We start from the raw sequence: 72089 nt of genomic DNA, 5'->3' as shown, positions 1-72089 counted from the left end.
TATACAAGGAATCAAAGAGCACATACATGTATGCAAGGCCCAAAAAATGGGTCCAAGGAGCCTATGGTTTGAAAACAGCCCAAAGATAAACTTAATCCTCCACTGGCCAGATGCATTTTCTTTGAATGTGGGTTTTAATGCCATTTCAATGAATATGAGTTTCAAAGGCAGAGATGTTTACTGATCATGCTAAGTGTTTTCTTTGCAAGACTGTATTGTTTGTTTAGCAAATGGCTATAAGTGTATTGCTATTCTATTTCAATATCTGCAATCATTGCAGAAGTAAATAAGAAAACAGTATGCACACTGATAGTGTTTATGATGACTGTGGAGAAATAGCCAAGTAACAGAACACTGGAATGGCTTGGGAGGGGGCTGTTGCAGGGGATGGTAGGTGGTTGCTTCAGGAGAGGTTGCTCTGTGGGCCCCAGTCTATTACCCTGCCTACGGCCCCATTTGACTATGACTCAGCTCTGGGTTTGTGTCTTAAAGTAAATGATGTAAAAGGTTTACAGCATTGGGTTATTTATGACAGTTGAGCCTTTTGTTATAGCCCTGCAAGAGACACATTTAGGGGAACAGGAACATGCTGCAGTATTAAGGGATTATTGATCCTGGGGAGTCACTTGTTCTTTTCATGGTGTAATGTACAGAGAGAGTGATGTTACTGATTTTCATCCAGTGCTCTGTGAAATTAGAAGATATCACAGTGGATGTACAAGGGTGTTATACTGGAATGGATGACTGCATTGGTGCAATTTATAATACAGTATAAAAAGTCAAACTCTTAATTTACCCACTCCCTTAAACCTTACTGAAAGAATTTAGAGAAATAATGAAGAAAATAATTGTTTTATTTGAAAGCATAGCAGTGTGTATGAAAGATTGGAATTTCTTTTTTTATTTTATTTATTTATCCTTTGTTGACCAGGTTAGTCCTACTATTTTCAGGGGAATCCCAAGGTGGTATATACACTACTTGGGGAAACTTGGTCAGGCATCAGGAGTTTTCCTTGCTCTTTCTGATAGGTGCCATGGGATCTTTTATATCCACCTGAGCCACCACCACCATCTCAAGCAGGTAGAACCTTTGTGTAATGCCTCATTCAAAGGTCAATGCACTCAGGAGTGTAGTACCCCTCATATGTTGCAGTGCAGTGTTAGTTTTTGATGTACATGGTGTAGGAATAAAATATTATTCTGCACCAAAGGCTACTTGCTGTGCCACTTACATTGATGCTACATTGCATATATATGAATGAATGCATCCAAGATTTGAAGTGGACTTTGGGCGTGTCATGTACCATGTATGGGATGATATAAGGGTACTTATGTTAAGGTGCTGTGACTGACTTCTATTTTTGAGCAGATAAAAAAGATAGAGGTGATGGGAACAAAGTGCCCAAAGCAAATGGTTGAATGCACATTGTGGGACAAATGATGAAATGGGGGCATTAGAGCAGAAACCAAACTAGCTCCAGTTGCAGAGAAGGTAAAACAGAAAAATAATATGGTGATTCAGGCACATGTACAGAAAACCAGAAGACAATCTGGTAAAGAATGTTTGGGACTGACAAGAAGAAGGCAAGAGAAAAGTTGAAGAGGGCATTCAGCAAAATGGAGGGACTGTGTGATAGATAGATAGATGACCTGTGACAGTTAAGCATGATTGTTAAAAGAAATGGAAAAATGGCACTGAATTGAGAGAAGTGGCAAGAATTTATATAACACTTCAATCTCATGAAGAAAATGGGAAAGGGGGGTTGATAATAATGATGATGCTGTGGTATGGTATGGTATGGTATGGTATGGTATGATATGGCATGGCGTGGTGTGCTATAAAAAATAAAGATTTCTTTGGTTGCTGACAATTTATCTCATAAATTTAGATAATTTATTAAAGTTTTTAGATCAAGAGTTTGGATCAGTTTGGTATGTTCTCAGTTTGCAAGTTGAATATAATAAAACAAAAGTAAAAGCAGTGAGTTTTAGAGACTCACAGATACTGAAGAAGAGGTAAGATTATGTATGTGTCAGATGTCACATTGCATGTAACTGAACCAGGTAGTTGCTTTGGGGGATTTACTTGTTGTGCTTTTATTAATTAGTTGAACTTCATTGTTTTCACAGAAATCAGTATTTACTTGCAAAACCCACTCACATTTACTAGGGTACTTGCTATGGTGATGTCAACTTCAGTGGGACTTGTTGCTAGGTTATCATAATGTATATATGAGCAATACCATTGAAAGGGACTGTGACTTGGTATGGGTAACCAAATATCTCATCTAAGAATGTTTTGAAAGAGCTGGTACTGCCTGTAAATATGCTGTGTGCTGGACAGGAATTACCTGCCTCTACTACCACAGCCACACAACAATAATATCTGAATTTACATTGCTGTCGTTCATACGTGTTGTCAAAGAAGTTTAAGGGGCTTTCCACAGCCCTCACCCTGCTCGTCTACTTTCCAGACTGCCCCCCCCCTCAAATATCTGGATCTGCAACTGACAGTACTAAATATGTATTCACAGTGGATTCGGAGTTCAGAATCACAGGAACTATTTAAAACAACATTCCAGGACAGTCTGAAATAAATAAGGGAAAAACACTTACGCTATACTGCACTATATTTCTAACTGCATCTTACTTGCAGAGCCAGGCAAGACAGACGTGGTGAGTGGGTTTTCCAGCTGATGCTGTCAGGTCAAAGGCAAAATACAAAATGCACTACTTCTCTCAGAGAGTTCTTATAAAATATTACTGCTGTGATACTTGCAGCATGACATCACTTCTTGTCATCTGACTATCCCAGGTGAAACCCCCCCACTGCAGCTGGTAGCATTTAGCATCTCTCTGTGAAAATACCTAAACAAGGACTTCTCTTACATCTAAGGCAAATGGTGGAAGTCATAAAATAATTTACATTCCTATAGATTTAAAGACAATACAAAAAAAAACTTCTAGCCTAGTTACAGTTACAATAGTGTATATACATTTCTGCTCAGTATTTTATAAAATATCTCTTCCATACACGTCTGTACAATATGACATACAGTTCTAATACAGTTGTAACACAAATAATTACATCGTGCTGATATTCACAAATGACACACAACCACTTACAAAATTCCAGATAGCTGGGCTGGCAGTATCTCGTTATGTCACACCTCTATATAAATCATATTAATATTCAAATGACATATAATTATTTACAAAATTCCAGATAGATGGGCTGACAGTATCTCCTTTTGTCACAGGTGGTAATATGATATGTATATGTTAGTTGATGTGGTAGTTCTGACTAGTTTAAGCTTTTTAGTGTTATGCAATGGTGGGTTCTGAAAGGGATATTTACTGCAAATTTAGCCACTTTATTATAGAATTGTTTAAGTTTTGCTTTTATGATGCCTGAATGTTAGTAAGGATGAGAGTGCCATAAATTAGTGAGGGGAGGAGGTAAGTAGTAGAGACAGGTATAGTTTTAGTTTTATTGGTGAGAAAGTTTTTGTTACTATAAAAGTATACTTTGGTCTTGGTGATTATTTTATGTAATTTTTGTATGTGCCAGTCGAATTTAAGAGTATCATCCTTTATCATCCCTAATAATTTGTTATGAGAAGCAACTTCAATGATTGTATTATTAATAGAATTTTACATTTTGTTATTTCATGATAGAATGATTTGGCAAAAAAATAAGTAGCTTTTTTTCAGTGGAGCATGAGTTGTGAGTTACAAAATCAATTTCAGTGGCTGTTAAAGCTTCCTGAGTAATTTTTTGGAGATGTGACAGTTGTCCGATGTGTATATGAGTATGGAATCAGCTGAGTATTGTTATTAGGGAAATATGTTGTGTTACGTGTGGAGAGTGTTGGCAAGAATGTTAAAGAGGAGGAGGACAAGGATAGAGTCTTGTGGTACACTGGTGGTGACTGGGAGGTATGGAGAGAGGGTGGAGTGCCATTTCACTAACTGATACCTAATGGACAAGAACATCTTCTTTTATGAAGACATTCTGTTATAAATGGTGAAAAGAATTCAGGAAAGCAAAAGACAGAAGTAAAGTAATACATGTGAGTAGTAGAAGGAAGTAGACTGTTTAATAACTAAACCAACTCAGATTTGTAAGGTATCCATAGCTGATTAAGTGTCTGTGTCCCACTGGCATAATCATGACCTGAAAATGTGATACAGTGTTGAAAAAGACTTTTTTTATCTGGCAGCTATTCCACATTAGTATTTGTGTATCCAGAAAATGTCAAAAGCTGTCAGGGAAAGTAGGATGGCATTATGTATTAGATGTTGCATGCCTCGTTTGGAGCTTCTGTGGTTCAGATAAGATGCAGGATTCTTCCTTTTTGTCTTTCCACCTCAGCACTGTCAAGAAATTCTTGCAGCCTGAAGGCAAACAGGCAAACAATCTATACTGCCAATCAATAGCCACAGCTGGGAACTGATCCCAGATGATCACTAAGGTTAACTTAGAGGGACACAATGAAGCAGCTGACAGGCTATTTTTGTTTTCTGTGAGGGTGGTTAACTTTTCCCATTTGGTGTTTTGCCACATCTTTGACATCAGTTTTCTGTCCAGATTGTTTGAACTAAAGTATTACCTCAGGCAAGGCAAGCTGTAATAAAAATATGTTAGCATGTGTCTACTCAGAAGGAAGGTCAAAGACAGTTTCTTCAAATGACTAAATAATCATTCAATTTATTACAAATGAAAATTAGCACAGTAGCTTCAAAATCTGTGTATTTTTTTACCACAACATTTCCTTACAACATGAGTTCCAACTGGCAACCAGGGTTAATGGAACCTATAGTAAAAAAACTCTGATCAATCAGCATTTAGCTATGACTTTCATTGATGCCTATTGCATTTTGATCTGTCTGGCTTAGTGAATGGGAATAAGGAGTGCTATTCTAAATGCAAACATTGCAGTAAGGCTGTCCACTCCTACTCCTGTCATAAGTAAGGTACCACTCAAGAATCTACAGTGCAAGTCGGCGTAAGTGAATGGGACTGGAGCTTCAGAGGCTATGAAGGCTTAGCAACTAAATGTATCCAACTCAGTTTTCAGTGCAGCTACCACTTCTGCGAAGAGTTAGTCTAACTTCGGTCTGGTCAGCTCTCCTTTCCCAAGGTCTACTTCTACTAAATGTTTCACGGGAATACAAAACCTAATGAAATGTGATGCACAGTTACTGATGTCTTTAGTCATAGGTTCATAGGAGTTTACTAGCCATGTTAATCCCAGGTTGCCCCAATTGTCCTTGGTTAGATGAACATACTTTACAGATCAGCACCAACTACCCCTGTCCATGAGGGATATGGGTGTCACCCCTGGAGTGAATTTGCAGTCACCCATTCATTTGTCCAGGTTGCACTTGAATAGGGTCATTGAGGAGCTCTGCTTTGACTAGTGATCATGGCAAAGCCCTGTTGATAGGTTCACAAAGCCTGTATGGAGTCTTGTAGCAGAGCCCCAGGTATTACAGAGGTGTAATGGCAGAAGTCAAGAATGATGTGTACAAAAATGCGCATGATATCTAGGGATCATATTGCATTTATCATAATCAATTACTAGAAAGCATAGCTGGCCAGCTGCACAGATGAGATCCTATAGCTAATTCACCAACTATTCACCAGCAAATAGCCTTAGTCCCACTTCTCAACTGACATAGACCATAATGCCCTATTTCCCAAGGAAATGGAGAGCCCATAAGCAAAGGGTCATGTCTGTACTGGTCAGTAAGGAGCAATGTAGGCTACTTAGATTATAAAGGGGTCAAGTAGGTGGGCTGTGGAACAAGGCTGGAGCCATGAATGGAGCGGGGGATTGGATGAGCATAGAAAAAAATACAAATTATTTGCTGTTATTATTTTGGAGCTGATTCTTATTCTGATTTGAAATTATACTTCTTGGAATAGTGGCAAATTAATCCACTTTGGCAAAATTTTCTTCAATTTAGAATATCATATATGCATTGTCAAGGATTCCCACTGTACTTGGAAAAGGGGCACACTCCCGGGATCTGATTTTCCTAATAGGGAAAGAACATAGACAGTGAACTTGAGAAGGTAATTTAGCATTACCATAATATTTCAACATTCTGATTTAGAGACCGTCAAGAAGCCCATTTCTGTATAGATTCCCCATTCTTATCCAAAAAAAGCATAATACATCTATCCAAAGGCTTGAGGTACATACAGCTGCAGTTGATAGTGTCAGTACTGATTCCTCTTACTTTGTAGCTCAGTCTGGGTTTGACCACTCACTTAATATGAAAGTGCATCTTTGCTGAACCATCAGAGGAAATGGCAGTGAGTGTCTAAAGGCTGAATCAGAGCTATGCGATATGCCTGACTATGTGAGCAGTAACTAAAGGCAAGTTCCTAAAAGATATTAACAAATTCAGCACTGCTGAGTGCAGATGAAAGACCTCAGATCAGAAATCGCTGTTCTACAATTCTGAAATCAGCTTGCTACCAACAATGAGCTACAAATGAAAAGCAGAGCAGAAACATGATTTGTGAAACTAATGAGCCAGTGGGGAGTAGAAGAAATTCAACGTTGTATGAGCAAACTTGGACATAAAATGTTTCCAAAACAGCAAAGTAGCACAAAGTGAAGGTCACAAGACTGTAGTCTCGGGCACAAAGACTTGTTAAGTTATACCACTATAGTCTGTCATGGCTCTGTGCTTTTTATATTGCAGTTTGCCTTGTGTAATGATATGTTAAAGAAGAACTGTAGCATAATTTGCAAATTCCAGACTAGACACATGTTTATCAATCCACAGCCCATCAATATCAATATGCTACGAAAAAGTACATGAGTTATGATGATTGCTTTAGGAAGATCCTAGGAAGCGAATGTATCTGCATGTGGGTTTTGGGGATGAGAGCTGTTAATGAGGCATAATGCTGGAAATCAGATGTAGTTACATCATTTGACATCTTTATGTAAACTAGTATAATGAATGCACCAAGTAGCCTGGAAATGTGGTAAGAAATATAATGTTGCACAGAGTTTCTTTCGAGTATGCAGCTGTGACAATGAACTGATCAGCAGTTAGATTGTTTAGTGACTGATGTGTCATAGGGAGATGGCACCAATTTAGCACAAATGCACTTACATTGTTAATTCTGTTTCACAATGTCCTGTAGTCAAGCAGAATCACTCATTAAAATTTATAGCTAGCTCTATTATGATATACATTTTTTTTCAGTAAGCAGGTTATAGCTATATTTTTTCTCAGCTAAGTGTGGAGAAATCAGGAAAATGAAAGCAAATCCACACTATAAAGATTACTATGTGAAAGAAAAACTCATATGCTGATATCTCTTTAGCCAGTATATCCACACACAAATTTTTAAGGTTGAAGTTTTCTTTTGGATTCTATTTTTTCTTAAACTGCAAAAAAAACATACCTATGCCCATATCTATGGCTAGTCATTTATTATATAGTGCAGTTACTGTCTAAGATAAAGAGTAGCAAGTGCTAAGTGACTGCAATGCTGCATGCTGTTTACTGTGACTATGAGATGTGTCAATCCTCAAAATCCCATGCTATACATGTGAGCTATCAGTTAAATCATGCATCTTAATAAAGAGGGAAAGAAATCTGCTTTTCACTGTAAGGTATCTAAAAATTATATAAATTTACTCTGAAAAGTAGCATGCACTTCTGAGCTCAGAAGTTCGTGCACTATGAAGCCCAACAAAGGTTCAGTGTTCATATTTCAAGGCCAAAATCAGAATAAAAGCACATGTCCCTAAAATGAAGAAGATATGCAAGCCTCCTAGCATTTATACAGTCAATCCTTATTATACAGTTTCATTATATTTTGCTTATCTTATTTATTGCTTGCTTGTTTATTTATATTTGCATTTGTATGGTTGTTTATGTACTTGTTTATTACTTTGATGGCGTGGACTACTGCTCCTTTTCAGCAATGACCAAGGCAGAAGATGGTTTGATAGATTATGCAAAAAAGCATTGGAATTGCATGATATGGGCAATCAGAGTTCCGCAGACCCTTAGCATATAATGCCCACATAATTTGTTTAAATAACTATAAGCATAAGCTGCAGTAAATGAAGAGCAAGACTGATTAAACTGGATCTACTGAATTCCAGATGTTTCTGCTTTATTTGGAGTGATATGACGTTCGTGGACCCAAGTAAAAAGAACATGAAAATAAAGGCCTAGGTGGTAACGTTTCCACAGATGTGAGAAAGAGTGTATGAAGGACTGTATCAGACTCTCTCTTTATCACTCTTCACTTTTTCTTACTCCACTTATATCCTTGAACTATACTCTATCTCTAATCATTAGCACCTGCAACTAAAGATCAATTCTTACTTTACGGCACCTTCTTCTCCTTCTATTTAAAGCATTTACCTTCTTTGCGGCACCCTTACCTTGTCGTCTTCTTAAAGTAGATACCCCAAAAAAGGTCACCTCTTAGATCAGTTACGTCCCCTCTGAATCTTTTAGAAGGTACACTATCCTGCTATCACCTCAGGGTCAGTTGCTTCATTGCCCTCTCCAACCAGAGGACACTACTGGAACCAAATAAGTGCGAGAGATTACTCACCTGCCACAGTACACTCCTCCCACTCTTCACAAATATACGACAGACAATCAGGAGTGTCTTCAACTTCTCTCAGACTCTACCCAAACAGGACTAGCAAGACCAGTCCTCATTAGCGGTTACCACACACTATAGAATAGTCTCACATAGCACTCAGCACCAAGCCCAAAACACAAAAATACAATACTACCTCAAGGCTCCAAACAAACCAAGACAAAACAGCAGAGCACCAAAAAGCAGCAACAGCAAAGGCTACCCTCAGAAACAATACACAACACACACCTCAACCTCACAGGTGTCTCAGTCAAACAGTGCAACCCAGCCAGACACACTGATGCCAGACACACTAGTCATTGGTGACTCCATGGTCATCCACCCAAAGTCGGGCTTCACCAGACTGACCCACAGGTCTCCAAAAGCTGAGACAGAGTTTTAGTTATCGCCACATAATGCCCCACGCAGCCGTCTCAACAGCTCCTACTAAATATGTGACAGTCATCCAGAGACATTGAGGAGCGACCGACTATGACACCCTCGGTGAGCACATGAAACAAAGACGGACTAGTTGCTGACTATATAGCCCAGGCATGAGATTCCCACAGAGACTGACCCGGTCAGGTACCTTCTGACCAGATGCCACAATACAGAATAAGAACATCAATAAGAACAATTGCACAACAAAACACTGGTGCTTTAGCTTGACGCTCAGTATCCACAAATTGGCAATGACATGGGATCACTTCTGGGCTTCTTCATATAGGCAAAGCTCTGCCCTATCACCTAGGACTCGGGAAGGCAAAAAACAAATTACCACACCATAGACCCTCACACAAGCAAGGCTCAAACTCTATGTAGCCACCTAGAAAGCAAGAAGGAAAAACAAAAATAATGCAATCGGTGCCTCATCTCAATCTCAAAATGATGTTTCGAGGGCCCCAGAAGGCAGAGTTCAAGGCTTGATGTCATGCCCCAGCGCCACCGGTTGGGATAAATCTCCATGGGTAAGTAGCATATGACAATCATATCTGCTCAAAATCCATTAAAATCCAAAATCAGGACAGAAAGGAGGTATTGGCATACCATAAATGCTAGATGGAGACTGGTCAGGTGCACTGATTAGGACAGGACTGCATGGAATTTTGAATTAAGTATCAACACACTTCACAGGACAAATGGCACAATACATGGCTGGCCACCTCTACAATTAGAGACCTCACAGCCTTCACAAAGACCAAAATGAGGATGGGCCATATCCAAACCAATATACACTAGGGACACTGTCTTGCAATTAATAAAGACTTTCTCCTGGAATTACACCCCTAGCCTCCCATTACTGGATTCATAACCATCAAACTCCATAGGAATAATACAATTGGACTCAAACCCTCAAGATAAGATGCCACAACTTTCATCACGAACATCATACACAACATAATGCACATCAGATCCTCACTGAGTGGACCACTGGACAGATCAGACCCGAGGCCCTTCCCACTAAAAAGACCAATCAAAAAGACAAAGAAAAGAGACTTTCTCAAAAGCCCCACGAGCACCCCACTTTTAATCCCTAAAGCAGGAAAACTGAGCCGCCCACGCAAAATGACAAGCAGCTGAAGAACTGAGCGCCTTCTAGGCTGCATGACAAGGCAACAAGAACCAGCACAAAAAGGTAGATAAAAACTCTGCATCCCAAACAAGCCAAGCCATGGTACTAAAATCCAACAACAAACTCTACAATAAAGGCAGGCCACCAGCAAAAAAAACCTTAAAAAAGACTACTGGAAAACTCACTATAAGTAAAAAAAGCTCTCATAAAATCAAAATCTACAAAAAGAAAAAATAGAAAAGCTCTAAGACTCAAAAGGCAAAAAATACCCAAACACAAAAGACACAAGACAAGAAGGATCAGATATGTTTATGCTCAGCTTGGAATGAAACTGATCCCTGAGAACTGACAGAACACTGATTGCCATCATCATTCCAATAGAAAGCAGGTTCAGTACAAACTTCAACATACTCCCTAAAAGGAGAGATACAAATACAACCCCCCAGCCCCTCAAACATCATCTGCCGCCCAATGGAACTGCAAAAAAACCAGCACCCAACACAAACAGCATCATGGGAAAATGATGGTGTCTGACTGTGTCTCCCCGAACCCAATGAGGAATTTAACCACAGTAACAGGCCGGAATTAAACCCAATACCCCACCTCTGGCGCACTGCAGGGGAGTGGCCAACTGCAACTGTGGTGCCACTTCACAGCGGCACTGCCCTCCCCACCTGCAAGGCAGTGCCTATCTGCAGCCCTATGGAGAGGACCAAATTAGCCCTCACCAATGGATCTATAATAAGACATAGAAATTGCAGGATTTAAATCAGTGATTTTTGTCAAAGTCATAGGCAGATAAACCAACCTTGCTCTTTAAAATCATGCTCACCTCATGCACGTTGTCTTCAAAACAGTCTCGAATACATTTACTCTTCGCAAGGCATACAGCCTCGATCGATCTGTCCACTCCGATACAATACCCATAACATCATCAAAATGACTCAAACCTAACATCGTGGCTCATGTAATACATTGCCACAAGGTGGGTGGTAACCGAAACCAGGGTCAGCCCGTTGCCTGGCGCAGACTCGAACTCCAAACCCACCCAGCCCCACAGTCCCAGTCCTCTCAGTCCTGGGCCCTGCATTCAGTAGCATCTACTACACAGTAGGAGGATCTTGGGAGGGGTTTTGCAGAAGTTACAAACCCAATGAAACTACAAAAATACACATGTAACCTTATCTAACTCAGAAGGGTTTCTACAGAAACTAAAGCAGGTGCCAGGCGCCCAGAGCCTGGACCTATGTTAAATGCCAAAAAGTGCATAGTCATACGAAAAAAAAAAACCACCCATTACCCCTACTTCCTTTGGTGGCAAGCCACTGAGCACAGAAGATGTATCTGGGGACCCAGGTTGATAGTAGTCTGTTATCTGCACATTGACACACCACTTGCCTTCAAGATCTTGATCATCATTGCCCACCTATTACCCCTTATCATTCAGTCACCAAGGGGAGGTCAGGGGTCACTTTACTCATCACTCATCAGACCAATGATTGCTAGATTGAGGGATATGCCCCATTGTGACACACCGACACCTGCAGCACTGCAGAAGCAAACAACCTACCAAACAGGAAAAACCAAAAAGATAAAGGGTCTGGTCTCATCTGTCACTCTCTATGCTTATTCAGAAAAAGCACCCTGTCCATTATCAGAGGTGACCTCAGGGGAGTGACCTTGCCTAAATCACAAGAGGATGATGAAACCCAAGTTTTCAAAAATCTAGATCCATCATCCTAGCAAGGCGGAAACCACAAGGAGTGAGCCGACACCTCTATTAATAGGCTACGGGGTGAGGACAGGGGATGATTCGTACTCCTCCTCTATGGAACAAAATCAAATCCCGGTACATGTGAGGGAGGCACTTGCTGGCCTTGTTCAAGAAATCTTGACCAATGGATGGGAGATGATATACCCCAGGGGATTACCCCAGTGTCACTGCTCGACGGAAAGAGCAACAAAAGGTATAATGGCTCCCCATATACTAAAGGTGCGCGTGTAAACTAAGCGAGGGGCAAACTATAAATGCCCTCGGGCAGATAGCCTAGTATAAACCTATGAACCTATGAACCCTATGAACAATCAAAGTATTTTGATGAAATTGAAATTCTGCTGTGGTGGGAATTGTCTGTGGGAAAAAATACACACTTAGCTTCTTTTGTGAGGAATGTCCAGTAGTGCGTCTGGAAAGCTAGAGTGTAGAAGATTCCATACTGCAGCTGCAAGGTTACCAAATCTACTTAGGCTGCTGTTTATATTGCACTACATTAGCTTGATAGCGGAAGGAGACAAGCCTCTCTAGTCTGCCATTTCACTCCAGTAAGTATTCTACTACTCCTTCACCCATCCTGCTTTCTCCCTCACATCTTCTTCACTTGTCTCATGTCCTCCAGAAGGTCTCTGAGGACTCCTTCTTCACTATTCATTCCAGTATCCCATTCTATGGATCCACACACTTCTCCATGTAGCAGTAGTTCCAGATCCAAGGAGTAGTTATACCATTCTGTCTGCTGCCTGTTCGTATTCCTCTCCCTTGCATTTCCTAATTAAGATGAGCCTTTCACATTTACATCACATGATCATGTGCATTCTAGTCATGATTCATAGGTTCATAGGTGTGTACTTGGCTAATGGCCGTGGAGCCTTTACAAGCCTAGCCCATAGAAGTGCCCTGGCATTGTGCTGCCCGACATCAGTTCCCAGTGCCTGTATCATGTAGAGCCACTGGAGTGATCCCTGGGGTGAACTTTCTATTTCCCATCCACTCATCAAGATTTCTCTTGAAAAGGGCCAGTGAGGTGCTCTGCTTGACATGTATGGGAAGTCTATTCCAGAGCATGAGCAGTCTCTGGGTTATGAATCTATCCCTCCAGCATGTTCTGTTGATTGTGGTAATGAGGTTGAGGTCTCTGAAGCATTTGATGCAGAGGGATTGGGATTTCCTTAGATGTAGCATTTCTGACAAAGCTGGGTCAGACATGGCTTTCTAAGTCAAGCAGAGATCGCCTCTTAGTAGACGATATGAGACAGAGAATAGCTAGAGTTGTTTGAGTCTGTCCATATACAACTTGTGTTTAAGGCCCAGGATCCTCCTTGTGAGGTACATTTGTGGCCTTTCCACCTGTTGCATGTGTCTAGAGAGGTACATGCCAAATGGGGCATTATACTCGATGATTGGCCTAATGAGGGAAGAGTAGAGAGAGATGATGACCTCTTTTTCCTGGATGTAAAACCCTTCACCTATTCTGGTTTCTAGTGAGATGAGATCCATCTCCTCTAGTCTTTGGTCATATCTTTCCCTCTCTAGCCTATGCACCTTTCTAGTGGCCTTCCTTTGGACTCTCTGACATCTATCTTCTTGTATGACTTCCAAAACTGCATACCTTTCTCACCCCTTACTATTAAACACACTGTCTAACTCAGGCTTCTTACATAACACAGTAAAATGGTTTGAGAGCTACCTCAAGGATCATAAACAAGCAGTGAAATGGTCCAGTGAACGCTCACCCTTTCTCCACAACCCTACTGGAGTCCCTCAAGGCTCCATCCTAGAACCCCTACTCTTCAACATTTTCACAAACAACCTTCATACTGCCTCTCACCCTGGGACCCTCATCAATATGCTGATGATTCCACCATAATCTGTACTGCTTAATCACTACCAGAACTACTTTCAAAAATGCAATGGTCCTTTACTGCAGTCGAATCCTGGCTAAGAAATGCCCAACCCTTTCTTAATCCAAAGAAAACAAAATTAGTACTCTTTCTTCCCAAGAACACCTCCCCTGTCACTGATCATTTTAACATCCTTGCATCTGACAACACTGTCTTAGAAATAGTGCAGGAAACCAAACTTCTAGGAGTTATCATTGGCAATAAACTTTCATTCAGCCCCCATATACAGCAAAATATAAAGAAAACTCATCAAAAACTGGGATTCTTATATAGAAACAAACATTTCTTTACTGCAGCAACCAAAACTACCCTTGCAAAAACATTTTTACTTCCTTCCCTTCTTTATGGTGCCCCTATCCTAACTAACTTCCGAACTTCTACCATAAACAAGATGGAACAGTGCTACAACAAAGTTGCAAATTTTGTCACAAACTCTAAATATCACAGACACCACTGTGACACTCTCCTAGAATTAAACTGGCTTGAACTCCCCAACCAACCTGCCTTTATTCAGTTATCCACCTTGCACAACCTTATTTTCAAGCCTACTGCCTGCCCTGCACTAACCAGTCTAGTCACACCTTACACACCAAATCAATCCCTACAATCAGAAGACAAAATCTCTTAGCTATCTGAAAACCCACAAGAAAATCAGGTCACTCGCTGTATTCATACTCTGCCTCTATACTTTGGAATTCTCTACCTCTAGCTACCAGGTCTATGCCTGGCTTAACCTATTTCAAAGCCGCTTTAAAAAATCATCTCAGAAAGACATGGCTCTGCTTCTGCATAAAGCCTTCCCGATGCTCAGCACTTCCTCTTCTTCCACACTAGCTTCATCCTCCTCTTCTGTCACATTTCAATTCTTCGCAGTCTGCAAGATCCTAAGGCTCTTCTAACTTCTTCTCTGTTTCTATACCATATCATTAAGCTACTACTCAGGCTGTATTGCTTCTATTCTTTTTAACTCTCTTACTATCTTTCTGCATCACTAACTTTCTGGCTATTATTTTCTCACCGGAAACTAACATTCTGTTTATTTATTTTTTCATGTACTATAGCAGTCAATGTCACACATTGCTCTACGTGCATACTATTTGTTGGACACTACATCATGTATAGTGAGAGTGACTATTATTGTCTATAATGTTTTTAACTCTATAGAATCGTCGAGATTTGTAGTATATATTGTAACATCTTGTAACATAGTTTGTTCTTTCAACTTATTTTGTATAGTATTTCTAATGTGATTTGTACTGTATTGGATTTTACTGTAGTTTTATTTTACTGTATGTGGAGCTTTTCTCCTTGGGCCTCTGCTGAAAATGGGTTCTGTAGACTCAGTCAGACCACCCTGGTAAACAAATGTCAAATAAATAAATAAACAAATAAATAAGATCTTGCCTGATGGGAGGGACTTCCAGTATGGAGGCACAGAGTTAAGTCAGAAAAAAAAGTCAGTAGTGAGCCATTTGAAAGTGTGTGGTTATCTGCCTGTTGTAGTGGTGACATATTGATGGTAAGAGCTAAAAACACAAAGAAATCCATACAACAGTCATGATACTTGCTTGGTAATTGCAGAAGGGCATGAAAGAAAGGCACTCACAGTGACCATAAGGCAGGAGATTGAAGCAGGTACAGGAGAGACTACCCTAAGTGTCTTAGCAGCAAAAATAAATAAATGTGAGCTGAAGTTTTAAAAACTAGTGATACACTAGCTAAGTATATTGCCTCCAAAAATAAAAGTCTGACAGAGCTAGAGGAAAACATTTATTATCATACCAATTAGAGTTAAACTCTGCATTCCATGAAAAAAGAAACCAAAACAAAAATTGGTGGACTATGAACTTAATCAAAAGGTAACACTGTAATAAATAACTGAGTTGGAAGTTAAGTTGAGGAAGGAAGAAATAAGATTTTTAGCTGTCCTGGAGCAGGTAGAAGGAAAGTACTGTTTGGAGTTCATAACAAATCACCTAGCAGAATGGACAGGTATCCCTAGTGACAGCCCGCATCTAGAGAGAGCGCATCAGGTGAACCCCCCAACAGCCTCCTCTGTAAAACAACTAAGACCAATCATGGTGAAGTTTGAATTGCATCTGCAGAAAAAAGAGATTCTATCAGTATTATAGAAGAAAGGCATTGGGTACAAAGTTGGGGATGCTCAAGTCTGTACAGAAAGCAATTATTCACTGCAAACTCATGCTAAACATAATGCTTTTTGCCTTTCTGTAAGGGCATGTAAGGAGCTGAGCATATGATTTAAATTGCTATACCCAACTATATGCTGTGTTTCTGTCCTCATGGACCAAATACGTATCTTGATCCTGCACAGGCAGTAGAAGATTTAAAGATAAGATGAAAGGATTTGGAAAAGAATAGGGCAGAGAAGGATAACAAGAGACTTTTGGGACACAGAGGGACTTGGCAGAAGTGACAGTTTCTTGGTTTCTTGAAAGAATGCCTGCAAAGCCATTTCCGCTGTTGCAGAGGCATATGATAGAAAGGTTGAGACAAGGGAAATGTTACAAAAAGAAAATTACAGAAAAAAACGTCTGACAAATGAAATGGAAAACATGTGGTAGATGGCATTCAGAAATGAGTTTCACTCATTAGAACTAGAAGATTGTAATGGTATCTTGTAAATATTGTGAAGTTTTTGTTGTTTTTGCTGTCACGTTTTACTGTCTGCTACATGAATGTCTTATTACTGTTTATTAATAAGAGAGTATAAAGCAGACTGTTCTATAAGCAGATAAATGTAGGAGGAGGGTAGCTTGGGAAAGGAGTCTGTTGATGATACAAAACAAGAATTTATGCATGAGAAAAAGAGTAAGGTGAGCAAGAAAAAGTAGTTGAGAAGTAATAGAAAGTAGACGGTTAATGTAAAAAACATTAAAACTAGAATCATTGAGGTAGATAACTGAGAGGGTGGTAGTCTTATCAATGGCCATCATAACCTTATTATAATAATGGCAGTGTCCTCCCATCCTCTGTAATGGAAGATCGTAGAATGCATTAAAATGCAATGCAAATTGAACCTTAATTTTCTGACCACATCCAAACAACACAAAAAGTACTTTGTTTTCTTAAAGGAAAAAATGGTGGTAAGCGAATGTACTGGTTTAAATTATTCTGAGTAGTTACTCTGGGCATAAAAGACAATTTTCTCCTTAGGGATACCAGATCCTGGTGGAAGGTGATCTAGGGATATTTTGAAGATAGAACATGAAGCTCTGAGACTCCTCTTGCTGAAATAATAGCCACCATGATAAAAAAATTGATAGTTGAACTTGCTGGTTCAAAAGGAGGTCTTGCCAAACTCTGAAGAACGAAATTCAGATCTCAAGCTGGAGATGGTCTAACTACCTGAGGCCTGGAATGAAAAATACCTTTTGCAGACTTCTATAACCAATCAGTGTGCAGCCTGGGAAATAAGTTGGAAAACCTTCAAGATAAGAGGAAATTGCTGCTAGATGTACCTTAATTGACGATTTACTTGTTCCTTTGTTGTACAGTTCAGTTAAAAAGGTTAACATCTACTGAAGCTGTTGAAATGTTTCTGTCAACAACCCACAATTTTTTTTCCATTTTCCCTCATAATTTCCCCCTGGTTGAGGTTTCTGAAAGGCTGTAATGGGTTTAATGACATATGGAGGGAAATGAAAGTTCTTGGCTATTGTTGAGAAACCAAATGTTTATGAAAAGGGACTGAATGTCTAGATGAGGCTGTCTGAATGGGTGACTTATCAGAGCAGAGCTCTGTGGGTGAGGAAGGGTTTTCTTCTTCATATGTGACCATAGCAAGGGGAAACAACTCTAGCAGGGTCAGAAAGGTGCTATGAGATTGAGTTCAGGCTTGCAAGCTTTAGTAGCAGGGCAAGTAGGGGTTAAGTATAGAGTAGAACCAGGGGCCAATGGTAGGAGAATGTGTCTCTGGTTATCTGTCCTTCCTGAGGAACTATGCTGAAAGAGTAAGGGTATTTGGTGTTGAATGGTAAAGCAAAAAGATCTCAGCATGTTCCCCCTGCTTCTTGAATATGCTGTGTGCTATTCTGCCATTGAGAGACCATTTGTGGGATAGCAGTAACTGCACACTTAATTTGCCTGAGATCACTTTGGTAGAACCAAGTATGTGCGCTGTTATGAGAAAGCATTGCAAGGATATCACTGAGTTCCATACTCATTTATTCTCTGCATAATGGACAACATTTGCTTTGCCCTTGCTTGTTTACATGCCATATCATTAACATATTGTATAACTGTATGGCAGCTGCACCTTGTGGGTGCACATCTTGAAATGCTTGCAACACTTAGAAGACTGCTGTCATCTCAAGTAAGTTTATAGGCAGACAGGCCTCCTCTGTAGTCCACGGGGATGCACACTGTATCATCTTGTCTGAGAAGCACCTCCCCACACATCCTATTGAAAATGTGTCTATGGTTACAGTTCTGACTGGTATCATTTGATAAATAGTGATCTTATCAATAGATTTAGTTGGTTTGTCCAGCAGTTTAGGCTCTGTCTGATGACCCACAATAACGTGATCCTTTGACACATTGGCTAAAAAGACTGGACCCAAAGTGTTCACTGCAAAATTCTCATTTTGAGTCTGGCATGGGGAACTATTTCTATTGAGGTGACTATTAGTCTGAGTACCTGGAGGACTAGGGATGCTGATGACTAATCTTCTTGGAGTAGAAGTGACACCTCAGAAATTATAGAGTATAGTCTGTCCTGTGATATGATCCCCATCTGTCTCTGGGTGCCCAGCCAGCAGCCTGTAAAATTCAGATCTTGCAAAGATTCCAAATGGGACTTGGTTGCATTTGCTGTGATCCTCAAAGACAGGCAGATTCAGAACAAGTACTGTCTTGCTAGAGTAAGCAGATCCATAAACAGACCTGGTAGGAGACAATCATCTAGGTACAGCAATATCCCTATCATTATAAGTTGCATGTGAGCCGTGATTGTAGCCATACATTTGGTGAATACCTCGGAGGCTGTGGTGAGGCCAAACAAAACAAAATTGAAAATTATTGGCCCCAATCTGGAAGCAAAGAAATCTTCCCAATGCCTTGTCTATATTTATGTGTAGGTAAGCATCCTGAAGATCTAGAAAGCACATCCTATCCCCTGCAGAAGACACAGCAGCATGGACTACATTGTGGGCATCCAGAAGGTCTCCTTCTTTACAAAATGATTGAGCTGACTTAGATTAAGTATTGGCCTGAGGTCCTTGGTCTTTTTGGACACAAAAATGAATCTGGACTAGACTCTGGATCTTTTCTGGTGTGATAAGACCTCATGGATTGCTCTCTTACTGAGGAGGCTCTAGACCTACTTGAAGGCTATTTCTCTTTGTCTTGGTGGCACTGATGGGGGTTGGGAAGCCTGAATTGGGGGTTTTGTAAAAAGAGAATGCAGTAGCCTCTGGATATGATTCTTCCTGTTAGAATTCTGCCATGAAGGCCATCCACTCCTGGGTGTGTAAGGACAGATGTTGCCCACTGCTCCAGAAGGCAATAGTCAGGAAAACCTTCAGGCTAAAAGGATCCCCTATCTCCCTCCCTGATTATTTGGACCACGTCTTCCTTTGGAGTAGTGCCAGACTGGAATTCTCTACTGCCCTGGGAACCTCTGTCCTGTTGTTGTCTATGCTGGGGTTGCTGCAATTTATGAAACCATAAGTTTCTTGTCTCTTTTTTTTTTGTTACATTGAAAAGCCTTTTGTGGGATGACAAATTTAAGTCCCACAGAGTGAGCAGTTTACTCTCTCACTCACAATTACACAGCTTCTCCTTAACTTGTTGCCCAAACAGTATACTACTGTTGGCAGTGTTAGTGAAAGCTGACTTGAAATGGTTTGGGAAATCTGTAAGTTGCATCCAGGCCTTCCTTTTCATAGCCACTCCTGAACCTGTTGCCCTAACTATCCCATTATCATGTTATATATAGGAAATATGGTCAGAAACAAAATAGTATTCATGGTAGCCACCTGGCTCTCCACCTGAGAGCAGAGTTGCCTGTCTGGAAGTTGTTCCAGATTCTCTGATTTTTTTTGTGCAATCTGCCCTGAAACCAAATTATATAGGCCATGTAGTTTAATGCTTTGACAGAGAATGCTGGATGACACATCAAACACACACTGGTTTAGCGCTTTCTTCCCTACTGAAAGGACTTCTTCAAAACAATGCCATTTCCATAACCCAGTCATTTTATATAAAACCGCACCCAATTAGATAATTGGATAATGACTAATTAAGCAATGTATGTATGTAAAATACCTAAAATGCATATTAAATCCACAACACCACATCAAAACATGACATAAAAAATAATAACATAATACTAATCTAGTAAAAAAAAAAAATATATATATATATATATATATATATATATATATATATATATACATATATATATATAATTATATATATATAATAGCATAAATACAACTTATGCCATTAACCTAAAATATGCTTTAATTTCAGTATACATGCAATATTAATGTTTTCGTTAATACCAGGTGGTTGGGTGGTATTTAACCTAAGTTGCCACCTTAACTCACATATGTCCAAATGCACATCAAGCACTCTCCCCTAGATATCCTTAACTAACTGCTGCAAAATTAAAAATTTAAATATGTGGTTCTTGTGCTCAAAAATGTGCCTACTCAAGGAATTAGTCATTTTACAGTTCCTAATGTCCAAAAGATGCTCATTGAACCTCTCCTTAAACCGTCTACACGTCTTCCCCACATAAAAAGCTGGGCATGACTGGCATTTAGCCAAGTATACCACATTTTTATTGCAACAATTGAAATGTCCTGTTATATAAATGTCCACACCATTTAACCTGAAGTGATCTGTGGTCTCAACTATATTCCTGCAGCAAATCCCCATACCACATTTAAAGTTTCCCCATCTTCTAGAAAATTAATTTTGATCCTCATGTCCCAGAGACTCAAGTACATTTTTAAAGGATCTATCCTTTCTATAAACTATCATGGGAGCCAAGCCCACTTTTTGAGCAATATGATGATCATATAACAAAATTTCCCAATTGCGTCTAAGGATTCCAGCAACTTCATCAGCATCCAAATTATAAGTTGTAATGAAGCTAAGCTTCCTATTGGGCTGGTCTGATTTAGCTTCCTGCGAAACCTCCAATCTCAAATTGTTTCCATCTAACTTGCCCAAAATGGGCTTGTAAATGCCATCTGCCCGCTTTCTGATTAGTTCCTTGACCACCTTATGCACAAACCCATTAGGAAATCCCTTCTTTAAAAACATTTGAGAAATAAAGCCCACCTCTGCCTTTAAAGCATCATCCTCACTCACCATTCGGGCAGCCCTCACTAGATGCCCTTTGATAATGGACTTTTTTTAGGAATAGGGATGCCAACCATCATAATCTAAGTATGAATTAGAAAAGGTTGGTTTACGATGAATTTCTGAAATCAGTTTCCCTTTTCCTTTATCAACCTTCAGACTAACATCCAAATAGGTGATGTATTCCATACTATAATCAAAAGTGAATTTTAGAAATTCTACCGTACCATTGATGTAGTCAAGAAAATTTACCAATAACTCTTCACTGCCATCCCATACAAGGAATATGTCATCCAAAAATCGTGTATAACAAGAAATACATGTATAAAATTCACTATTGAAGACATATTCCTGCTCCCAGTGAGACATACCATAATTTGCAAATATGGGGGCACAAGCTGCTCCCATAGCTACACCAGTAGCCTGTTTGAAATACTGGCCCTCAAAATAAATGTAATTGTTGTTTAAAACAAGCTCCATTAGAACTACTAACATATTAATAGTGTTGTGATAATACATTCCCATTTTCACTAGCTGAACCTCAAGCCAACTAAGGCCAATCTAATGTGGTATGACTATATGACAGCTTGTCCTGTTCTGACATTAACAACTCCACCCTAATCATCAACACTAAGGCTTCCAAAACAAAAGCCAAGATGGTCAAAGGTGTCAAAAGCCATTGAAAGATCAAGGAGAACAGGGCAATCACGACTGAATAGCTGCTGATTCTTTGTCAGAAGGAGGTCAGTAAAAAGCCCTACAAGAACAGTTTCACTCCCGTTGTGTTTTGACCTAAATCAAACTTAAAAGGATTCAGTCTGTCTACAGCTTGGAAGAGCACTGCCAAATGATTTAATGCTGAAGAAATCTCACTAGACAAGAATATTGTCTTCTTATCTGATATCTCTGTTTTGTACACTATACAGTGGGCATCCAACCTAAGTGTTGTTTTCCAAAAAGCAAATGCTCTGATATTTGCATTCTATTTGCCAGCCAAGCCTACATGACTCACAAAGAAAGAAATCAGATTAAAGCTCAAAGCAAAATTCGTATCAGATGTACATTCACTGACATGACTAAATCCAGAGTACTGGTTACTGCCAGATAGTAGAATGCAGCCAATGAATCTGCATCATCAACACTGGTTCCTCCAACTATCTGGGGCACTAAGGCATTTCACTCCTAAAAGTGATGTTACATAAATCTGTATAAACAAACCAACTCATACTTGTGTTGCTGTGTTTTGGACAGGGAATCAATCACTTGTAATTGTTAATAAGCAATTCAAACTTCAAGGCAGTAGCATTAACAGCTCAGCGGTAGAACAGTTTTTAGTGAGCAAGAACAAGATGTAACCAGTTTGAGTTAACAGCTGAATCTTTTACTGTGTACAAATGCTATCACCCACCTTATGCTATAAACTTCTTGCATATATTGCAATGTTGAATGTTAGTACAGGAAATACTTGGAAACCTGGAACTTTGCTCATTGTCAGTGGTATAGCATTAATAAGTAACAATTTGGTAGATCCCCATCTGATGTTTTTATGTCATGTTTCTAATTAAATAAGTATGGGACACTGTCAGGTCTTTGGTGAACATATTCTTGCTCTTGCCAAGGAAAATGGTTTCATTGCTAACAGTCATACCTCTTAGCCTCTTGGCACAATAAATCCGGACAAAGCCATAATTAATGGGGGGATAAAGGCACCAAAATAGGGACAAATTTTAAATACTGTTCTTATAAACTTAGAAAGCTGACAGAATAGCAGGTTTTGCATTAGCATGAATTTTCTGAAGGGTAAAAAGTCTGAGACATAAATGAATACCTATCATTATTGTCTAACTGCAGTTAGGGCGGCCACGGTGGTGCAGTGGTTAGCATTGCCGCCTCACAGCAAGAGGTTCTCCGGTTCAATCCTCGGCTGGGGTGCCTTCTGTGTGGAGTCTGCATGTCCTCCCTGTGGTCGCGTGGGTTTCCTCCGGGTGCTCCGGTTTCCTCCCACATCCCAAAGACATGCTGCAGGTGGATTGGACACTCTAAATTGGCCCTAGGTGTGCATGTGAGTGTGCCTTCTGTGGAAGGTTGGGCGCCGGGCTGGCAACTCGACACCGTAAAACTCCACTGCCATTCAATGTGCAGACAAGGTGATCCGCTGTGGCGACCCCTAACCGGGAAAAGCCGAAAGAAGAAGAAGAAGATTGTCTAACTGCAGTTCTTAATGATGTGCCAGAAAATTAAAAATTTTACGGGGAACAGATCAAAATCATGAGGGGAAAATCTGGACAATTGAGTGGTATGCTAACAGTATATTTAATGAGTAGAGGTACTCAGTTCAAACAAAGGCTGTCAAGCTGGAGTGCTAATTACAAACCTGAAGATCTGAAAGACTATATATCTTATAGGATCATAAGAGATTACTAGGCTAACAGCTTAAGAGCCCTTACAAGCCTAGCCAATATAAGCCTATTTTACCCAATATATGGCCCCTAGGAGCAAGAGGATGACATGGATTTGTGCCTGTGCATTGCTTATTTTACAGATTGCACATGTCCGTAAAGGACATAGCCACTACCCCAGGTGTGAATTTGCGATTCTCCATCCACTGATCCAAACTGCATTTGAAGAGAGACAGGGAAGGGCTCTGCTTGAAGTGAATAGCAAGCCTGTTCTAAAGAAGAGTCAGTCTCTGAGACACATATCTGTCTCTCCAGTACATTTTGTTTGAGTTGCTGACTAAGTTTAGATCTCTAGATCAGGTGACCCTCATGCTGTTTGACTTGCAGATGTGTAGCAGCTGCATCAGGGCTGGATTTGTGAGTGACTTGTTGGTCAGGCATGGTTGACCCCTTAATAGTCAGTAGGAAACAAAGAAAAGGGATATGGCTTTTAGTGTATCTGCATAGTTCACATTGTTTACACCCTGTATTTTCTTTGTGAGGAACCTCTAAGGTTGCTCTAGCTGCTGTAAATACCTAGTACACTGCATGTCAAATGGCTTGTTGTACTTGATTATTGGTCTAATGAGGATTGAGTCCAGTAGGAATATAATTTCTTTAGATCTGGATACCATACCTTTACTTATAAGTTGTGCCATATGGAAGGACTTCCTCACTATTGTGGACACATGGCAATCAAAGTTCAGGCTACTGTCTGTGTAACTAGATCTCTCACCTCTGAGTCTACTCTAGGGGATGTGCTATTGATATTGCAATTTGCAAGGGTATTTGCCTTCCCAAAGGGTATGATAATGCATTTTTTTACATTTAGTTTTAGGCCATGGCTCTGGCACCACTCATTTGTCTAATCTAGACCCTCTTGAAGTATACCTACATCACTGGGGGATTCAGTGATTGCCCCCAGCTTGCAGTTGTTGCCAAACTTTGTCATCCTGATGCCTTCTACATTAGCCTTGATGCCAAAGAAGTATATTCCAAACAGTAGTGGTCCCAGCACTGAGCCCTGTGACACACCAATAGTAACTGGCTGCTTGCTGGATCCGGATTCACCTACTTTAACCACATGTGCCCTGTCTGTGATCCATCAGGTGATATAGGGATTTATGCTCAGTTTTGTGAGTTTATTTATATTACTTGAGCAGGCAATTGTGTCAAATGCCTTGGCCAGGTCAAGGTAGGCAGTATGTATTGTTTTACCCTCATCCATGGCCTTAATGACCTTCTCAAAAAAATCCACCAGATTCAGTAGTAACAAACTGCCTTGACAAAGTCAAATTGGGTTGGGTCCATTGTTTGGTGGTTTCCTATGTCATTATTTATCAGGTCCATGATTATTCTTTCCATGGCCTTACATATAAGACTAGTCAAACGTATGGGTCTGTAATTTCTCGAGTCAGTAGATGGTCCCCTTTATGCAGAGGGATGACTGTTGGTGTCCTCCATTCTATTTGGACAAAGCCAGTCCAGAGCTTGTGGTTAAATAGAGATCCTAATGGGCCTGATAAGTCCTGATTTAAGCTGTTTAAGAGGCAACCTGGATTGTCGTCAGGCCCCATTGAAGCCACTTTGTTAGCTTTAGACAGTGCAGTGGCAATCTGTTCTTTGGTGATAATTGGTGGTGGAGTGGATGAAAGTAGTTCTTGGGGGAGAACTGGGAGTGATGGGGGGTAAAATTAGAGCTGAATTTGTTAGCCAGCAGATTTGCTATATCTTTTGGCTGAGTATAACTGATGCCATCTACAACTAATTCTGCACATTGCTGGATGTTGCTCTTAAGAATGTGGACATAATTGAAGAATGCGTTATGATTATCCTTAGCTTTGGAGGCTATTTTTACCTCAAAGTCTGCTTTCAGAGACATGATTAGTTCCCTGATTGACTTGTTTAGACTAATGAGGGCCTTTTTGTTCTATTATGCACATTCCCTCTTACTTCTTGATGGTTTTCTTTCTTTTGTTGTACAACCCATTAATACCAGGGGTCTACCTGGCTGACTTGTTTTTGTGGTTTGATCTGGATTTATTTCAGCCTGGTACTGCCATTTGTATACAGTTGTTTATATGCTCGTACAGTGCTTTGGTGTACACCTTTGCTTATTTTTCTGTCTTTTCTGGATTTAGGGGAGCTTGGAATCTAGCTTAGCTTAGAGATGGTCTTAAAGTTTTAGGGGTTAAGTGGGGGGACTCATTTTACATTTATTTCAAGTGAGTCCGAAAGCCAAGCCAAGTATGCACAGACAAAATCCAAAAAGAAGACCCCTAATCCAGAAGGCAACAGGAAACCACAAACAATAATGCAGTCTGAATGCACTATCACTTAAAGAATTGCCAAAAAAAATAAATAATAAAATAATACCTTAATTAAAACATATACACTTTTATTGGAACATATACACAAGCACTTTCATCTCTGTCAATTCAGAGACTTTATCAAGATAAAAACAGCACATGAAAGACATCATATATAACCCCATACCAATTGACACCCATTACCAAGCCATCATTCAATTAACAACTCCTAACCACTTCAATACATTTACTTTGATGTTATTTCAAGTGAGGACATCACACTAAATGGGGTACAGCACTCTCCTATATTTGTGAGTACCAGATCTAGGATATTTGTTCCCTTAGTGGGAGTGCAGATTAGCTGCTCCAGGGCATTTGAATTTACAAAATCAAGAAATCTTTGGGCCTGCATGTAAGTGGCTGTGCATGCCTCCCAATTAATGGAGGAGTAGTTAAAATTACCCACAAGTATGGTTTTGGGCTGGACGGTGAGTGATTCCAGTAACTTTAGGTATGATGTATGGGCTTTCTGGTTCATGGTGGCTAGCAAGAATGTGGTAATTAATTTTTCCCATGGTTAGTTGGAAATGGAGCAGCTCAAGTATGTCATATTGTTTGACTAGCCTTGAGGTGTGGTTATCCATTATGCAGAGAGATACACCTCCACCTTTTGCTCTTTCTTGTTCAGTGGGTGGTTGGAATGTATGAAAGGCATTATAGCTATGCACTTCTGGACTGCTTTCTGTTGCTTTGAACCATGTTTCAGTAACTGCACAGATGTCATCATTCTCCCGGGTGATAGCTTCCAGGGAGTGCATTTTCTTGTTGAGAATCCTGGCATTGAGCAGTAACACCTTTAGTTTGTCCTGAGTAACTTTTGTTATGTTGGGAGGGTTGCCTGTTTGGCAATGCTTAAAAAAAAGCAAGGCACTATATGGGTGGATAATGCTTTGGCGTATATCTGAAACCTTAGAGGTGACAGTGAAGACCATCCTTGGCAAAAAAGCGTGACCTGTCAACCATATCCTCCCAGGCTGACAAGTATTGGACTCCTTTGTAATGACATTAGTAGCTAAGCCAATTGTTAAAGTTGATCATTTTCTGCTGGTATTGTGGCATCTTCTTTGGAGATGGTAGAATGCTGCTTAATGCTAGGCTCATACCTGCCTGTGACAGATATTCTAGAGCACAATCATGTCTCTCTTCATATAGCATAAGGAGGTACATCTCAGGTCATTCACACCCACATTGACTATGACTTAGTCATAATGGTACGTAGGGATACGTGACCTCAGTGCTTGCATGATCTGGTGAATCCTGGCCCTTAACAGGCAACTAACTGGAACCCTCCCCTTATCCAGCATGGTAAGATGGATATTAGTGTGTCTAGCAACAGGTACAGGTTCTTCAGTTGTGGCTTCGTGGATGTTTCAGGTGTATCTCATTACATACCCAAGTTTTCATCAGATCTTCCCTTTCTGTTTCAGGTTCACAGAAAGGTTCAGTCTGTAGAATTCTAGCTCTTATTTGATCTGCATGTTTCCTCATAGGTGAACTTTTACCCATGATCATTATAGAAAACACAGATCCTAGACAGCATTCAGTTATTCCTGGGATCTATTAAGGACCTTAACTATAATTCCAATTGTCTCCAACTTCAAAATTTCTCAGTCAGGGGATTTTTCCAAACTTCTGCTTTGGTGCCTTTTGTTTTTCCCCAACAATTTTGCTTTCAGCTCTGGTAGAAGCAAGGCAAATGTGGACTTCAGCCTTCACCAGATAAATATTTCTGTAGGAGATAAACCATTCAGCAGTGAAACAAAAACTCTGGCATTTTTTCTTGTTTTATCTTTCATTTTTCTCCTTTGCAAACTTGTACAGTATTTTCTGCTAAGCCATTAAAGGAGGTAAGAAAAGGAATGGAAGTTACATGCCAAATTAAATACCCCCACTCATGTACTTTCCAGCAAGTTTTTAAGTTATCCATGAAGAATGTTCACAGCCTGTTGCATTCTACACAATATGATCACATGTTTGTGCACAGCTGCCACAATCAATGGCAGATAGTTGAAGTACAGCTCCCCCTATTGTTTGTCCCATCAGTGATGATAGCGACAATAGGGGCTATCCTACGGCAGAAGCACAGCAACCCCCTCAGGAGGCTCATGCACAGGGCCTGGCAGCACAGGCAAAGTATCAACATTTAGTCCACAATTATTGGCCATGATTTTCCCTAAAAGATAGTGTAAAGTGACAATGATAATACCTGGAGTATGCAGTATTACCTGTGAGTTACGATGATTATCGTATAGTTTACTCATACAAAGGTAATATAATACCCATGGCCCCATGGCACCTAGAGACAGCAGGAAGTATGGCAGTTAGCAGCAGCAGGCTTCTCAGTGGGCATGTCAGTGGTAGTAAAAATGCAGTCCCCAATGAGCAGTGCCTTTATTAATGGTATGTGTGGATCATTACCCCTTCATAGTGTCTAGGTAATATTACCTATGTTAATGTTACGGTACCAAATTACTTTCACACAAAACAGTTCAGCAGAGAATAGCAATCTTCTTTATTGCACAGAAAGACACATAAGTGGGAGATTAGGCAATCATAATCCTGCCTCCTCAAACTACAGAAATCTTTTATTTTTTTATATCTGTTTTCATTTAAAGAAATATTACTGTAACAATTATAAATCTGCCAATGTCCAATTAGAAATAGACTCTACAACATTAATTTTGATAACTAAGATCTCAGGACTTGTTTATGACATTTCGTATTAGGCACAAGTTCCAAATTCTATGATAGAACTGTCTACTCAGAACAAGTTTTGTACTTTTCTGACAATGTCAGCACTTGCTAATATTAGGCAAGAAGCAAACTAACAATGAAGAACACTCAATATTTCATTATGCTAAGAAAGTGTTTTAGAAATGAAATGCACACGCACAATCATTTTTCTCATCTCTGTAATCCTCACTCTTTTCACCTAAAACACATACCAGAGCGTAAGTGTGACTACAGTAGCATGTAGGATTTCCTCCATGTTGTAGCACACATCTACATGCTGTAGTAAACATGTACACTGCACCAAGCAAAACACACATTACTTCCCCTGACTACATGCAATTGTTTATTGAAGCTGTGGGCATGGCACTGCATGCTTCTCTTTCCTACAGGGAGTTTACAACAGTCATATGTCTCTGCAGCTGAATGTCACTTCATCCATGTGTCCCCAGCCAAATTTACCACAGGGAAATAACTCACCACCTAGGTACTAGAACCGGTTATACCACAACATGTCATATAATACATAATTATGTGAATACTGTATGCTGTTTAAGCCATCTTTACTAATACAGGTATGATTGGCTACACTTGCCATGTGCTATTTCTTCCTGTGGTGCTGTTGCTGACACTGATGAAGTATCTGATGAGGAAACATCTCAAATTTATATGCAGAGATTCACCATCTAAAGGTATAGATGCCCTAATGCTACAAATGGCAAGTTAACAATGGCCTTCTGCATCTCCTGTGCATGGATGAAGAAAGAGTATCAAAGTACCAGTATCTATTTCACTTTGAATGAACCCAGTGCCCTTGTCCTCTGCATCACAGTCATCCCAGCATATATTAAATTGGGTATGAAATTTTGGGCAGCAGAAGCACTATCATCAGTGGTACTATGTGCAACTGCATTTTTTCTAGCTCTACTCCTGGCATGGACACCTAACCATTAGCTCTCTTTCAGCACTGTGCCAAGGTATGATTGTACCCCCTATGGCTTTTATGTCAGCCAGAATTTAATTCCACACCCTAGTTTCCTCTGTCTGTCTTGAACCCCATTTTCCAAAGTGGTGTTTTCGATATGTCTTAAGTGCATTCATGAGCACATAATTCTCCACAGCAGTGAAGCTACCTGCTTTCATCATTCCTCTAGGAATAAAAGGTTTTGGAATTATCAATACTATAACATTAAGCAATACAGAAAAATATAGATGCGACTGACAATTGCCATGTATCACCAATGTAATTGTTTGTGAATTTTTTTTTTTTGTGTGAAGAACTTCTTGTTCTGGAAGAAACCTAACAAAGTATATACTGTACTGCAGGCCTTTAAAGGTACTTGGAAGAGAAAAGGAAAAGTCCGTCACAGTAAATTAGTGATACTTCACTTGGTAAAATATGTATATATATATATATATATATATATATATATATATATATGTGTGTGTGTGTGTGTGTGTGTGTGTGTATTTAGCTTAGCATTGCCACTGTTAGGTACCAAAGGCTGTACTAAATAAGTGCATTATTCTGAAAATACAGTATTAAAAAAGGGAGCTATTTACACAGTAATGATAGCATATTTCATAATCAAACAATTTCAACCTTTTCACCTTACCTGTACTTCAGAAGCTATCCTAAAGATTTTTCAATAACCACCAGTTATGAGCCTGCTCCTTCTATTCTGCTCTAAACAGTATCAATTCTAAACTATTAGCTTTAATTGTAACTTTCTTGCAAAAGTTGCATTAATGTGATAAATAGTGGAGCACAAAATGGTGACACGTAGAAAGTTTCAGAAATTTTACTTCAAGTTATGAAATTCATATGCAAATGACGCTCTAGGAACTGCATTACTACACATCTATGCGAGTGTACTAATTGCCATAGGTTATTTTGTAGTTTGATAAATGAGCTCCAACAAGCACATGCACATACATATGCACTCCTTCTGTCTGGTCTTTTAGGTGTAAAGTGGGTGCATGTGCAGTTGGACTGCCTATGCACCTCCTTTTAGGTGTTAAGTGGTTTTATGCTCAGGGTGTTAGCTGTCTGAACTGGTGATGTCATGTTCCATTGGGTGTGCTTCACACCGAAGTCCGCATTCTGATCTGAACTAGGGACAAAAATGGTCACTTCTGGAAGAGTTCATGCTACGGTCCCAAGCTAGTATGTGAAATGGAGAAAAAATCTTTCTCTGCCTCTGGCAAGCATCATATCTGGCCAGGCTGATGATTGGTGAAGGTCCATTTAAGAAAACTAATATTTTAACAGAGTTAGAGGATGAGTTGTCATCCTTAACTAGCATCCCCAGGAATGCAGAAGAGTGCAGTTACTGGTATGACCAGCGTGTCAGGTAGGTGTTAAAAGTAAGAGAGAGCCAGACAGAGTCCTATAGTATGACTATCTTGCTCTCTGAGAAGTTGCATCTGACTCCTAGAGTGACTACATGGACAGCCACTGCTACCTGCAATTTACAAGACAGAGGGAAGCAGAAATAAGTTGCCCAGTCCTTTTTTGGTATCAAACACACACACACACACACACACACACACACACACACACACACACACACACACACACGCACGCACACACACACACACACACACACACACACACACACGCACGCACGCACGCACACACACACGCACACACACACACACACACACACACACACACCTACAGGCAAGTTAGAGTCCCTGATGCCCCTTATTACATAGGTTCGGAAAGTGAGAGGAAACTGGAGCACCCAGAGAAAACTCACATGAACACAGAGAGGACATCGTATCTACTTCATTATTAATGCAATATTTCATCTGCATTAAAATTTCCTAAATGTAGTTACACACTGTGGAGATCATTGCAAAAGTTTGTTTTATTGTTTTTGTAAATGCACTTAGTAGTATTATATTTTGTAATTGCTGAAAACAAGTACAGTTTAATCTGCAGCATTTTATAGCTGTTCCCTGCTGCTACATTTCCACCTTTAAAGATCAGTACACTTGATCACGTTTGCAGTCAGCAATGTGTGTAACTTATGAAATAAAAAAAGTAATTGGAGCATTACGTGTTTGTACAGCATTATCAATGACCCTTCTCTTTTCTGAAGACATATTGCATGTTATTAATAATGTACTGGGAATTCTCCAAGGTATTCATTTCATAGGTGGGTGGGGGGACTACTGAACTATTTACTGGGCAAGACTTTTGTGGCAACTTTTCTATTTGTCCATTTCAACAAGGTCAAATTCATGCAGGTGTGGCTATTTCTGAAAGAAATAGTGATATTACTAATGAAAGAATATACAAATATTTAAAAGCAAATATGAAAAAGAGAGGATATAATTAGTACAAGCAATGCATTGCTTATTGATACGACTACCCACTTGTTTCAGCCAGTGCAACACCTGTATGAATTTGGCCTTGCTGAAATGGACAAAATACAAACTTGCCATCAAAGCAACATTTTTGACCAATAATTAGATGAATGGCTCTCTCTTGTTTCCCCCGAGGTACATGGTACTTTTGAATGCACCCTTTGCAGAAGTTGAGGTGACTGCAACAACTTAATTTTATCTGCAATGCATTCCCTTGTTTTAAAGGTACACATAACATCTGAAATGCAATTCCATTCACTTGCTACTTACCTGAGAAGCGAGGAAAGCTAAATAATGCAACTATCATACTTAGTCTGCCTTTGCAGTTTCACTGTTATTATAGGGTAACATGCTGAATTCCCTTAGTCAGGAAACGGAAGGCAAAATTAGTGGAAGAGTAAGGGAACATACCATTTCCAGTGCATTGATCACTACAAGAGATGCATGAAAAAATAAACAAAATTAAGTAAACAAATGCAGTTAACAATGTTCAATAAAGATAGACAGTCAGGAATTTATGTTAATTCAGCTATATCCTTTTTCCTTGCCTGCACATGATGACATTAAAACTAACCAAGACCTCTTTCAGAAGGAGGAAAGTGCAGTTTGTCCCCTGACTCTTTGAATATCGTTTTCCTACAAAAAATATTTTATGCAAAATAATTAATATAATAAGTGTGCAAAATATACATATCATTATTACACTGATGGTGTGCCACTACCCACTTCATCTGCTTTGTCTGTCTCTTTATGTTTTTGCTCAAAACTCTAGGCTAGGCTTGTAAATGCCCTCGGGCAGATAGCCTAGTATGAACCTATGAACCTATGAAAAGAGCAGTACAATACTATCAATCAAATCTAGCAATGCCATAATACCAGGAAATGTTCCTTGACTACAAAACTATACTGCTTTGCTTAATATACTGCTTATCACATATTTCACTAATTCTATTAAGATGTATTACTGCTCTAATGTTATACTGTGAAATAAAATCATTTGCATTGCATTTATTATGACTTGTTTCTTTCTAGTTTCTTTTTTGTTTCCTTCTGCATATCTGACTGAGCCTGGGGTCGCCCACAGTCAACCCAGGTACAGGAAATGTCACCCCCTCCTACTTGTCTCAGGCTTGCTTCACAGGATGGGAGTGGTAGCTCCCCTCCTGCCAGCAGCCTGCTAAGACAGACTGAGCTTCAGGACCCTGTAGAGACTGCAGTGGACAGCACTGTGGAGAGGTGGTAGGGCCTGTATCACAGCCTCTTTCAGCAGGTGGAAAACTCACTCCTATTTCATGTCATCTCCAACCAGCGATTTACCACATGTCTTGACCCCCATAACACTGAGCTCCCCCCATCCAGGTACTTTATGGCAGGGCTCCATCTGAGGCCTTCTGGACTGGGATGGCAACAGTCATATGTACCTCCACTCCCCATCATCTGTTTGCCACCCTCTGTCTGTCTATCTCTTCTTCCATTTGTGAACCCACCATGGTGTGCCACTACCCACTTCATCTGCTTTGTCTGTCTCTTTATTTTTTTGCTCAAAACTCTAATCTACTCCTTCTTTATAACTCCTTCCCTTACTAACCCTTCTCCCCCTCCATTTTCCTCTCTCTCTCTCTCTCTCTCTTTATATATATATATATATATATATATATATATATATATATATATATATATTGGGAAAAAGGTGGTCTATCCCCACAAACAATCTCCATCCCCCTTTTCTAACACAACTCTCTTATGTCTTCCTTAGTTTCCTCTTGTCTACTTTCTCCCCTTTTTCCAACGTTATTATTTTCCCTTCTGTTCTTACTTAATAAAGCCCAAACCTAGAGTCAATAAAAGAACACCATCACAGTGATATAAAAATATTTTAAAGTTGTTCTGTGCTGTTAGCCAGGAGTACTAAGCCACAATCGATGTAGGTACTTGCTGTAAATTCCTATAAAACTAGTGCAACTTGGCACTCAGTGCTGAATGCAGGAAATGTACAAAGTTATTCTAGAACGTATGAACATATGCAGCAATTACTCATGTAAAAGTTTTTCATTGGTCTTATATGACTTTATAGACTTTAATTCTGCAGAATTTAGGTGGGCATTTCTTTGCATGCTGCAGAAGTTTCAAAACCAGCATATTTACATATCAGCACAATTTGCACATTCACCTAACACGTGTGCAGACCAGGACAATGAATGTTGTTGTTGTTTGTCTTTTGTCTTTTCCCAGTTAGGGGTCACCACAGCGGAACTCCGGTCCGCTAATGATTGGCAGCAAATTTTTTTATGGTGCCGATTTGCCAGCCCGACACCCAACCTTCAGCAAAGGCACACCCATTCACGCATGTCTTTCAGAGGCCACTTGACCATGAGGACATGCAGACTCCACACAGAAGGCACTCCAGCCAAGAATTGAACAGGAGAACCTCTTGCTGTGAGGCAACAACGCTACCACTGTACCACCACGGCTTCCTAGACCAGGACAATGAATACCACCCACTAATTAATTGGATAATAGACCAGGACAATGAATACCACCCACTAATTAATTGGATAATTAATGTGAGTATCAAGGAAATATCAATTAATTATTTATACTGTTGTGTCTGTTTTATGTTGCTTAGCAAATGACCCACAGTGATTCTACTGTAAAATTTGAATGGAAAATTTTAATTTAAATCCAAATCTCTATGGACATTGAAAATGTAAAATAATATAGCTGTGGAAGTAAACTTAGCATAACAGTAGATGTTCAAATGATCACTCCTACAGTAGCCTTAGCTATATGGGTTATATTCTGCTAAGGATATAGCAGGCACACAACTTACAAAGCTTAAGGGCACCTTCCAAGCACCAAACCGTTAGTCAGCTCAAAATGAGCTTACTAAAAAAGAGTGGTTCGGGTGTGAAGTCCTTCAGAGCTTTTGTGCCAACAGAGAGAGGGAAGCTAAAGCCCTTAAAAGGGCAGTGGTAAAAAATAAAAATAAGGGTCCTCACCCTGGCAACAAAAAATACACAAAAATAAGGGGATGAAGGGAAGAAAGTTGGTAGGAGTGGCTACAGCAGCAATGGTCATTCAAACATCTATTACTAAGGTAAGTTTACTTACAGAACTGCACTGTGTTCATCATTATGATCCCTGCTGTAGTAGCCATAGCTATATGTGGTAGATTAACATAGTTCAGACTGACTAGGAGGAGTGAAGATGAGGATCCAAGAGCCCCTGGACAATGGTCCATGCAAAGCCTGTCCTAGACCTGGAGAAGGAATCCAGCTTACAGTGTTTTCCAAAAATGTGCACAGATAACCAAGTTCCTGCTTCTAGAATACTTCTAGAATCCAACCCTTTCCAAAAAGTCATAGTTGAAGCCAAGGACCTGGTACAATGAGCTTTGATCCTGCCTGGAATTGCCTTGTTGTGCTGGGTATAACAAAAGGTAATGTGAGTCAGCCATTTAGTGATAGTCTGCTTTGACACAGGTTGTCCTTTTTCAAAGCCATTTAGTGATAGTCTGCTTTGACACAGGTTGTCCTTTTTCTAACATTCACAAGAAATGAACAAATGATCAGAGATTCTGAAAGCTTCTGTTCTGTCAAGATATTACCTGAGTTGCCTGTGGGCATCCAGGGCATTGAGTATCCTTCCTCCCTTATTTTAGGTTCTGGAAAGAAGACAGAAAGATGAATAGCTTGGCTCAAGGTAAACTCAGATACTCCTTTAGGCATAAATGAAGGATTAGTTCTCAAGGAAACCCTATCTTTGTGGAAAATGAGATAGGGTTGATCCATAAGAGCTTGCAGAGGTCAGAGTAATCAGCTATGCTGTTTTCCATGTTAAGAACCACAAGTCAGCCTGATGAGTTCATTCACGTTGAGCAAGATTTAGTTTTTGCAACACAAAATTAAGATTTCAAGCAGGAGCCACCTGTTTTCTAAGAGCCTTGGTGTGCAACACCTCTTTCAAAAACATTTTTGCATGAGATTGCATTAAAAGGGGAGGATCCATGGGCAAATACTGAAATGACTGACATATGAACCTTCATGGAGGAGTAAGACAGATCAGAGTATAGGAACTCACACAAATAATGTACAACCATCTTAGCACCAGCAAGAAAACATTTTCCATTTACTAACATATGATTTTCTAGTAGCAGGTTTTCTTATTTTCTTGCTGCCATTAATACCTGCTTCACAGAGAATAGGTGAATAAAAAGGTATTAAAATTCTGTCATCTGGCAGTTGCAGTTGTTTTGGGTCGGGATATGTCAAACTCCCCTTGTTGTATGTGAGCAGGTTCCAGTCTGTGAGGAAGCTTGTGGTAATTGCTCCTGGTCATTTCCAAAAGAAGGGAGAACCATTGTTGCCTAAGTCAAAAGACAGTCACCAGTGTGATCTTTGGAGAATCCATTTGAATCTTCAGAATGACCCTGGATACTAATGGAAAGGGCTGAAAAGTATACAAGTACATTTCTGTCCAAGGAAACAACGGCTGGCAAGCCATTCGCAGCAAGCCATCATTTGTCTGAGGCAGGTCATCTCAGACTCAGGTTTCAGTGGGGGAGTGGAGAACAGGTAGGGTCAGGATAGGTAGGAGGGCTGAGGTGGGCTGGGTTGTCCAGAGGAAGGGTTGAAAAGGTTGGGAACAAAGCAAATCAGTCTCTTCGATCTCTACCTTGGCAACTTATCTGATCAGCTTATCTGTGGATTACTGGTTTGTGTTTGAAATACGTAGGTGATCTAAGAACAAGGTAGGGACCTTTTGTTTGTTTTTGATTTAATCACAGGCTTTAGTGGCATTTATCTGTATAATCTGTACTATATTTACTTAATAGTGTAGGAAGCTTAGGGTATTATGCTTAAAGGCATGCAAGCAGTTTTTCAGCAGGTAAGTGGGGGTAATGTTGAATTGATTTGGTGTGTTATAATTGGATTTTGTTTGCAGGCCTGTATTTCGATGCTACAAGCAAGTGTAAGGTTGTACTTGTAAGGTATCAAGTGAAAATTAGAACACCCGGAGGGTTTTGTAAGTACTTAACCAAGGATTTGCACTGACTGAATTAAAGCATAGTTAAAAAAGAGAAATAACTAGACCACATGCCCCTTGGAAGGCCTGGGGTTATACATGAGACACAGGAAGTGTTGTACAAGTTTAAAAAATATATATACACAGGGGGGTGATATGGCTGAGGATTAGTTGCAAGCAGTTGAGGCCTACCATTAGTCACATGGCATGGTCTGTGAGCTGAGGCCTGCAGTTAGCCACAGGGCAGGGCCTAGGAACTGAGGTATGCAGTTAATCACATGGCAGGTCCTGGGAACTGAGGCCTGCAGTTAGCCACATGGCAAGGACTGGAAACTGAAGCCTGCAGGTAGCCACTTGGGGCCTGGCCTGTGAGCTGAGGCCTATAGGTAGCCACATGGCAGGGCCTGGGAGCTGAAGCTGGAAAGTAGCCACAAGGCAAAGCCTTTGGAGAGGATCAGAAATAGTTGAGGGCACTCAAGGGCAGTTTGCCTTAAATTATTTTATTTACATGGGACAACGATTTTGTATCAGAGAAAAGGCTAGTTATGTTATTGTTCATGCTTAAAGACATTTTGGTTTAAGATCATGTAGGCAGATTGTTTAAGTTACTATTTGATGTAATGGCTTTAGTTTGTGTAATTTTGTAACTCAAATCAGTTATATTTTTGAAATGCCTGGAGTTTAGGTTACAAACAGGCTAGAGGGTAAAATATGTACTTGAAGGTATCAGACTAAATTTAAATGACAGAATAGGTTTAAATTAAAACTTCAAGTAGGATTTACTATGGGATTAAGGCTCACTTAATGCATGAAACAAAGGCACACATGCCTAAGCGTGGCCTGGGGTTTAGGGATGAGATGCAAAAGGTTTTAGCAATAGCTGAAATTGTTTTTCTTAGCAATTTAGCAAACTATAGTGGTGGCCTGCAATTAATAAGATGGCTGGGGTCAGTGAAGAATCATATGGCAAGGCTAGGGAGTTGGGGCCTGCTTGTATGCTTAATACAACATAAATCATGTTTGGTTCACTAACTTGTGCTTAATGCAAATAAATCATGTCTGGTTAATTTCTTAGCAAATAAAATGAAACTAATAATAAAAATAATACTACTACATAATTCAGCTGAGTGTGTCATTAAAGTTAATCTAGGTCTTATGGAATTTACAGCCATTTGCAGGTTGTAAATGCATACACTGGGTAATTTTGGATAGAAAGGTTTGGCAAAAAGTGGAAACTCTTTTTTTTCAGGACCGCAAAGCCAATGCTTACGTTTGATAACCCTGTGGATTTATTTGTTGTTTATTTTACCTGCTAACTAACACATTACTAAACCTTGGTGGAGTAAAGAGCAGTTGGTTGGCTGGGATTCTGTGACTAAGTAGCAGAATATTGTAACCATTTCAGTTTTAGTGGTGTTACTTTCTTTAAGGAAGTAGAAAAAGAAGAAGGACAGAAAGGTGGGGGCAGGTAATGGGGCAGAGGGCAGAAAGGTGGGGGCAGGTAATGGGGCAGTGCACAGAATTTCTTCAGGAAAGGCTGAAATATTTCATATGAGGTCAAAGCTTTGATTTGTTGGTAATATTTAGTTGGGTTTTTAGTCACTGCAAAGTTGCTTGGTAGAAAAGAAAACATATTTAAAGCATTTTCCTATTTGAGAAAGCAGGATTATTTGTACATGGGCAAAAGTTTCATTTTAGCTGCTAATTCAAGCTAAGATCTTAACCCATGGCTGTAAAGTTTGCAAGAGAAGAAAAACTAGCTTGTATTTGCTGCAAGCAGAAGGTTTTCTCATCCTCCACTTCCTGCAGTGTAATTAGGTTTTATAGGGGTAGGTTTGGTAGAGACAAAACAGATCAGATAGCACCCCACTTACACTTCTTGGGAGGAATGTTTTAAAGCCTTAGTAAAACCTTTGTAATTTTGGGGCACTGTAAAGGCCCTTGAGTTCCAAAACGTCTTACAGTCACTTTGTTAGCTCACATATTTTTGTAAGTTGATAGATGTGCAAATGCACGGTCTTGCCTTTAAATATCCACATCAGTTGGGTGGCAAGAATGCAGCAATACAAACAAAAACGCTTAGTCCGGTAGAAAGAGGTAAATGATAATTTTGAGTACCCCAGAATTACTTAGAAATCTGGAGGCATGTGAAGATGTTAATAATAATAAAAATAAAAATAAAATAAATAAATAAATAAAATAAAGTTAATAAAAATAATATTAATAACACTCCAATCTGTTTAATAATAAAACAATACTCCTCAATAATATTAACACCAATAATGATAATAATAATACTAATAATACTAATAATAATAATAATAATAATAATAATAATAATACTCTATGGTGATAGCCAGAAGGTCCTCTGTCATTAGGTAGAGGTTGCAGCATTCCTTTCAACTTCTTGGTTTAAAAAATTTGGGCAAAACCAAATAAATTTGTAAGCATTAATGAAATTCACTTAGAAAGTTGTTAGAGGACCATACATGCTGTGATGGTGTGCATGTTCTGAGTATTTAAAAAAAAAAAGTCACGCGAGAATTCACTTCGGGTGTTGGCTGTAATAGTTTACATGGTGTTATTATGCAGTGTCATCATGCAGGCTATATGGTTTAGCTTGTTGTGTAGTAAATTGCTAGACAGTAACAGCGTGTTAAGATAAATTGTCAGCATTTTTTAATCATTTTGCATTATTCTGCAGAGATCTATTTGGAGATATTCAGGAAGATGGATCAGGGCTATATACACTCTGATGACCTTCCCTCACCTTTTTATTAGCAACCAGATGAATAAATGTTGGCACGAAACAAAGTGGTTTAAACAAATAAATGACATTTCAGTGTGTATGGTAGCAGATATGTAGTCAAGCAAACCCAAAGGCTGCATCTGATATCTAAATACAAGGAGCATTTATATAAAAGTGCACGTGGGTGCGTGTGTACGCACACACATATATATATATATATATATATATATATATATATATATATGTATGTATATATATATATATATATATATATGTGTGTGTGTGTGTGTGTGTGTGTGTGTATTTGCGTAGGTGTATAGATATGTGTATATGTGTGTGTGTGTGTGTGTGTGTGTGTGTGTGTGTGTGTGTGTGTATACATATTTATATATATATATATATATATATATATATATATATATATATATATATATATGTGTGTGTGTGTGTGTGTGTGTATTTATGCATGTGCATAGATATATATGTAGGTATGTGTGTGTATAAGTACAGAGGTGTATATATGAGTATATGTATGCATATGTGTATATGCATTATATATTTGCAATATATATGTATAGATACAGGTATGAATATGGTGTGGGTGTGTATAGTATATATGTGTGCGTAATATGTGTACATATATGTATGGATATTTCTGTATATGTATTTATATATGTATGCATATATTATATAGCTTTGTGTTTATACATATGTATGTGTGTGTATGTACATATATATGTGTATATGTATGCATACTTAAGTTCCGTAAGTTAACTCACCTAGCCATTACTGGAAGCAATTGCAATGCAAATTTAGGCATCAGTGCATGTCATCCAGAAGACAAACTGCATGGCCAAGGCATGTTTCATCTCTCAGCCCTCCAGAATAAAATTTTGTATGCCACATCCCCTTTAAGAGGTACACAGGACCAAGAATTAGTAGGGCTGATGAACTTTGCATGCAAAGTGATCCCTGTGGGGCATTCATTTATGAGGCGTTTGGCTGCTAAAGGGTCTGGGTGCACAAGGCCATACCACTACACTAGGGCCTCACAAGGCATGAAGGAGGATTTAGGGTGGCTGCGTTTCTTATTTAGATTACAGTGGGACAGCAATTTGGCAGGAGAGAGACAACCAACTACCACTTCAGTGTTTTCTGATGCAGCAAGGGGAGTTGGCTTTGGGGGTTATTTTCAAGATCAGTGGTTCAGTGCGGCATGGCCGACTCAAGTGAAAAGTAGGTTTAACATTTCAATTGCAGAGATGGAATTTTTCCCAGTAGTGGTTGCACTGGATATATGGGGTGTGCAAATGAAAGATAGAGTGGGTTGGCTTTGCTCGGACAACAATAGCATGTTACACATAGTCAATAATCAGCTGGGGGGGTAAGGGGGTGGTAGGCAGGATGATGAGATATTTTATCTTAAGTGCTTAACATTAAATGTCACAGTGAAGGCACAACACATTCCAGGCATTGATAACTCATTAGCAGACTCCCTTTCTCATTTGCAGTGGACCCGGTTCCGGTCGCTGGCTCCAAATGTGAAACTTTCTTCGGTTCGAGTGCCAGACCATTTATGGGCTTTAAGGGCAGATGAGAATGGTGGCTAATGTGTAATGCCCTCAGTGGAAAGACAAGGGTAAGGTACAATAAAGGCATACAGCAGTTTTTGCAGACCAGATTATCCAGAGGCTGGGAACAAGTATGGCCAATTCCACCTTACCGAATCAGGGCTTACAGTTTGGTAATGAAAGAAAGAAGATGGACTTTGGGAAGGGCAAGAAGCACATTGTCAGCTCTGAATTGGTTTCATCAGGCTTTGGGTCTGAAGGATTTAGCCAACACATTTCAGGTACGGACAATGTTTAAGGGCTGGGGGAAACAAACACCCAAGAGGCCTGTTAAGAGGTACCCCATAGGTCCAGCGGTGTTATGTAAACTGTGGCTTGCAGTTTCAAATGTTTGTTTTTCTTCTTATGAGGTAGCATTATTTAGGGCTGCCCTTTTGCTGGCTTTTTGTGGTTTAGTTGGTCTGAAATTATTCAACCAAACAAGAAGAAAGGTCAGCAGACAGTTTTACCACTGGCACATGTACATTTGCTTGGGGAAAACACTTGGGTTTATGTGGCTAAATCTAAAATGGATCAAGAAGGCAAAGGTCAATGAGTAAGAGTGGTTACCCCAAAGGGTTTGGAATGGGACTTTACTTAAATGCTACTACAGTACCGCAACTATAGGGGTAGGGGTAGGCCAGATGGTCCATTCATTTATCACCAACAAGGTGAACCTCTGACACAGTATCAGGTGAGAGCAGTTTTAAAGGAGGCAATCAAGTTGAGTGGCCTAGACTCAGATAAATATACATTACATTCCTTTTGAATAGGTGCAGCCTCATGTTCACATGCAATGGGAGCTTCACAGACCGACATTATGAAGATGGGCAGGTGGATGTCCAATGCTTATAAAGGCTATGTAAGGTGTAAATGGCTTTAACTCTTGTCCTTTATATTTCAGCTCTCACATCTTTGGATCGGAAATACATCTGGATAGTGGGTCATTCTTTCATTTGGTGACTCCATCGCTTTATCCAGGGCAGGTGGGGCTTCTCCTTCCAAGGACGAAAATGAGCTTCTTCTTGGAAAGCAATTTGGTTTGGTGTATCAGGAATGTAGTGGCACCATCTCAGGGCAGTACTACAGCAAGCTGCAAGACGCGATAAATCTCCTACTACCATTTTATTGCACCAAGGGGGTAATGATATTTGTCAACATCCAATAAAAGATCTAATTGGTTTGATGGTGCAAGAGATATATTGCATGCATGAATGCTGGCCACAAGCTATTATCTGCTGGTCAGAAGTGGTACAGAGAAATAAATGGAGGGGGGCTAGGTCCATTAAAGCTGTGGAGAGAATGAGAAGGAGAATTAATAATTCTATGGATAAGGTGTTAAGGGACATTAACGGGTTGTACATTCCTCACCCTGGCATTCGGGTCTGGTGGCCAGACAGGTATGATAAGGATGGGGTTCATTTATCTGAAGAAGGTTTGGGGATTTTTTATAAGGAATTACAAGCTGGTTTAGCTTTGAAGGGCATTCACTTAGGATAGGTTGAGATGTGCTGGCGGAAGGGAGGAATTTTCCTCCCTTCTGTGGCGGAAGACAGGAAAGGTAAGGGAGGTCAAGGTAAGTGGGGGGGAGGTCACAGGACTCTTCAGCTGGACCTTCCACAGGCCAGACATCCCCAAGGGATTGTTGCCAGGGGACTTATCAGCCCAGCAATGGCTCCTTGGCAGATTGTAAGGCGTACCAGAGGAATTGTGATGAATTGTGAAATGAAAGATCTGTTATAATGTTGGTATGTTGAATCAGAAGGGCCGGATATCAACGTGCTGTCTGTGGTCCTGTAGGTTTAGGGGAATGAAATGAAAGAAATAAAATGGCCTCCCTGGCATTCCTGCCTTGTGCACATCTCATAATAATTGGCTTCTATTTGAGAAAGGTCATTGGCAGTAAATGGCAATAAACACATGGTTGCAGCCATTTAATCCATCTGAGGTTTCTGTGTTTTTTACTGAATGTGCAGCTTATGGCAATCCTGACTTGTAAAGCATGCAACCTTAATACATTTATTGTCTATGGTGCCAGGGAATGATAATGTTCTGAGCTGTTTTTTGGATATGGCTCAAAGATTGACATGGATCATTAAAAGAACTATGAACATTATGTTAAATGTTTTATGTAAAACAACATCTAAAAGATCATTCTGTTGGCATCAATGGCAAGGTAAGATATTGGTTCAGTAAACTTTATTAAAAGCAGGTAGAGCTGTACTAATCTCAGACAAAGAAAAAGCATCAGACTTCTAAGCCTTCTGGCATAGAGTCTTAGAGCATAACTTTGCCAATTGATTGCTGTAAGTGGCAGCAACAAGTTCTATTTGAGGTGTTGCCCACAGCTGGATCAATTCCTTGAAGTCCCCCGATTCAATGTCCATTCATAAGGGTCTGTCATGATTCTGCTTGGCTTGTCTACCACATGATTTTTTTCATCAAAATGCAAGATGCATGCAAGATTCCTGTAGAATGAGACTGTGCTGAAATGCTATATCCTAGGCTACCATGACTTATCTGCACAAACGGTAAGATATGGTTCTCCCCTGTTTATGTAACACGTCACTGTGGTGCTGTCTGCAAACACTAGTAGAGGTCATGGGGACCACAGATGATTGAGAGCTGAGTGCATTTATTAGTGCCAACAAATTTTACATTTATGTGTTTTGGTATGTGTTTTCTGTTTCAAAGATATTTCACTTTTATCCCCATAGACACTGCTTCCCAAGCAAAGTCTGAGGCATCTGTTGTTACTGACTGTGCTGAAGCTGGAAGGGAAAACGAAAGACCTAGATTCTGATAAATTGATCACTCCACCATAAAATCTCCCTTTTCACAAACCTCAAAAATAGAATCTGGAATGTCAGGGGATGTTAATGTTGAGAGCATACAGATTTTAGGTACTATTGGATTTTTCTCATGCAAAGACTTGATAGCGGAATCACGAGAATCATAGAAGCCATGAGACCTAGAATCCTGAGAAATTCACTTGCTAAGACTGTAGTCTGAGTGGAAAAACTCAAGAATAGAAGTAGATGCAGATCTGTGGGAGAAAAGCTCTTTGAACTGAGGTATCTAGGAGACACCCCAGGAAAACAATCCTGTGACAGGGAGTCAAACAAGATCTTTGTATGTTTTTCTGGAACCCTAGTTTATGCAGGATATCCCTCACCCAGGTAAGAGTATCCTGACACTTTGAAAAAGAAAGATGTGAACACCCTGTAATCTGCAGTAGGCTATAACAGGAGCTAGGCACATTGTAAATACCACTGGAGCAGAAGTAGACCAAAGTGTTATGCAGAAAACTAATAACATGACCTGGACACAGAAAATCTTAAGAAATGTCTGAAATATGGATCTATAGGAATGTGATGATATGCTTCTTTTAAAGCTAAGGTCATCAGAAAACAGAAATGGGGAAGCAAGGGGAAACAAGCTGTGAATGGATAACATTTTGTAGAAAAGAAAGACCCAGCACTGGTGTTTATGAACCCTTTTTTATTTGGCACTGGAAACATTCTTGAATAAAACCCTTCCCTTAACTGTAGAGATGAGCCATCTACTATCATCTCCTGAGGCAGCAGATGCTGAATGATAGGAGGGAAAAGAGGAGTTTAGTCTGGCAGATGAGTGTGACTTCTCTACCTGCTACCATCTGTAACCATAATGAATTACTTTAAGAATCCATGTGTCTGAAATTATCTGTTGCAAAGAGAGAAACAGAGGTTCAGACTTTATGGAAGAATTAAAGGTTTGCCATGATCGGAAAGGGAGGGAAGTCTTACAGATAGTCATTTAGACTTATTCAACTGTCCATTATTCTGGGAGATCCCTGCTTTCTTTTTGGAACCTCCCTGACATTGCTTCTTAAATGTTTGTTTATCAGCAGCTTGCTGTAAATGTTTATTTTCCTCTTTCTTTTTGTTTTCTTTTTTTTTTTTTCTTTTGAAAAATGTAGTAGGGTAACGTCAACCTCCATTGGCAAACTTGGAGAAGGAAGACCGAAAAATGTGAGGGATTCCCTGGATCATCTTACCATTCTCATTACATGTTGTAAGGACCTCTGGAGTAGAAGGTCCAAACACTAACACTCTATCCAAGGGATAGTATAACATTTCAGATTTGACATCTTTTGGAAGGTTTTGATTGTGCAACCAAGTGAATCTCCTCATGACAGCTCCAATGGCAGTAGTCCTGGAAGTAGCATCATAAGCACATTTTAAACAGTGGGTAGTCACTTTTGAGTCACAGCAGCAATTAAGTTACACAAGGAAGGACGTTTTTGCCTTAGAAGAGGGAACAGATGCCATAATAGTCCTTATGTTCTCAAAAGATGCAAGCATAAACTTTAACATATGAGAGTGACAGTTGAGGAGTCTAAGTGTTACAGACAAATACATTTTTTCCCAAATCTATCAAAAGCTTTCTCATCCTTGTCAGAAGAGGTGGAACTGTTATTAATTAGTTGTTTGGCAGCAGCTGGCTTACTAGACAATAGCTACTGGTTCTGATCTGTGATGGGTGCATAAAAACTTATAAGACTGAAGAACTCTATACAACCTTTCTGCTTTCTTGGGGACAACAGGCTGGAGGTCAGTCAAGTTATAGGCTAAGACAAAAACATCCCCCAATGCTGAAAGAACAGGTGGAACTGGCGTAGGTTCTGAAAATTCCATTTGTAATAAATCATAATACTTCCACAGGGACAGTGGAATCTCAATATGTTCCAACTGAAATAACTGATGAATTCTGGAAATAGTTTCAGAGAAGGATAATTTTTCAAAGACACTGTCAGGAGCCACACTGTCCTCAGAATCTGAATTAAAAGCCCAAAGGAACAAATTAGGATCTTTCCCTACACAATCATTTTGTGTTTCAAAAACTGAACCTCTTCAGAATATGAAGAATCAATTTTTCTTTCACAAGAAACAGCTGCATTGGAAGGATCAAGAGCCTGAATTAAACCTGAGCTATGCCCAGTAGGTCATTCTTGCCCAAAGTCATTGAGACAGGAGAAGCAATATGTTTAACTTTTTTGCTTCTGACAGGAATTTCTGAAGAAGTATATCCGCTTTTGCTAGGAACTCCCCCTAGGGTTAAGCATAGTACTTTGGCTTATGGGGTGGGATACTTTGCCCTCCTCCCAAGCCTGTCAAGTGTGGCTCTCCCTTGCCCACTAAAGGCACTCCAAAGAGCTGAAGAGGACATGTCTATAGCTGCTGAAGGGACTATACCAGAAGAAGCCAGGGAAAAAGATAAATGGCCTGATGAAATAGTAATGGCCACAACAGAATTATACATCTGAAGCTAAGTTATTTTAGCAGCTGACTGTGCTGGCAAAGGTTCTTTACTAATTTTCTTCTTTTTGAACTGAAAGAAGGAAGAACAGAGGAACTGGAAGGTTGTTTAATGGTTAAGTCGAAAAAGATGCCTGATTTCCAGAGAAGCTTGGCAGAAGTAGTTGGTAAAACAGGTAAGTACTATTAAAGTAACTTTTCCACCAAAAAACACAGTCAAAACACTTTAAACACTTATCCCACTCCCAAAAATAAAATAATACAACTTTTACCAGATAAAAAGTGGTTTTAAAATAATTTAAACAACTTTTCTTCCACAAAAGTAAAAAGTAATGCTCCTATTTAAAACTTACTAAACTTTATGAGATAGTGAATAAAAACATTTTTCCCTAGCTTAAAATAAATGTTTTCAAAAAAAAAAGGTTTAGTTTCTGTCATAAAAAGTAAATGCAGAAGTTTTTTTTTTTTTCCTGAAGGGAACTTATCTGCGTTAGCCAATTGTCAAGCCTTGAAAGCCTGCAAGGAAAGTACTCTTCAGCAGCAGAAAAGCTCTGAAGAGACTGGTGCCTAGCCACTCTTTTTTAATCAGCCAAGCTCAGGCTGCCTGACAATTTAGGTGTAGGAAGGTGCTCTGACACTCTGAAAGTTGCCCATCACTTATATCCTTAGCATAATATAACCTATATAGCTAAGGCTACTGCAGCATTGATCCTAAGGGTCTATATTATATGAACAAATGTTCATAATATCGAACGCTCTAAAGAGCAAAAATGCCGGACCTCGAACTCATTATTGTGGGGGGATGAGAACTTGCTGTATTCAACTGGACGTATAAGAGAATTTAAGTACCTTTATCTGCACTTTTTTCAAAAAATACAGTATTTAAATTGATTTTAACTGTGTTGCAGGAATATTAACTGAACTGGAAGTTAGTCAGTGTTTGCTGAATTTTGTTATTTGCTAGTAATTACATGTGTGGGGGTAGCCACATTCTTTGATTTCCTGTCCTTGCCTATTTAAGTGGTACAGTGTGAAATATTTTCTGCTTAAAAACCTCAGCTTTGGCCGGCTAAGAACTTGCTGTATTCAACTGGACGTATAAGAGAATTTAAGTACCTTTATCTGCACTTTTTTTTTCAAAAAATACAGTACTTAAATTGATTTTAACCATGTTGCAGGAATATTAACTGAACTGGAAGTTTTGACTCTGCTCTTCAGTTAGTCCCACCCACCCTTCCTGTTTTTGTTTTGGTGTTAATCTTAGTGGCCTTGAAACTGCCCGCCCCTCTTGTAAATTTGTGTTTGGATACTCCTTCTGGGCCCATCTCATTTGCTCACTCAACTGAGTGCAGTGAGATCATATTCTGATTTCAGGCACTCCTACTGTGTATAAAGAGAGCATCTGGGAAACAGAAAAAAAATTTAAGCTTGTTTCCTGCCTTTCCTGTTAAGTGGTATAGACTATTTGTAGGCTTCTGAGCCCCAAGCCCTTCTGTGTTGGAGGGAAGTCTTCTAGCTTAGTTTTTTTTCTTATAACTAGCCAGTTTTCTAGTTTCAGCACTCAAATCTGTTTCTTTGATCTCAGCACTTGTTCAGAAAAAAAAAATTCATCTGCTTTTACTGTACTTGTGTTTCTACCTACTTTATTTTACTTTTGCATCATCTTAAAAGTACTCAATTGTATTTATTACTGCTTGGTGTAACTCATTCTAAGCCTTTTGGTTTAAACACTTGGGCTTCGGACCAGTTGTTTTGCACTGAGAGGGTTTGTGGTCTGCACTGTAGTAGCAGAACAGGTAGCTTACATCCTTCTAGGTTGGGAACTGCTGATTGAGGGCTCAGTGTCTGTTATTCTAAAAGTGTATTAATTCTGGTTTAAGCACTTGGGCGTTCAGGCCAGTTATTTTACATTAAGAGGGTTCGTGGTCTGCACTCTTGTGGGAGAAGAGGCTGGACTCTGCCCTTCTGAGCTGGGAATTTCTGGTTAAAGGCTTATAGTGCATGCATATCTGAACTGCTTCTTACTGAAGTTGGTGAGCCTTGTTTGCTGTGGCATAGACTGGATTCGGGCCTGCTGGATCTAGCTTTGTTTGTGTAACTTGAGCACTAATCCAGGCATTCTCTAAAGTATTCAATTGTATTTATTACTGCTTGGTAGTAACTTGATTAAAGTGTAGCTATCATTCTAAGTCTTTTGGATTAAGCACTTGGGCTTCAGATCAGTTGTTTTACATTAGGAAGGTTTGTGACATGCACTGTGGTGGCAGGACAGGTAGCTTTCATCCTTCTAAGTTGGGAACTGCTGATTGAGAGCCCAGTGTCTGTTATTCTTAAAGTGTATTAGTTCTGGTTTAAGCACTTGGGCTTCAGGCCAGTTATTTTACATTAAGAAGGTTCGTGGTCTGCACTCTTGTGGGAAAAGAGGCTGGACTCTGCCCTTCTGAGCTGGGAATTTCTGGTTAAAGGTTTATAGTGCCTGAATATTTGAACTGTATCTTACTGAAATTGGTACACCTTGTTTGCTGTAGCATAGACTAGATCCAGGCCTGCTGAATCTAGCTTTGTTTATATGCTTGTTGTTTGTTTGCTTGTTATTTCCTGGAACGCTAATTCCACCTAATACGCGGCTTCTCAGCTTCTGTGGATCACTAGTGATATCTGCATTGCTTACTGTACTTATTTCCTTGTTTCACTTGAAAGAAAGTTACTGTTTGTCATTTTTGCATTTAAGTTACCTGTAACACATTGCACTTAAGTTACCTGGCATTTGCTCACTAAAGCAATTATATAAGTCAGCACTAAAAATTAAAAGCACTACACCCTCACTCCCCACTGGCCCTTGTTTTCAATTATTAAGGAATTCCCAATATTATTCTAGCATGTCCAAGGGTCAGTTGTCAATCTCCTCTCTGGTCCAGCTAGTGAACCTGGGAATCTTGAGGCAATGTTACAACTGCCTCATGTACACAGACAACCCTCTCCTCCTCCCAACAAATTCCAACACATGTGAGAGATGCAACCATATAGCCAAACTGGAGGCTACGCTCTCTCAACTCAGTACTGGCATAACCAGTCAGGAGGAGAAGGAAACCACACTCACTACAATTCCAGTCTCACATAGACCTACCACGACAGCAAACCAAACACATAATCACACAAATACATACTCGGAGGCTCTAAATAAAGATCTGCTGAAGCAGCAGAGACCTCCAAAGCAGACACCCAAGCAACTGCTACCCCAAAACAAAACACATGCAACACATATCTCACAAAGCCAGTGTGCCGAACAGTCACAGCCCTTAAGACTAAACAACACACCTGATACACTTGTAATAGGTGACTCTATCGTCAGGCACACTGACGTCCCGCTCACCAGGCTGAACAAGGAGAGGGTCACGGTGAGCAGCCTGTCAGGCGCTAGGATCCGCCACATAACACAAGCACTCAGGTCACTCCAAGGCAAGTACAAATATGACTCAGTCATTGTCCATGCTGGTGTGAATGACCTGAGACATACCTCCCTGGACTACATGAAAAGAGACATAAAGGAGCTCTCTGAGCATGTAGCCCAGGCCGGTATGACCCTGACCTTGAGTAGCATCTTACCCTCACCAAGAATGATGCCACAATATGAAGACAAGATGATCAATTTCAACAATTGGCTTAAGTACTGGTGTCATTCAAAGGGGATCCAATGCCTGTCAGCTTGGGATGATATGCTCGACAAGCCATGATGCTTTGCTAGGGACGGCTTGCACCTGTCACCCCTGGGCTTTCGGATATTGGCAAAGGCTCTTGCTACCCCCATAGTGCCTTTTTTAAGCAAGGCTCAAAAGACAAACCCACCTCCATAGGTATCACAAGGGATAAGAAACTAAGGGTAATGCTACTCAATGCCAGAAGTCTAAACCTCAAGATGCATGCACTCGAAACTCTCCTTAGCATGGAGAACATCGATATCTGTGCAGTAACAGAAACCTGGTTCAGGGCTCCCGAGAGCACCCCAGCACTACCAGGTTATACCTCATACCATGCTTTTCGGCCCCAAAACTTGGACCGAACCACAAAAGGAGGGGGAGTATCGATATTCATCAAAGATACCCACACCTCCAGGTTGGTGGCGCACGAAGCATCAGAGACTATCCATGTGCAACTAACAGTGGGTAAAACTGCCTTCCAGTTTATAGCCTGCTACAGACCACCCTCCCAAACCCAGGAACCCCACTCGGCCTTACTGAGAACACTGGAAAATATGAAGGTCTCTCCAAACACCATTATATTGGGCGACTTCAACTACCCAAACATAGACTGGGAGCATTACTCTAGCTCCAACACCCTAGCCCAAAGATTCCTAGAATTTATAAACTCAAATGCTATGGAACAACTTGTTACCACTCCCACAAGAGGGGAAAACATACTGGACCTGATCATCACCAACATGGGGACTCTATGCTCCAGACCAGAAGTGTATCCCTCACTGGTAAGATCAGACCATAAACTAATCTCACTGGATATTCACATCCCGACCCCACCCCCTTCCCAGAAAACCACAGTGAAAAACTTCTATAAAGCAAATTTCGCACTCCTCAAAACCGAGGTGGAATCCTTCAAAGCCCCCGGGCCTGTGGAAAATACGGCCCAGACCGCAGAATCCTTTATAAACGCATTCTATGAACACCTTCAGGAATGCATGGATCATGCAATCCCAAATAAAACCAAGACCCAATCCTCCAAAGGCAGACGTCCTGTCTGGTGGACCCCAGTCATAAACAAACTATACAATAGAAGGAGGAAGCTACTAAATGATAGAGCAAAATCCCAAAAAGGGAAGGCATCACTGATCAGTATTAGCAAAAAACTACGGGCACTCATAAAATTGTCTAAGGCCAGCTTCGAGAGAAAAATTGCACAGGACACTAAGGATAATCACAAGGCTTTCTTTAGTTATGTTAGGAACCTGGGTGGTAATTCCCAGATATGCTCAGAATTAGTCCAAAATGACAAAAATACACTGAACCCACAGACATTGCCAACATCCTAGCTGACAGGTTCAGCGCAAACTCCCCTCCCACCAAAAGGCAAATATCTATCCCAGCTGAGTGCTGCCCCTGACATCTCAGATGCTCAGGTAAGAGCCCTCTCCAAAGCAAAAAAACACAGCATCAATGGGACCAGACGGTGTCCCGGGCTGCGTCCTACATGAACTCCAAGAAGAGCTAAACCCAAACATAAAACTACTGTTCAATCTCAGCCTTACTACAGGATATGTGCCCAAAGAGTGGCATACAGCAACAGTGGTCCCTCTCCATAAAGGTGGTGCCTCAAAGCATCCTGGAAACTATCACCCCCATAAGCCTGACTAGCTTGGTCTGCAAAGCTATGGAAAGGATCATCATGGACCTCATAAATAAAGATATTGGGGACCTACAGACACTGGATCCTAACCAGTTTGGCTTTGTTAAGGGCAGATCCTGCCTCTTAAATCTGGTTGATTTCTTTGAAACAGTCACCAAGGCCATTGACGAGGGGAAGGTGGTCTACACAGCCTACCTGGACCTCGCAAAAGCCTTCGATACAATACCCCACTCGGGCATTATAGATAAGCTCACCAGCTTAAATATAAACCCCTATGTCACTAGATGGATTGCAAACTGGCTCAAGGACAGAACCCACATGGTTAGAATTGCTGGAGCCATGTCAGACTCCAAACCAGTTACAAGTGGTGTCCCACAAGGCTCAGTCCTGGGACCTCTCTTGTTTGGTATATATTTCTCGGAGGTACAGGCCAACACGGAAGGACTGTGGCTGACCAAGTTCGCAGATGACTGCAAACTGGGCGCCATAATCAACTCTCCAGCCGACACAAGCATCCTCCAAAAGGGCCTCATAGAAACAGACAACTGGTGCCAGAGCCATGGCCTCAAGCTAAATGCCAAAAGTGTATAGTCATCCCCTTTGGCAAAACAAAGTGCCCACAAATTACCACATAGGTGGTAATCCATTAAATACAGAAGAAGTAATTAGGGACCTGGGGACCCAAGTTGATAGCAATCTCTCATTTGACAACCACGTGGCCAAAGTGGTTAGAAAAACATTTTATATAGCCCACCTAATCATGAAGGGATTCACATCTAGATCAGGGAGGTCATCATGCCTCTTTACTCATCCCTCATCAGGCCCATAATTGAGTACAATGCCCCTTTTGGGATGTACCTTACCAGACACCTGCAGCAACTGGAAAGACCCCAAAAGTACCTCACCAAGAGGATCAAAGGGCTCAAACAGATGCCATATGCTGCCCGGTTAAAGAAACTCCAGCTCTACTCAGTGGCATACCGCCTGTTCAGAGGCGATCTGTGCCTGACGTATAAAGCCATGTCCAACCCGGAATTAATGGACATGCTGCACCTCAGAAAATCCAAATCCCATCGAGCTACGATCTCGAGAGACTTGAACCTCAGCACTGAAATAAATAGGACATGCTGGAGGAACAGATTCATAACCCAGAGGCTCCCTTCACTCTGGAATAAAATCCCATTCCAGGTTAGGCAGAGTCCCTCATTGACTCTCTTCAAGAGGAATCTTGATGAGTGGATGGGAGATTGTAGGTTTACCCCGGGTATCACTTCTGTGTCACTGTTAGACAGAGGCACATTATACTAACCTCGAAAAAGGGCATAGCAAAATAAATTTAAAATGGGTGGCGAAAGCCAAACACATTCTGGCTAGGCTTATAAATGCCCTAGGGCAGATAGCCTAGTATGAACCTATGAACCTATGAGTCCCTGACACCCCCCACAACTATATATAGCAACTCTGAGATCACACTAAAGTGAGGAAAGGGCAAATATTCCGACCTTCACTGTACTGCGATCCCACAAGAAGCACTTCGAGGTCCAGCATTTTTGTTCTTTAGAGCGTTCGAAATTATGAACATTCATTCATATAATATAGACCCGATCCTAATGATGAACATCAAACTAGTCTGTAGAGAAACATGTGAACATTATTTATGTAACTGTGAAAAGATTGGTTAGTAGTATAGTTTAGAGGTCCTGGCTCATTAACCTCCTTAGGGTCCCATTTGACTATGCTCAAGTTCTGGCTCTGACTAAATGTGTTTTAATTATTGCACAATATCCTTCCTTCACATTTATGAAAAAATGAAAGAGTTTACATTCAAAGGGCATTACCTGCCTTGCCGTATGGCAAACAGCACTGATGTAATTTTGTTTCTCACTCCGTTTCCTTGTCATATTACTCATTAATTGTCAAGTCACACTTTTAAGGGAACCAAAACCAGAAAATGCCACAATGTGATGCCCTAAGCAATTACCAGTGGAAAGGAAAATGCACCACAATGGCATTAAATTTGCCAATGGAACCTGTCTTATTAAAAAGAATGTTTGCCACAGCTTGCAGGAGGCAAAAAAAAAAATCTCGCAATATGGCACAAGTACAAGCAAATGTAACAGCCACTAAAACTTTGCTGTCAATGAATCAGACATTAGTTTATATCCTAGTTATGCCTTTAGCCAATATTTTACAAACTGTAAGACCCCCAATGTAGTTTTTTTTACCCCTTGATTTCTGATATCAAAAATGGACCTGATACTCTTAGATTTCATGAACAGACAGCACTTGATTTACACTTCGATGTTTATAATGGAAACAACATGACAACAGAAGCTAGCTAGCATGGTGTTTCAGTTATGAGAATCAAAACATGCCTGATAAGTGACTCAGTAAGAGATTCTCTAAGATGCAGGGTACAGAAAATAAAATCTGTATATGAACTATGAAATACTATAGTTCTTATAAGGAGCATATTGCACAGAGCATCTCATCCTATTTGACGAAAATGAATTATTCTGAAGGATAAATGTTACAATAAAGAACATTGCTGATTTTTGCAATTAGAAAAAAAAAACTTTCTCATGCAAACAAAAAAGAATACTTTGACTATTGTAAATGCAATAAAGTGGATGCATTAAACTGAATAATGTGAAAACACATCAAGTTTACATGCAACTGTATGAAGTGTTACTCAAAAACTTGATTGATTCCATTTTCTGTAAATACATCTCTTAAATTTGGATTTATGGTTGTTGGAAATTCCAAGATAATAGCAGTTGAATTATGTTTCAAATAGATTATATAATTTGTCTGCTACTGTGTCCATATGACCAGCAGTTTCTTTTAAATGTCACCTCAGCAATGCATCATACCATATGACCATGAACCAGAAAGGCAACTAATCAGGAAACACTTAAACGCTAAAGAATCACTAATTCATGCAGCAAATTCTTGCTTCATACCATTCAATCCACCATCTACTTTCAGATACTCAAATACTCCCTCAGATTTATAAAAATAATGCTGCTGACGTATAGGGCTGCTCCACCTCATTTCTCCATTCTTTGCCTGATCAACATTTGACTCCCCCTCCCACATGTGTGCACCCTATTTTATGTATAAATAGGAGGACAGAGATCTGCCTCAACAGCTGCTCACTAGCTCACATGGCGCTTTTCTATCTTTTAGATAAATGCCTTTGTGTGTGACAAATAAGCACGTTTTCAAATAATCAAATATTCATTTTACAGAGAAACAACACTATGTGAGCTATGCCTTCAGGCTTGGTTTGGTGCACTACAGACCTTAGTTGACTGATCCCACTGTTGAACACCATCATCTCTTTTACTTTGGCCGTTTGCATATATCTTGCTTCTTTCTAGCACTTACTTTTTCATTTTTGTTTTAAGAACAGGATTCTATCATTCATCAGCTATGCAAAAATGTAAGTAGATACCATCATCACCCAACACTAGAAGAACAGAGTATTTACTTCCTGTCTTGCCTGCCTGCAGTAACAAGGTTCTGCCAGCCAGCTTAAATGCCTTCCTCCCTCACCCATGTGAACAGAACAGACAGAGCTGCACAGTTGCAGTTCCTACACACTATTGTACTAGCTGCTGTTGCTCGTCCCTTGTCCTCCTAGCTAACTGTATTGCCTCTATGTGCTGCACCAGACAGTGGCATCACTGTAACGTGGGCTCCAATAATGTAAATGGCAAGTGTGGAACTGTAAACTGCTGCTGTCTTCAGCTGCCTTCAGTCTCAATTCTTCTTGGGCTCAATGTTCACTGTAACGAATATAAACAAAGAATATAGCCTCAGGCAATAAAACAACCAGAGCAAAAAAAAGCAAATGAGAAAAAACACCGTAGCACTGGGTGTAACACAGCAGAATATCCAATTTATTGTAAGTAAGCACTTTCAAGGGTTCACCTCTTCATCGGACTTAAATAAAAATGACTTAAAACAACCACATTAAATAGTATTCCAATTAACATTAATTACTTCAATTAAAAACAATTAAAATTAAAGCCATACTAAACATTTTTAAAAACACCACAGCATACATAAACTAAAAACTAGTGTCTCAACTGTCTCGCTTTCAGGAAAGGTTTAATGGAGACCACATTATTCAAACCAGGTACTTTATCAGCGTGCAGTAACATAATCCATTTTTGTTCAGTAATATTCCTCATATCTCCTCCCCTTTTTCTGACTGCAAGTATTTCCAAGACCAGAAACTTAAACATGCTCACTACCTTCATTCTTGATGTGCATAGCCAAGGCACTGCTTTCCTTTTTATTTCTTACATCCGTCATATGTTCAAGTATCCTGTCTTTGAACTGTCGATTAGTCATGCCAATATATTATGAAAAACATCTGATACAATAACTCAGATATATTACATTGACTGTTTTACAGTCAGCATAGTGAGAGGGCTCTATTCTGAAGCCTAGCTTAACGTGTACAAAGTTAGTGCCTGTGTGTATATATGCACAGGCAGTACAACTCCTGCATGTATATGTACCTACTCTGTCTGATCTAAGAGTAGTCCTGTTTAAACTAGATTTATAACAAAGATGGTTCTTTAGGGTCTTATTATTTCGAAAGCTAAACTTAGGTTTGTCTCCTACTATCTCCTTCAACCCATTCAAAGTAGAGAGTATCCATCTTATCACCTAACACAGTTGGTGAGTAATTATCATAAATATCATTTTGTAGCCTGTTGATTTCAGACATTAGCTCTTCCTCTTGTGGGCGAAAAAAATCAATAAGCAATTGCAAATACCTTCCACTACATTCGAGGGTGATCAACTGCCATTGTCTAAGCAGCTCTGGATAGGTTTGCCCATTGGTGCAATGAGAAACAGAGTTTATACTCTCTAATATGACCTATGCCAACTCTGTCTTGTGGTATACTAGATTTGTGGATGATATTTTTTATTATGGCAAGGAACTGAGACAAGATTAAGAGAGTTTATCCACTATCTCAATACGGCCACTGATTTTCTGAGATTCACATACAATTATAGTTTACAACAGGTGGAATTTTTAGATGTGACTGTTAGCATTCGCTCAATACTGTTAAAACTAGTTTGTATAGGAAAATGGTTAGAAAGAATAACCTATTGCACAATACAAGTATGCACCCGAACCATTGTAAACGTAATATGGTCAGGTTGATGAGATTACATAATGATGATGCAGAGCTGAATTCAACTCTAGAGTACCTTAAACTGGATTTTATAGAAAGGGATTATAAAAGTAAAGATATAGACAGGCATATTAAAGAGGCATGAAAACATAGACATGGTAGGTGTAAACCATACTTTACCAACAATGTAACAGTATCCGACCCACATGTAGGTAGTGTTGTTGAGAGTAGTGAGATGCTATGACAGATCACTAATGAGAGTAGTAATGACTTGAGAATAACTGACATATGCTAGTAAATAAATATGATCTGTGATGTCATTAATAAGAACTGGAATATACTCTCTACTTTGGATGGGTTGAAGGAGATAGTAGGAGACAAACCTAAGTTTAGCTTTCGAAATAATAAGACCCTAAAGAACCATCTTTGTTATAAATCTAGTTTAAACAGGACTACTCTTAGATCAGACAGAGTAGGTACATATACATGCAGGAGTTGTACTGCCTGTGCATATATACACACAGGCACTAACTTTGTACATGTTAAGCTAGGCTTCAGAATAGGGCCCTCTCACTATGCTGACTGTAAAACAGTCAATGTAATATATCTGAGATATTGTATCAGATGTTTTTCATATTATATTGGCATGACTAATCGACAGTTCAAAGACAGGATACGTGAACATATGAGGGATGTAAGAAATAAAAAGGAAAGCAGTGCCTTGGCTATGCACATCAAGAATGAAGGTAGTGAGCATATTTTTAAGTTTCTGGTCCTGGAAATACTTGCAGTCAGAAAAAGGGGAGGAGATATGAGGAAATATTACTGAACAAAAATGGATTATGTTACTGCGTGCTGATAAAGCGCCTGATTTGAAAAATATGGTCTCCATTAAACCTTTTCTGAAAACAAGACAGTTAAGACGCTAGTTTTTAGTTTATGTATGCTGTGATGTTTTTTAAAATGTTAAGTATGGATTTAAATAATTTAATTGTTTTTAATTGAAGTAATTAATGTTAGTTGGAATACTGTTTAATGTGGTTGTTTTAAGTAATTTTTATCTAAGTCTGATGAAGAGGTGAACCCTTGAAAGCACTTATTTACAATAAATTGGATATTCTGCTGTGTTACATCCAGTGCTACAGTGTTTTTTCTCAATGTTTACTGTGTTTGTAGTGACATATTTTTCCTCTTTGGATGCTCCCTCCAGTGCTACAAGGTCTACCAAGTTGCAGAGCTTTATTTATGCATATAAATGTGGGCTTTTTGAAAAAAGAACCATGACTGTTAGTTCAGGGAATGGTGAAGTGGTGCTGGCATGTGGCTCTTCTCTTCTCTCCTCTCCTCTCCTCTCCTCTCCTCTCCTCTCCTCTCCTCTTCTCTTCTCTTCTCTTCTCTTCTCTTCTCTTCTCTTCTCTTCTCTTCTCTTCTCTCCTCTCCTCTTCTCTTCTCTTCTCTTCTCTCCTCTTCTCTCCTCTTCTCTCCTCTCCTCTCCTCTCCTCTCCTCTTCTGTTCTCTTCTCTTCTCTTCTCTCCTCTTCTCTCCTCTCCTCTTCACTTCTCTTCTCTTCTCTTCTCCTCTTCTCTTCTCTTCTCCCATGGTGCTTTGGCATTGCTCCCATGGTGCCTTCTAAACAAAAAAAGAAAAAGTTAAGCACTGTTATAACCAGCACATTACCGGAGTACACATATACTCTACACCATGGCCCTTTAGGCCATTCCCATTGCTGCAAATTTGCATTCAGTACTTAATTTTTACTCTTTGTTTGACAATCACCATTCTGCTATATTTCCTTTTCTATATACTAATGTAAGCTAGGCCACTACACATCTGATCTATAACACCTATGTGGTGTGGAATGTCACACCTCTAGCAGCCTAAACTCATCCTTGCATTCCACAGAATTTTCTGAAAAATCAACTTAAAAAGCATAAAATAAATGTAAATATTTTGTAAAAAAACAAAAGGTGTTAAAACTGTACAAATGCTATTAGTAAAATGTATTACTTACAATGATAACAGTCAATGCATTCATAGTATTTCCACAAAAAACTATAATATATTATAATGCACACATACCCAGGATTATATGTTTTGCTAAAGTTTCAGATTGTCATATCTTGGAAACTGTGCAACCTAAACATATGTTGTTAGAATATTTTTATTACCCTGACATAAATTTCCACACAAAAACAAGACGTTCTTCTCTGCATGTTTATTGAGATATTTACAGAAATATTAAAACATATGCTTAATTGAAAAAAATATGCTTAATTGTATAATTAGCATTATATATATATATATATATATATATATATATATATATATATATATATATATATTAATAAATATATCTCAAGATATGCAACATACAGTGCAAATATCAAAGACAGTTTTCTTTAACAACAGCTAAGATTTCACTTGATGCCATGCAAAACTTTGCAAGTCACTTTTTTAAAAACTAAGCCCATATGGACATGTTGCTTACTTTCATAATAATTAATGAACAACTAGCAATATCTTCATTATGGTGTGTTATAAATGGACATCAGCAAGGAATTTTTCCTTATTCCACCTTGGCATTTTACACCATACTCCTCAATTGCATCTATACCTCTCAGTTGTGAAAATATGAACATAAATATGAAAATATGAATAGTAATTTGCATACAGTGATTTGTTTCTCTACTGCAGGACATCCTAAATTAACAGCCTTATTGTCATTTTGTTAATAATAGCTTGCCCTCTCTAGTACTTCCTATTAAAGAAGCCAGACCCTAAAAAAATCTGGATGCCATAAGAAGCTATGGGTGTTACCTGAACGTATACAAAAAGGTGTTATATTCCTGAATGAGCTGAAGCCTCTATTTTGGATGTTTCATAATGAGCATGATGCAATATTTTAAATGCATAATCATCTTGTGGAGATATTTGGCTTCTGGATCCCCACAATGTACACTCTTACATTTAAGGTTAGTCATCTTGAAAAAAAATCACATAAACCTTGTCTCATTTATTACAGCCCACTGTTTTAATATATATTTAAATTTTTTGTGACAAAATTACATCTGTGGCATTGCAGTGTTAAGTGCATTTGGGGGCAATGGTGCAATGTTTTTAGGTGGCATCCAGCATTAATATTTGATCAACTGTGTCCATGTCTGTAGGCTTTTTTGAAATGGATAATATACTCTGGGCACCAGCACTAGGATTCCGTTCTCTCAAGCTGTAGAAAGTCTTATATTCATGACTGTACTCTGAGTGAATCCATCTGTGGAACAGACTTCCTTTCCATGAACGAAGTAATCAGTGATCTGAGCTATGTAAATGCTAAAAACATGATCATGCAAATATTTTTTAAAAAATTCCTCTGAAGAAGCCACATTGTGTTTGTGGCGAAAACGCTGCTTTTCTCTTGTGCAAAATAATAAAAGTGCGTTAAGGAACTTTTGGGCTTGTGTTCTTGGTGGACTGGAGCTTTGTTCGCTCGTTTGTCTCTTGCTTTTTTGGTATTTCGTTTGTTCCATATGGCTTTGGTACCTACCGAGAGCCCTTCTAGCCCTAACTTGTTTGGTTCAGCTAATACTGACAATTCGGATCTACCTAAACTGCTGTTGTCCCTTACGGAAAAAATTGACCGTGTTAATGCACGCTTGGACTCTTTTGAAAGGAACCGCCAGACTCAGGTCCCTGTTACATCGGGAAATAATGGCTCTTCATCTGACGCACTGCGTGCATTCAGTGACTCTGTGAGCTCTATTCCTCCAGCTCAACCGTTAAGGAGTACCGCTCGTTCTGATAGACTTTTGGTGACAGGATCGTCTAATGGTTTGGCGGATACTAATAATTTGAACACTGGCTGTCAGGAAGCGCTTATGGGCGCTGCGTCTATTTCAGACTGGATCAGGAATACAGGTGACATTTTTTGTTTTCCAAAACCTTTTTCAGATGCTCTGCCGGTGCCGGACAGCTCTGTGCCCATAAAGGACTCTGCTTCAGTGACTGACAAGCTAAAATTGCTTGATGTAAAAACTTTTAAACTACGCAAATTGCAGCTCGAAGTAGCTTATTTTAAACAATGCTTGAATGAAGGGCTGGTCCCGAAGGGGCTTAGGAGTGCTTTTACACCATCTAGTATTATCGATAGTGTTGAATTTCTGTTAGATTTGAAGTGTCTCTTCCAGAAACAAGGCTTGCAATTAGTTGAGTTATTAGTTAAACACTATTCTTTGTGTATTGATAATTTAACAAAAGAAGTATGTGCTTTAGATGAGGAAATCAAGTCTCATCCTGCTTTTTCTAAATTTACTTTCGACTATGCACGCATTTTTTCAAGCATTGATACCTATTTGGTTAAAATTAAAACCAACAAATCAAAAAAACTACATAGAGACAGGTTGGCTTACTCAAATGAGAAGGCCTTCCCTAAGTTAAGTAGTAATAAACAGACTGTTAATGAGGATGATTTGGTCACATACTCAGATGGGGATGAAATGGAATGCCCCCCTAATAATAATCTTGACAGTTCTAATACTGAAGGCCAATGGCCTTTAAGGTGAAGTAATAGAAACAAGGAGAGACATGAAAACAATAAGGATGCAAATGTTGTTGCACCTACTGCTAGTAATAATCAGGCTTCTTCTAGAAATCCAAACTCTAATAACTCTTCTTTTTTAGGGTACAGCAACAACAAATCCCGTCAGAGGGTGAACAGGAACTGGAAGCATTGAATCCACCTGAAAGGGCTGTTACTAATGGTTTACCAATTATTTTGTCTAATGCAAATGGTGACTTTAAGATCTATAATTTTTCTGCTCTTTTACTAGAGCCAGAGCTTGTTGAGCTCCCAGCATTAGGCAACACTTTTGTTCCATCTAGCAAATGTGATGTTGCTAGGGTGTTATTAGACTTAAAATGTTATGTCAGGAAACTGAATTTAAAACTTTTATTCAATGACAACACAGGCAGCGTCAATTTGAAATTAAAACTGCCTAGTGTATTTAATCCACCTTTACATGTAGCCTTAAAAATGTTTGAATGTGCTTGTGAGTTAGACATTAGGCACATGGATAAGTCTTACAGTTTTAAGTCTAATACTTTTAACATCTCGAAAGAACAACTGTTAGCTCTAAATAAATTAAGGTCTTCTGCAGTCAGGATTATAAAACCTGACAAAGGGGGTGGGTTGGCCATTTTTGAACAAGCTGTGACTATGTGGAAAGAATGTACAAAGTCCTTGATTCCCCGGCTTATGAAGCCTCTTCCTTGAATGAAATGAATACTTGTTCAAGTAGAATTAGGGGTTATTTCAGGGACCTGTTCATAAGTGGTAGAATTGACATGGATACTTTTAAATACATTGATATTTTGAATCCTAAAACACCTGTCATGTTTGGTATACCCAAAGTCCACAAAAATTTGGCCAACCCTCCAATGAGAGCATTAATAGATGGCAGGTCATCTGCCTCATACCCTTGCTCCAAGTATATTGACTTTTTGCTTTCTAAGTATGTAAAACTCATCCAGAGCATTTGTAAAGACTCCTGGTCCTTTTTATCCAACTTGAAGGGGGTTACAATAGAAGAGACTACTAATTTTCTTACCATCGATGTAGTCGATCTATATACATCTATCCCCCACCAGGAAGGGATCGAATGGGTTGAACTTCTCCTACTTGAGTTGGGTGCCCCTAAGAATGACATTAATAATGTCACTGAGCTATTGGACATCATCTTGTCTTCAAACTTTTTTGTGTTTGATAATGAAGTCTTTGTTCAGAAACAGGGTGTAGCTATGGGCTCACCCTGTGGTGCGGCTTTGGCCAATTTATTTATGGCCTATTGGGAAAGGCACTTCTTACTCAATAACAAAGTTTGGAACGATAAGATCTCATTTTATACACGCTTTTTAGATGATGTGTTTATTTTATTTAAGGGTGACTCATCAAGGGCTCACTCCTTTGTTGAGTATTTGAACTCAACAACAACCTTTCTAAAATTCACTTATCGATTTGAAACTGACTCAATTGACTATCTTGATGTTAGCTTGTCAAGGCTTCCAACATCTGACAAGCTTAAAGCGGTTACTTTTAGGAAGGCTACTTATGTGAATTCCTTCCTTCATTTCACTAGTTCCCATCCATTAAAACAAAAAAGAGCCATTGTGAAAGGCCAACTAGTGAGGGCGGCAAGAATGTGCAGTGAGGTGTGTGATTTTCAGTCCGAAGTGACTAGCTTGAAGGTGTATTTTTTACATCGTGGGTATCCATCGGGGTTGGTGGATGACCTTATTAATGAGGTGTCCACTAAGAGAAGGGAAGGGTTATATGAACCCCTTCTTCCAGTATTACCCTTAGTTGAAGTAGTCCCTGAGCATACAGCTAGTGACATTCCATCTATGTCACTTTCTTGTGCCACAAGTTTTGTTTCTGAAAACACACCACAGGAATTCGGGTGTAGTTTTGTCATGACATACAACATAAATTCTGATGCTATTTTGGGCATTTTGATGAAGAACTGGTATTTCATTTCTACACATGCGTTGTTGTCTGACAAACTAGGGGTAAAACCCCGTGTTGTTTTTAGGAGAGGGAGGAATATGAAGGATTTATTACAATGCGTTTCTTTAGGTGACTCCTTTAACAGGATTAAGGGGTCATTCCCTTGTGGTATGTGCAATTGGTGCAATCTCATTAAGTCAGGTACCTCATTTGAGGTTTCAGATAGGAAATATTTTATTAAGTGTAGGATTTGCTGTGATACGAAATCTATAATCTACCTGGCCTTTTGCACATGCTGTTCTGCTTTCACGTCGGTAAGACGGATAGAAAGTTTAAGGAGCGCATATACCAGCACCATTATGCAATCAAAACAACAAATGTGAAAATGCATTGGCTAAGCATGTATTTAATAACCCGGCCATGCATTTTCGTTTATGGGCATTGATCATGTGGCTCCCTCTATTAGGGGTGGTCCTACTTCTATTTTACTTGAAATACGTGAATTGTTGTGGCAGCTAAAATTAGACTCTTTCAATACACCGGGGCTAAATGAAAGTTGTAATATAGCCCCAGTATTAAAGTATAAAGCATACCTGAGGTGACATTCAGTAAATTGAAAATGTCTCTTAATGAATACTCACCTACTTGGCTTGTCAGCTTCCAGTATTGCCAGTATTGCCCGTTTTTACACAAAAAAGCCTTTAATATAATTTTTTTTGCATAGTAGTACTTACATTCTTCATTTTCAAGTATTCTTAATGTATATGAACTAGTTAGTCAGATACATTATAGATTGCATTTCAGGCAGAGCAAGTCTGTGCAGTAAGTACTGTTGTAATTTCTAATTTTTAGTTATTTGATTACCTTGATTGCATCACAAAAGGGTCTCTTTATTGTTTGAAGTTAGCTAGAGTGAAATGTGTTGTCTTTTTAGAAACATTTTTATGTTTTATTTGTTTGATATATTGTTATTATATATATTTTTTTGTTTTTGATTATTCACGTTTTATTTCGTTTAGAGTGCATAACATATGCTTTTGATGAGAAAAACAATTGTTCATTGCACTTTGAATGCAATTTTAAGGGTAAATGTAACAGCAGACGAGGTTATTGTGTCTGTCTTTTTAACTAAGCTTTTTAAATTAAGCTTACTAATTAAGTAATTAGTAACTCCTATAAAAAGGGAGGTACCTTTTGTATTCTTTTAAAAAATTCCTCTAAAGAAGCCACATTGTGTTTGTGGCGAAAACGCTGCTTTTCTCTTGTGCAAAATAATAAAAATGCGTTAAGGAACTTTTGGGCTTGTGTTCTTGGTGGACTGGAGCTTTGTTCGCTCGTTTGTCTCATGCAAATATTTATGAAATCTTTGAATTTGAGAAATTATAGCTAAACCTCACTTATCTTGTTTTGAACAGTCTTTCTTAAATGGCATCAATGTATGAGACATACGTATAGCCAATGAGTTTTTCATCCCCTCAGGCATTCTCATTGAAGGTACAGCTCTTACCTCATAAAATAAAGCACCACAGAACATCAGCTCTGTCCCATTTGAATAATAAACAGGAACATCAGTAGACTGTAACATACTTTTGTTTTTATGAAATGCAATTTTATGTTCTTTTCCCTATAAAAGCTGCACATATCTTTAAATAAAAAAATGATGAATATAAAGGATTCAACAAGGTCAGCAGGTTTGGTAAGAGTCTGTTGTAATAATTAAGAAAACTAAGATACACTCTGAAGTCAGTAAAATTTGTAGGAGATGATTCCTGTACCATGGCTGTTATGCTATTCTACACAGTTACACAGGATATAAACCATGTGCCACTGTTATGCATCTGAAGTAGAGTACTTCTTTTACAAAAAAACATACCTTTTCCCCTTTAGAGGTGAATCTGTATCTTTCAAACCTTCTGAATATGTTCTGTGATAAGGAATGGTAACTAAAGTATCATCAGGTAAACAACAAATGTATTAACTTTCTGTAATCCTCTGAAATGCATCAGGTGCAGAAATCACTCCAAAAGGTAATTATGTGTGAAATATGTAATTGACTCTTAACAAATATTTATATTTTATACTCCCCATCAAGAACCATGTGTTGTTAAGCATGGCTCATACCTAAATTTGAAAACTTTTGAAGCCTGTCAGCAATGCAAATAGCTCTTTCATTCAAGGTATGGGGTACGGTTCTGAAGAATCTACTTGGTTAATTTGTAATGTCCAGAAAGCCTAATTGTTTCATCAGGTTTCAGTATATGTATATCTCATGAGTGGTACTTTCTAAATATTTCAAGGTGTAATTTCTTTTGGCAAACTGTTTATCTGTCTTTTCTGCCTTAGCATGTGATTCATAATGAACGGAAATGGATCCAAACAAATGAGAGTTCGGCAAAATGAATACGATATTTACCCTTTGGATACAAAGTGCACTGTTTGATTCTGACCTTCAGTTGTTGGTTATATTTGAAATAGTCTGAAGACTGATAGCCTAGCACTTACTTATGCAACTAAGTTTGGCATATATGGAAACATTAATAGTACCTCTGGTCCAGCAAGGGTCTGAAGGTAGAATAAATAGCTTAGATGATAAGGAACAACCTTGCATAATACCTAAAGATAGAATAAACGTATTGGCTTGTCTCACATTTGTCAGAGGAATATTTGCTTTGTTTAGTCAGTTTTCTCTGTCTGTGTAAATTTGGTGTGTTTGTACAGTTCTTGGCTCATTTCCACAAAGCTCACAAACACTTGGCTTGTATCCTGTGAAATTCTAGCACAGATAAGTACTTTAAATTGATTTTTTTGCACATTTATAAGATATACTTAAGACTACTGTTGCTGTATTTTTGAATTTCCGATTATATTTTGTTACTTTGTATCACTGTAAAGTGCTATTCATTTCACTGACCTTGCTGCTGGCTTCTCTGCATTGCACTCATATTAAAAGTCTGTGTTTCCAGCAAGTTTGTTTGATTGTCCTGTTTGAATTCATTCAGGGCTAACTATAGTGTTGTATTACACTAAGAAGGCCTGTGACTGCTTTTCTAGTGGCTGTAGGAAGTAGCCTAGTCAGTCTGAGTTGGTGATTGCACAGGAAGGCTTTAAGTGAGACTGCATGATTGATCCAGGAGCTATTTGCTTTGTTTAGTCAGTTTTCTCTGTCTCTCTAAATTTGGCATGTTTCCACAGTTTTTAGGCCATTTCCTGACAGCAAACACTCAGTTTGTATCCAGTGCAATCCTATCACAGCTAAGTACTTCAACCTAATTTTTTTGCACTTTTGTAAGATATTTAAGAGTATTGCTGCTGTATTTTCAAATTATTTATTGCAGTTTTCTGCTCTTTATCATGGCAAAGTGTCATGCTTTTTGCAGACCTTGCTGCTGGCTTCTCTGCATCATAGTAATTTTAGAAGTGGGTGTTTCTCACTAATTTGTTTGACTGTCCTGTTTGAAATTACTTTGGGTTAACTGCAGTGTGGTTTTACATTAAAAAGTTCCGGGACTGCTTTTCTAGTCTGAGTAAAAGGTGGCATGGCATGTCTGAGCTGGGGAACACACAGGAAGGCTTTAACTCATTACAGCCAAGTGATGACTCCAGGTGCTTCTGCAGTTACATCCTGCTGATGCCACTAGGCATCAAATATTGCTTGTTCATATTTGCATTAATAATTCCAAAACTATGCTACATACAAAATATTAAAAAGATTTTATCTTAAATCTTACACAATGCAAACACAACTGCACTGATATTTGACCTGTGTCTAATGCAGGTAAAGAGATATTAATTGATGCTCGTATAATATTTTTATATTGTTATAAGTTTCATGTTGCTCTAAATATCTCAACAACTAAGTAGCAGAGACAGAACTGCTTACCTTTTTAGCTGGATGAACAAAATACTGCTGAAAGTATGTGTGTAACTTGAGTGGTGGCAGTGATATTGAAAGTTGTTTACAAAATATTGTAAACTTAACAGTTGCTTTGTTTACTGTGACTTATAAAATCCAGTTTAAGATCAAGAACCTAAAGAATACTACCATTATAAAAATAGAGCTTGCCATGTACATATCTTTACTAAACCCATGGCTCCAGAGATATGAACATCTGTTTGAAATGTGAGGAAATAATTTGATTCTACCAAAAAGCTTCAGTTCCGCCCATTGAAAGTTACAGTGTTAACTTCCAGAACTCCATTGAATGGAATGAGATAAGTGAGACTGTTTGTCTGGTCAGAGGGGTATTTGCTTTGTTTAGTGAGTTTTCTCTGCCTCTATTAATTTGGTGCATTTGCGTGACACTGCTCCTTGCACAGCAGCAGTTAGTGGTGCCCTGTATAGATGCAAGCACCTAAAACTGACATTTTCCTTAATAACACTACCCATCAGACTTCTCTTTAATTTGACTGTGCATGAGCAACTTGTTTATGCAGGGACAAGCACTGCCCCATGTGCTTCAGAGCAGATGCTCCCAATAACACTCTTTCCCTGCAAAAACCTGCAGGTCGCCAAAAGAAGGCCAGTAACTCTGGAAATGAACTTTCCTGCTATTTCCATAGCATGCTTGATGAATATGGGCATCCTCAGGCAATGTAGCAATTGCCTTATGTTTAATGACAACCAATTGATTCTCAAACAAACTGATAAGGTATGTAAAAACTGTATTTACACATCATCACAGGCGGCAAAGCTTTCCTCATACAAGCACTTATAATACCAACCAGTTTGTCAGAAATCCACAAATTTCACCCACCGCATACAGTATGGAATAGATTCATAAACCCACATGTGCTGAAGCACTTAAACGTAATCATCATAAACCCTAAAGACCTCTTAGACATTGGACCTACAACAAAATCTCCTCAGCATCGCCAAAAGCACTGCACCAGTACAACACTCACAATTATACATACATCCATATCTCACAAAGTCTCAACCTCAAATCCCTTAAGGCAAGCTAACATACAACCCAATATTTTACTCATAGGACACTCCATTGTGCGACACACAGAAATCCCACCCACCAGGCTAAGCAAAGAGAAAGTAATGGTCAGTTATCTATCAGGGGCCAGGATCCACCAGATCACCTATGTACTCAAGTCTTTGGACCATAGGTACCACTAAGACTCGGTAATAGTCTATGTGGGGTGTAAATGAGCTGAGATGTACCTCAGGCTATATGAAGAGAGACATCATGGAGCTCTCAGATGATGTGCCCCAGTTTGGTATGAGCCTAGACTTTAGCAGCATTCTGCCTTCACCAAGGATGATGCCTCAGTAAGAACAGGAGATTATCAACTTTAATAATTGGCTTAGCTTATGGTGTCATTCCAAGGGGATGCAGTATTTGTCAGCATAGGAGGACACGATCAACAGACCACATTGCTTTGCCAAGGGTGGTCTTCACCTGTCCTCTCGGGTCTATATTAAATCAGTGAAAACTCACTTCAATGAACTGCATTTCATTGGAAATGCTGTTCATCGAATTCCGCTCTTGTAGGGGGGCCGCGTCCCACACACCCCCCGCTACTTATATATACCTATGCTGAGATTACACTACAGTGAGGAAAGGGAAAATTTTCCAAACATCACTGTACCACGATCTCAGTATGACCAGTTCAACGAATGTCATGTTTGATGTAAGTGCACCAAAAATGCCATTCGCTGAACTGAATTCTCGATGAACTAATTTGAAACCATCCCCTCTAGACTTTCAAATATTAGCTAAAATATTGTCCTCCTCCCATAGTACATTTTTTAGACAATGCCAAACTGATAATCCTTCCAATATAGCAAAACCAACAAAAGGCAATCTAAACATATTGCTGCTCAGTGCCAGGAGTCTTAACAAGAAACTCCACTAGAGGTGGAGGTGTCTAAATCTACATAAAAAACAAGCTCATCTCAAGGATAGTCAAACAAAATGACACACTTGAGCTTCTCCATGTCCAAAGTACTCTAAAGTCCCATACCATATCCATACAAGCTATAGATCCCCCTCTATGATCCAGAAAACTTATAACTCATACTTAGATGTACTGGAGACACTTACCATTCAACCCAATACTATATACATGGGTGACTTTAACTACTTCACCATTAACTGGAATCATACACAACCCCAAATATGCACACCTAGAGATTCTTCAACTTTATAAACATGAACACTTTGGATCAGATAGTCCACACACTCACTAGGGGAACAAACATACTGGAAATTGTCTTCACAAACATGGGAGAATGGTGCACGTGTAACATCCTGTCTAGTAAGGTCAGACCATAAAGCTGTCTCCTTTGAAATTCACACCGGGGATCACTCCAGTGGCCCTACTCGACAGAGGCACTAGGAACTAAGGTCGGATGGCATGATGCCAGGGTAATCATATGGGCTTAGCTTGTAAAGGCTCCAGGGCCATTAGCCTACTACACACACCTATGAAATAAAAATAAAACCTGTGCCCTCAGCTAACCCCATAACAGTTAGAAACTATGCTAAGGCAAACTTTCTATCACTAAATGATAACCTGGTAAAATTTCAACCATGCCCCCAATCTTGAGAGCACAGCTGCCTATGCTGAATTCTTCACAGAAACTCTGTACAATCATATAGTCATGTTAACAGATGCATTTAGACAGCTGTGCTTTCCAAGAATGAGCTAAGAACAAAGTCAGAAAATAAGCCACCATGATGGAATCCTAACATAAATAGGTTGCACAACAGAAATAAGAGAGTAATGTCAAACATTAGGGAATGTATGCCCCAAAAGGATAAAAATGCCCTCATTAACTTAAGCAAACAACTCAGAGAAGAAATCAAGTCTACCAAAGCAAATTTTGAGGTAAAATAGCCTTCCATGCCAAGAAGAAAAGCTTTCTTCAGATATGTCTGCAACCTCAAAGGTAGTACACAACAATTTGCTGAACTAATTGTAAATGGAATCACCTACACAGTGAGCCAGGAGATATAGCAAATCTACTGGCCAACAAATTCAGCTCCAATTTTACCCCCCCCCCCCCAGCTACCCCTCAGGAAATTAACCCCTCCCCAACTACTACTAGGAAGCAATTCCTAAATGCAATTTCCTAGGTCAAGAACACCACATTGAATGGCGCAATAATGTCCCAAATGTACCAAGATGACTTATAAATAGCACAAAACATGAGCTATCAGGATGACTGGAGTCACTATACAACCTTAGCCTCCAGTCAGGCTTCATGCCATGTAAATGGAGAACTGCAGTGGTCATCTCTCTGCACAAGAATCTCTCCAGATCCCAGAAACTGCAAACCCATATGTCTGACTAGTCTCATATGCAAAGACATGGAAAGAATTATCACAGACATGATACATAATGACATAGGAAAGCTTCAGCCACTGGAACTAACTCACTTTGGTTTCATCAAAGGAAGAACATGACTAGTCGACCTGGTGAACTTCTTTTAGAATGTCAGCAAGGCAATGAACTAGAGCAAAAGTGTGCATATTGCTTACCTTGACCTGGCCAAGGCATTTGATACAATACAGTACACAGGCATTGTAAACAAACTTATGGAATTAGACATAAACCCCTGTGTTACATGCTGGGTAGCTAGTTGGCTCCCATATAAGATCCAAGAAGTTAGGATAGAGGAGCCCACCTCCAGAAAGAGGCTGGTCACTAGTGGAGTTCCACAGGGTTCTGTGTTTGATCTGCTCCTTTTTGACATCTACTTCTCCGAGATCAAGGCCAATGTCAAGGCTGTGGCTGACCAAGCTTACAGATTTTTGCTAGCTAGAAGCAGCCACATAATCCTCCAAAACACTAATATCCTCCAGGAAGTGTTAACGAAGTTTAAAACTTGGTGCCAAAAAATGCTTAATAATTTTACCCTTTGGAAAGTCAGCTACCCCAGAAAAATAAATCATTGTTACCACACCACTAAGAGCAGACGCAATAGTCAGGGATTTGGGGTTGTATGTAGACAATAACCTGTTTTTGACCAACACAGGTATAAGGTAGTAAGGAAATCATTTATCAGCAAAGGTATGCCAACCAGGTCCAAGGAAGTGACCATTCCGTTTATCTGTCCCACCTCAGGCCCATCACTGAATACAACTCCTCCTTTGGCAGGTACTTGAACAGGCACATGTAAAAACTAGAATGTCCACAGAGGTTCCTCACAAACAGAATACAGGACATAAAGAATATGTGATATGCAGATTACCTCAAAGCCCTATCCCTATACTCTGTATCCGACAGAGTGTTGAGAGGTGATCT

This window comes from Protopterus annectens, chromosome 3.part0 (assembly GCF_019279795.1).
Source record: "Protopterus annectens isolate FY-2018-M chromosome 3.part0, PAN1.0, whole genome shotgun sequence".
NCBI classification, from domain to species: Eukaryota; Metazoa; Chordata; order Ceratodontiformes; family Protopteridae; genus Protopterus; species Protopterus annectens.
The sequence above is the reverse complement of the archived record's forward strand: the minus strand, read 5'-3'. Positions refer to the sequence as shown.